This window comes from Polistes fuscatus, unplaced genomic scaffold (genome assembly GCF_010416935.1).
Source record: "Polistes fuscatus isolate 324 unplaced genomic scaffold, CU_Pfus_HIC Scaffold12, whole genome shotgun sequence".
Classification (NCBI taxonomy): Eukaryota; Metazoa; Arthropoda; class Insecta; order Hymenoptera; family Vespidae; genus Polistes; species Polistes fuscatus.
This window is the reverse complement of record NW_025113020.1, coordinates 619,809-691,897: the sequence shown is the minus strand read 5'-3', so window position 1 is coordinate 691,897 and position 72,089 is coordinate 619,809. Positions and strand designations below refer to the sequence as shown.

At 28.5% G+C, this 72,089-nt stretch overlaps 5 protein-coding genes across 8 annotated transcripts; 1 reads left to right on the top strand and 4 right to left on the bottom strand.

Annotated features, from left to right (window-relative positions):
- Positions 1–281: 281 nt before the first annotated feature.
- LOC122513543 lies at positions 282–803 on the bottom strand. The gene has a single exon (XM_043629949.1). It carries the CDS (start codon positions 801–803, stop codon positions 282–284), a length of 522 nt encoding a protein of 173 aa, XP_043485884.1.
- A 23,232-nt stretch (positions 804–24,035) lies between these two features.
- LOC122526682 (facilitated trehalose transporter Tret1-like) lies at positions 24,036–37,996 on the bottom strand. Of its 3 annotated transcripts, XM_043650221.1 has the most exons (5): positions 37,907–37,996; positions 37,596–37,781; positions 28,901–29,015; positions 28,558–28,820; positions 24,036–25,566 (listed from the first exon to the last, which is right to left on the bottom strand). In XM_043650221.1, exons 3-5 carry the CDS (start codon positions 28,977–28,979, stop codon positions 24,505–24,507), a joined length of 1,404 nt encoding a protein of 467 aa, XP_043506156.1. In that variant the 5' UTR covers positions 28,980–29,015; positions 37,596–37,781; positions 37,907–37,996; the 3' UTR covers positions 24,036–24,504. The 3 variants fall into 3 exon arrangements, with proteins under 3 accessions (XP_043506156.1, XP_043506157.1, XP_043506158.1); XM_043650222.1 differs by lacking the exon at positions 37,907–37,996 and having other exon boundaries at positions 37,596–37,900; XM_043650223.1 differs by lacking the exons at positions 37,596–37,781; positions 37,907–37,996 and adding an exon at positions 37,782–37,900 and having other exon boundaries at positions 28,558–28,784; positions 28,901–28,971.
- Positions 37,997–38,026: 30 nt separating this feature from the next.
- On the top strand, positions 38,027–39,330 carry LOC122526698 (60S ribosomal protein L35a-like). 2 transcript variants are annotated; one of them, XM_043650249.1, is made up of 4 exons: positions 38,027–38,054; positions 38,543–38,802; positions 38,875–39,036; positions 39,136–39,330. In XM_043650249.1, exons 2-4 carry the CDS (start codon positions 38,545–38,547, stop codon positions 39,157–39,159), a joined length of 444 nt encoding a protein of 147 aa, XP_043506184.1. In that variant the 5' UTR covers positions 38,027–38,054; positions 38,543–38,544; the 3' UTR covers positions 39,160–39,330. The 2 variants fall into 2 exon arrangements, with proteins under 2 accessions (XP_043506184.1, XP_043506183.1); XM_043650248.1 differs by having other exon boundaries at positions 38,030–38,116.
- Positions 39,331–40,107: 777 nt separating this feature from the next.
- LOC122513542 (piggyBac transposable element-derived protein 4-like) lies at positions 40,108–40,683 on the bottom strand. Its single transcript, XM_043629948.1, has one exon. It carries the CDS (start codon positions 40,681–40,683, stop codon positions 40,108–40,110), a length of 576 nt encoding a protein of 191 aa, XP_043485883.1.
- Positions 40,684–60,649: 19,966 nt separating this feature from the next.
- Positions 60,650–61,344, bottom strand: LOC122526714 (solute carrier family 2, facilitated glucose transporter member 8-like). The gene is made up of 2 exons (XM_043650269.1): positions 61,043–61,344; positions 60,650–60,962 (listed from the first exon to the last, which is right to left on the bottom strand). The coding sequence occupies exons 1-2, from the start codon at positions 61,119–61,121 to the stop codon at positions 60,667–60,669; spliced, it is 375 nt and encodes a 124-aa protein (XP_043506204.1). The 5' UTR covers positions 61,122–61,344; the 3' UTR covers positions 60,650–60,666.
- Positions 61,345–72,089: the final 10,745 nt, after the last annotated feature.

Sequence of the window (72,089 nt, the reverse complement as noted above, 5' to 3'; positions counted from 1 at the left end):
ATGTCGCCTGAATGAAATCTAGTCAAATATAATTCTAATGAGCTTTATTAAAGCAATCTAAGCAAAAGTATGGCTTTACACAGGTAACAAAATGTAACAACTTTTTTTGTTATATTTTTGGCTTTCTTGGACCCAAATAATCTTGAATTTTTAGCATAACAACCAGAACAATATTTTCGAACTTTATGGACGCTTCCTTTCTTTTTCTGCAATTTATGAAGAATTTTTCCTTCGCGATGCGGAATTTGTTCATCTTCTCGCTGTGTCAGTCCATTCACCAATTATCTCCGGAATTCCGTAACTGATATTTTTTGTCCTGTTACTTCTTGAAAGACGAAGAGCGAATTAATCACAGCGGTGTTCAAACATAACTCAAAGACTAACTTTTTATACCATTTGAGTGTTTTCCTCAAGGGACTGCTATACGCACTCATTTCATCTGATAAATCAATGGATGTTTTTGCTTTATTATATTCAACTATAATTTGTGGTTTACAGCAAAATCTGCGTTTTGTTTTTATGTTTATCATTTCACTGGAATGTTTTGTGGACAGGACCAAAAAATCTCTCTTGTCCTTCCATTTCAACACTGTAATACCCTGATTATTTTCTTTAGCTATAAGTTCTCCACGTTTCAAATTAGTTCTTATCACATCACTTGGGTTTTCCCTACGATTTGTTCGAAGTGTTCCAATCAAATGTGCGTTTTTTTCTATTAGGCGATTCGCTAAATCGATACTGGTGTACCAGTTGTCAGTATACAATGTGTGGCCTCTATGAAATAAGTTTTTCAATAGAGACATTACAACATTTAACGGAGTTGTGTTTTCCTTATCGAGACCTTTTTGGTGTACACATTACAGTTATAAGTGTATCCATGACCACAACATAATTTAAATAATTTTATACCGTATTTGTGTTTTCTCTGTTTAAAATCGTTAGGAATGATTCATAAACAAGGTAATTGGGTTCCATACGAATTAAAGCCGAGAGATGTTGAACGCTGATTATACATGAGTGAAATGCTGTTAGCTAGGCACAAAAAAAAGGGTTTTTACATCGAATCGTCACTGGTGATGAAAAGTGGATACATTATGATGATCCAGAAAGAAGAAAATCATGGGGACTACCTGGCCACGCGTCAATATCCACAGCAAAACCGAATATTCATGGAAAAAAACTCATGTTGTGTATTTGGTGGGATCAGCTGGGTGTGGTGTATTACGAGTTGCTTAATCCAAGCGAAACAATCACTGGAACTCTCTACCGAATACAATTGATGAGATTGAGCCGAGCTCTGAAGAAAAAACGCTCTCAATACTATTCTAGACACGAAAAAATTATTCTCCTGCATGACAATGCTCGTCCACATGTAGCGGCTCCCGTGAAAAAGTATTTGGAAACACTTGATTGGGAAGTGTTACCCCACCCGCCGTATTCACCAGACATTGCACCGTCCGATTATCACCTACTTCGGTCCATGGCACATGCTCTGTCGGAGCAGCGGTTCACATCATACGATGATACCAAAAATTGGGTTGATTCGTGGATAGCCTCAAAAAATAAGGAGTTCTTCAGACATGGAATCTGAACGCTGCCTGAAAGATGGGAAAAAGTAGTTGCTAATGATGGACAATACTTCGATTAAATTTAAACTACCGTTCTGTCACAATAAATATTATTTTTTTGACAAAAAACTGCGGAAAATTATTTGTACTCCTAATATATATTTATAAAATTAAATAAATAAATAAATGAATAAAAGTATAATAATCAAAGAAAAATAATCGGCTTACTTTAGCGAATGTTATCGATCATCAAGCACGGAGGGGGAAACTGGTTTCTTTATCAACTATATTCTATGTAAAAAGAAAATTAATAATAATAATAATAATGATATAATAATAATAACATTAATTAAAAAATAAACATGGAAAATTAAAAAGTAACGAGAAAAAATAATAATGATTATAATAATAATAATAATTATTATTATTATTATTTTTTTTTAAGTTATTTTTTGAAGTTATTTTTGAGGTTATTGAGGTTATATTCGTTTTGATACGCCAAAAAAGTATAACTTCTTACGTACACACACCAGTTTTTTTTTACTTTTGGCTTTAAATCTATAAGAATCTATGAAATACAACATCGGCATAATAATAATGTAATTATAAACTTTATTAACGTTCGAGTTTTCAATATTCAAGAAATGTTTATTATGATTATTGTCCGTTATTATTATTATCTCTACCAAAGACAAATGTAGGACGCTGAATAAATTCCCCGTTTAGCTTCTATCTCTAAAAGCAATAAGATTTAAATAGTTAGTCGTTAAGCATACATTAAACCGTTAAGATATAAATTGAATATTAGTACGTTTATTCTCATCACAAATTTTTAATTCTTTTTTTATAAATTATATTGATAAACATTACACTACTTAGATCCTATACTTATATATAAATGTAAATAATATAATAGAAAATATAAAACATATACGTGTTTCTAAGAAATAATTATTTTCATTTACTTTATGAAAAGTGTATAAAGTGTATTGAAGTTAGTGGAGAAAGCGAAAAAAAGACTGAACGAAGAATTTTCAAAAGTTTATCCATTTCCGAGCAATTAGTGATAAAAAGCTTTCTCTTAATTGAAAACAATGAACAATGAGGATTTATTACCCAAAATTAATCAAATATTTATTATCGAAATAAAGCTCTTTCAATAATGAATATTTTCAACCTACAGGGAGAAGAAATTTTTTCTACATGGGTAAATAAATTTGAGTATGTAGCACATACGTTAGAAGTACCAAATAATAAAATGGTTGAATTGTTCAACACAATGGTGGATGGTGATGTCCATACGGGTGTCAAGCATGCGTTCCCTTCTTTCAACTACTCTGAACTTGCATACGAAGATATAATATATCATTACCTGTGTTTTTTTGCTTCATCCAATGAAACCGATTTACAAAAAATCGATTTACGTGTCGAAATCAATATGAAAAAGAAACGATAGAAAATTATGCTGATAGCTTACGAAAAATATATAAGAAGTGCAATTATCCGGATCGCTTAGAAAACATATTATGCGAACGATTTCTTAATGGAATCCGCGACGATGATATAAGAAATCATTTAAGTAAAACACCTGGTTTATCGTTCGATGAGACGGTAGTAGAAGCCATTGCATTTGAAAAATCTAATGGAGTAATTGATTATGTAAATTTAGCTCTTCCTATGATTAATATGTACAATCAAGAAAAGAAAGATATATTTTATGTGTGGTTAAATAAACTTGAATATGTTATGAATATTGTCAGGGTACCAGATGAGAAAAAGGTTAAATTTTTCAACGAAATGGTAGATAATGATGTCCAAAATAAAGTTAAGCAGACTTTTTTTTCAGTAAAATTCTCCGAACTTTCATACGAAGATATTACAAGCTATTATCTCCGTTTTTTTTATTCTTCCTATGAAAATAATGTACACGAGAAACGTTTTATGTGTCGAAATCAGTATGAACAAGAAACGATAGAAAATTATGCTGATAGTTTACGAAAAATGTATACGAAGTGCAATTATGAGGATCAATTAGAAAAAATATTATGCGAACAATTCCTTAATGGAATCCGCGACGATGATATAAGAAATCATTTAAGTAAAACACCTGGATTATCATTCGATGAGATGGTAGCAAAAGCTATTGAATTTAACAAAATAAATAATATATCTGATTATCTAAATTCAGCTCTTTCTATGATTCATGTTTATAATTTAGAGCACAAAGAAGTATTTTATGAATGGTTAAATAGATTTGAGTATGTAGCGGATGTTGTTGGGGTACCAGAAAGGAAAATGATTAAATTCTTCAATGAAATGGTAGATAATGATGTCCATAATAGTGTTAAGCAGACTTTTTTTTTTGAAAAATTCTCCGAACTTTCATACGAAGATATTATAAGCTATTATCTTAATTTTTTTAATTCGTCCTATGAAAATGATGTGCACAAGAAACGTTTTATGTGTCGAAATCAGTATGAACAAGAAACGATAGGGAAATATGCTGATAACTTACGGAAAATATATAATAAGTGCAACTTTACAAGTCACTTAGAAGAAAGATTATCGGAAAAGTTTCGTAATGGAATACGTAACGTTGATATAAGAACTCATTTAATTAGATCTCCTAGATTATCATTCGAGGAAGCGGTAGTAGTGGGTGTTGCACTGGAAAAAAAATGTTTGTTTTGCAAAGTAAACAAGAAAGCCTAAGTTTACTACAGGACTTTAAACAATAAACAAATAAAAAAGAATAAGCAAAAAAAATATCGCAATTAGTGTAGTAGTCTTCAATAATTCACGAAGAAGAAGAAAAGCAAAGAATATCACATTTTTATAACATTTTCTACGAGAACAAGAAAAGTTCTTAACCAGTAAGGTTTTATCATCAGCTATTTAAGAACAAGGAAATTCCATTGAAAATATTACACTAGCAAAGGTTAAAAGAAGTTTAAGTAAGCAAAAAAGCTGTGTTTCTATCGTTAAAGAATATTCCTGCACGTTATCGATAAATTTCAAACATCTTTTTTTGGACAACAATTACACACAATTAAGATATTATTTTTATATTAAAGACATGAACATTTTTTTTGTTTTCAACAAATGTTTCTAACAATTAGACGAAAAAAAAATGATATATTTTTCGAGAATAATATTGTTATTTATTTAAATTTTGTACAAAGTGAATGCACAATATAATTATGATATTTAGATAAAAACTGTTTATAAGTTAGTACATGTAGTTACCTTATATTGTCCTATCAGGTTTTTATCATCATTTTACAAATTGTTTGACAAAATGCTAATTAATTGTTTCTTTAAAGTATTAAGTACCCCGACATTCTGTAAGCATCATTTCGGGTTTCGAAAATGGCTTTGAATAATCGAGCAAAGTCATCGTCTAATTCGTAATATATCACGAAATCTTAAACAGAAAAAATACTGTTTAACAATATTACTGGACTTTGGACAAGCTTTCGATATAATGTGATACACTGGACTATTGTATAAACTCAAGTAAACGCTGCTGTATCCTTTCTACATAATCCTCAAATCTTACTTCACTGACAAAAAATTCGTCCTAAGGTACCTAAATTACTTCACCACACTTTTTCCAATCCTATCCGGTATCCCATAAATCAGTGTACTAAAACTATTATTATACGTAATTTACAAGGCAGATTTAACTAACTCAGATGAGATAACAACGGCTTCATTTGTGGACGACACAGCTTTGTTAGCATCAGATGACTATCCTCAAAACGGGATTGAAATCCTTCAACGTCATCTGCACGTGCTAGAAAAATTATGCCAAAAGTGGCGAATCAACATTAATGAAAATAAATTAGTACGTGTAACCTTAACGCTGCGTAAGCGCACATGTCCTCCTGTGACCAGAAATTAAGCAGTTTTACAAACTAAAGATTTAGTCAAATATTTAGTTAAGGTACTGGAAAACAGACTGACACGGAATTCAACTGTAGGGAACCTCTGGTAACTCAAATATTGAAATTCTTCACAGATTTTAGTCAAAAACCCTGCGAATATTTGCAATGTCTTATGGTTAAAACAAATGAAAGAATTTACAAGGACTTAAGAATTTTTACAGTAAAAGAAGACATTGCAAATATCAGTGAACACTACAACTTCCGTTTAGACAAATATCGAAATCCTCTAGCAACATATTTGTTAGAAAATACTGGTTTAGTACTTAGGTTAAGAAGGTTCTACCCTTCTGATCTAGAAACAAGATTTGGCTTATCAATTATCTTGTTATGCTGATAGAATTTTGTATGTTTACATTTACCATTTTATCATCTCTTGCCATTATTGTTAATGCATTACGTCAGCATAAATTACTCATAATGCTTGCTGAGAATTGATTGTATTTTCTTCTATTAATAAAAAAGAATGTTTAAAGATAATATTATTTAGACGATTTATATTATCTATTGTATTTTTATTTGATTTTTGCTTTAAGTGAATATAGAAAATTGAAAGTTGGTTATGAGTAACTCTGTGTCTAATTTTGTTTATGTTTACGATCTCATGCCTAAGCTTTTGAAATTCATCTTTAAGGTCTTTCAGATCAATAGAGTGATGTACGTTTTGTAAAACAACATAAAACGATTGTTGATTGTTTTGAAATAGTTTTTTAACTTACTGATACTCTAATTTACTCTTTACTCTGATATTGTTACTCTACTCTTTAAACTCTTACTTTACTTTTTCAACTCTTACACTCGTCGATACTCTTTACACTCGTTAATACATTCGTCAAACTCATCAAACTCATACTCATTAAACTCATCAATATACTCAGATTACACTCGTCCAACTCGTACTCCTCTGCCCATTCTCTCACCTTATATCCTTTCTTCCTTTTGTCTTCCCCGCATCCACGCTAAATACATACATACATACATACTCTCTCATTCCCTTCATACTACAATAATAAAGGAAAACAATTCTTATACCTATACCTAACCGAAAAACAACTTTTTCCTGATTCTCGATTATTCTTGAATATTCATATTTCAACGCCTCTTGTTTCTATATTTATTCCAATCCCACATGTATGAAAACTAGCGTTAGATGATTTCAATATTCCCGTTATTTTTCTACAGGTCTCACAAGGGGACCTTACAGGGATACCAACGGATTTTAACGAGCTTTGGTATATTAGTAGTATACTTTTAAGGTGTTATTGTGGTAAAATATTTTCGTCAAATGCCCAGCCAATTTTGAGAATAAAGCTTTAAAACATTATTTGTTATACAATTGCATGCATTAAAATTATTTATTTCTTTTTATACATTAAAATTATTTTTCAAATTTGGCGCTCCAGCGAGTGTTTATTAGTGGTCTTAGTTTTTATTTTTCTTCACCTTTTTCCTTCAGCCCGATATTCACGCGTACACCGGTCCGGATTTTGTAACGTGTACAGTTTTAAAACTATACCTGAAACTATTATGATTACTCTTTTAAGCCCTGTTGTCCTTCACGTCACGTGATTACTGCCAAAATAAAATATGCAATATTTAAAATCAAGATTCTTCTATACGTGAATACCTGGATGGGTTTCATAAGTTTTTCTTCATTAATTAACTCGTTTATAAAAAATATTAATATTTTTTGAAAAATAGTTCACCACGCGATAGTCTATTTATCCGATTCATGAAATTTCGAGTAGTTTGATACCACTGTTGTTTAATCAAAATTTTTTTTCATTAGTTATCTTATTGTTTATAAGAAATAGAAATTTTGTTGAAAAAAAAGTTCACCACACGATAGTGTATTTATCCGATTCATGAAATTCCGAGTCGTTTAATACCTATATTGTGGTACCGATTTTTTAAAACTAAGAAACGAAACTAAGAAAAAAAGAAATGCAGTCTCACTGCCTCTAATCTCGTTTATTACCACTAGTGGGGATTCGCGCATGCGCCGTGCAGCATATGAAAGATCCGAAGAGTGTGACTTTTGTCTTACTCATTGGCTTCGGAGTAAGCGACAGAAAAATTGAATATATTAAAACTGCTTTTTTCCATTCAAAAAAAATTTTTTTATATTTAATTTTTAGCTAGCCGTACGCATTTTGGTCTATAGAATCTGTCAATATTAAAAAAAAATTTATTTTTCAATATTGACTATTTTTTAATGCCAAAAAACTAAAATTCGTTTTTTGATAAAAATGGCCAAAAATTTATTGAGCTTTTTTGAGCTTTTTCATTATAAAGCTAGATTAAAGTTACAATTTAAAAAAGAAAATTTTTAATTAATGGATTTTTCGCTGAGTTAGAGCTATTTGTTTACAAGCGCTCGCACTCGGCGCCTATATTTTTCATTAAAAAATTCATAACTCGTAAACTATTAGTCGTTGAGGAATCGGGTTTTACTCGTCGATTTGTTATTCTTTTCTCTAAATTTCATACGCAGCATGTCTCGACTACTTTTTATTAGTTTGAGATATTTTAATCTAAAGCTACTTGCAAAATGGCTATTTCGTAAACGATTGAATTTCTGCGATTTTTTTCTGTGAAAATGATCTACATATTTTTCTGAATATTAAAAAAAAAATTTTTAATTTTTGAGCAATTTTTTTTGGAAGTCGTAAACAAACCCTGTATTTTTTCTTGGCCGACTGGATTATATGCCGTGCCTTCCTATCGTTCACTTCGGTAAAGTCTCGTAGCCGTCTGCAAAGGTGCGACGTTGCACTGCTATTTAGAGACCATGTTGCCGCGAACATATTCTCCTCTGTGCGTAATCCCTTCTGTGATTTGGCAACCGCGCACAATACACGCTCTCCGTGCCGTTCGCTTCCAGCGGTTCGTTTGCTTTTCGGGATCTGCATTTTTCTCTGCACAAGGTATAAGAGTGGGAACAGACGAAATGTAACCACGTAACAGAACATAGAAGGCGTCAGAAGGGAGTGCTAATACAAATTAATACGGAGTTGGCCAATCGCAGAGCGAAGCACACGTCGTGTGTACTATTACTCCTATTACCAACAGCTCTCAATAATTTGCGTAATTTTAATGTGCATCATCTTGTCAACAAAAACGGTTCAAGGTTATGCAATAGGATCGTGCTCTGCACAACTGAAATGCCAGATATTTATTATGCCACATCGAAAGGGTCGTAAAGGATATAAACCTGATCATTTCTTTAGATGTCGAAAAGTTATTGGATAAATTAGAGAATCAAAAATAAATGTTAATATAAAAATATTATTCCAATATATATTATATGTCAAATTCATTTATGTAAAATATAATGAAAAATATAAATATTGTAACATTAGGGGAGAATAAGTGTTAAATTAAAAATTAAAAGAGAAAAAAAATATTAAAAGTATCTTAGCTATTATATTAGTAATTTGTAAATTATACATTTGGATATAATGTTAAAAAAGAAAAATTTTATTGTAGCAAGGGAATAAAATGTAAAAAAGACTTTTTGAAATTTTTGCTTGAAGGTAAGCGCGACCGGAAACACGTGGGTCTGTCAACAATGTTGCCATATATGTGTCAAACCGGGGATTTATTGAGTAACGTGTTAAGATTGATGGGTAATATAAGAGAATAAATTTGAAGATAAACGAATTTAGGTAGTTTCGATTATTTCTTATAGTAACTACCGGATTTAAGCATCGCTTGTCTATTCTTACACCACTGAATTGTGTTTTTATTATAATTTATTTTAATACTAGATTAACTTTCGCTTGTTCTTTTATTTCATTCTAATGATCTTGAGGAAAACAGCGAGAAGAAGAAGTAATAAAAGATAAGGCGGTAGGGGCGAAAGTATTTCAAAGGAAGAAAAACGTGATGTAAAAAGTGGTGGAACGTCACAAAAGCCTAGGAGGCATAACTGTATCTACGCATAAACGATCTGTATATGTAGCTGTCCTAAATGAAAGTAATTATGCGTCCTACCCATGCACAAGGCTCAAGACACAATACTCCAACCTTGCTCTGCACGCCTTTGCATGCCCTAGCAATTACCCTAACACCGCATTCATTAAAGCAATTCGACGCTAAGTACAAATTCTTCTCTACGGGTTAAACAATCAAAACAAAAATATTAGAAATGTTATTCAATGATTTTAATAGTGTCAATAATTTGTTCTAAGTTTGCAGATAGAATTAAAATAAAATATGTGAAGAGAGAGAAAAGAGAAAATATAAAATATTTTTTATATACTAGACAGAAAAGTATTATCAATATGCGTTATTTTGTAACAATACCTTGCAAAATATTGATTTACATCTCTTGTGCAACGATCACGATCAGAGATAGAGATGTTAAAAGAAAAATTTTACGTGCGATTAGAGTACCATCAAGAAATTATCCACCTGAACAAAAACCAAATGGTAGATGTCGACTCGTAATAAAAGTATATATATTACATATTTTTCTTCGAAATTTATAATATATATGTTTATATCATTTTTATATTTTAATAAAAATTGATGGTACAACATATTCTTGATATTCTAGCAATTACTTTTCGATATTACGTTAATTGAATATTTTTCTTTTATATTTATATATTTGCTTACACTATTAACTCTTACAACAATGGATCTCAAGTTTTGTAATAGTAAATTTCCGATTAAAATCCGATTAAAACTAATTCCGAATTATTTTAAAGTCTGAATTAAAAAAAGAAAACAAATAAAAAATTGAACACACGTGGAATAAATGAAACAAGGTCGTTCTAAAAAGTGTCGAATCATCGCTAATAAAAAACGAGTAAAATTTTAAACTTGGCATAATTTTTAATGTTAAAAATAACACTTATACGATTGAGATTATTTCGTAACGCAAAAAAATTATTGGCGATTTATATTATAGATATATTAAAGTTCGTTAGTATTTGAATTTTACGTGTTTTTCAAAAAATAAAAATAAAAATCAATATATATATATGTAGATTAAATAGAAAAGAGATAAAAATGTAATTAAAAGAAGAAGAAAAAAATAATCTAGACACTAACTATCATATTTGTCCGGATATAGAAAAATTGCACTAAATGTACACTTGGTGAAAGTTTAAATGTTTAATATTATTTATATCTCCTCTCTTGAAAGTTTCATTTTTAGTCGCCTTTTACGACAAGACGGGATTACTGAGGGGGTATTATTACCTGCCCACCCTACGTGTTTTATTATTATTATTATTTTTATTATTACATAATGATCTATTACATATCAAATTTTTTTTGTCTGATTGAAACAAATGTAATTTCATTATTTCGAATGATATTTTTTTTCGTAAAACAATTTAAGAGAATAAAAATTAGAGAAATGAAAATGAAATATTATTTGTTTCAGATTATTTTTAATCTTATCAGTTGCGGAACATATTTTTTTTAACAAAGTATAATGTTTATAGAAATAACGAAGCGAAAAACGATGAATCATTGAAAATTTTAATATTTGGTAATCAAAATTACACGTGTCGGTAATCAAACTAATATTTTCAAGGAAATTCGTATAATAAAAAATAAATAAATAAAAAAAAAAACGTGCTACGAAAAATTGGAACCACGTAAAATTCTAAAATTAAATTTAACGTTTTCTTCAACGCGTGATAATGCTCTAAACAATAAACTAATATTGTACTTTCTAAGATATAAATACGATGTTTGAATAGTGCAAAAGCAGATATTCGAGCAACACAATTGCATCGATTTAGAATAAAACATTTCGCTATAAAAAAAATAGAAAGAATAAGTTCGAGTTTTCTGTTCTTTTGGACCATCTTAGTTCACGTAAGTATCGCAATAATTTAATGCTAATAACGAAAATTAAATGATTTCATTAAACGTTTCTCACATCACTAGAGAGACTTAGAGAGAATTAACTGATTAATTTAATAATATTTTAAAGATGAAACAACAAGTGAATAATTTTTTCTGAAGTAAAAAATATTGTTTTTTTGTAATTTTTTAGGGAAATAATCAACATGCGTTTTCTTTCAATAATTTGCGTATTTTTAATATTCACCATTTTTTCGACAAACACGGTTCACGGTTTTACTATTGGTTCGAGATCTGCAGAACCTAAAGGCTCGATCTTTAATCCTCCAACACGAAAGTGTCCTGAAGGATACAAGCTAGACCATGACTTTGAATGTAGAGAAGTTGTTAAGGTTTAATAACTTATAATATTAATAAAATTATAAATAATGTAACATAAGTGGAGAATAAATGTTAAATTAAAAATTGAAAGAAAAAATAAATATTAAAAGTACCTTTTCCTATTATATTTTTAATTTGTAAATTATACACTTTGATATAATATTAAATATAAAAATTATATTGTTGCAAGAGAAAAAAATGTAAAAAACCAATTTTTAAAATACAATAATCATTGCATTGGAATAATCCAAATTTTGTTTTATAATTATTTAACTACCTAATACCGAATAACAATTGATCTACGTTCTTGCCACGTTCTGTATATCTATATATATCGGTGTATAAGCGCGGTGTTTTTAAATCGTATCTTGATGCTTATGGCACGCCATTTTTTTACTTATTGTCAAGAAAAGTAAACCTTCAATAACTGAAAAACAATAATTAATTTTAACAGAAACTATTATTATTTAGTCGAGAATAAAAATAATGAAATTATTTCGTATCTCGATACATAAAATTAATTAGTATAATTATTTGATATAAATTTTTTGTCTCACAAAAATTTATTTGTGTATCAAATTGAATACATATTTAAAGAAGAAGAATTTTATATCTACGCATAAAATTAATTCAAGATATACAGGAAAGGATATTCTAAAAACGTTGAATTTATTTTTTGTCTAGACATAATTTTAATTTGTTTTTATTATGTTATAAGAAAACAGTAATGCATTTTTATTGAGCTTCAAAGTCATAAAAATTGTAGGAAAAAAAATTAAATATTTGTCAAGTGGCACGTTAGCGTAAGTAGTATCCTCTTTGATTCTCGCGCCGGTTATTAACGTTCGATTCTTAGTGGGTCGAATTATTTTTTTTATAAGTTTTTCTATCCTCAAGCTATATAAATTTTTTTTACATTTCTTAATTTTTATTTAAAATTTTTTAATTTTAAAATTTTATGTAGATACGTATTTTTTTGGCTGTAGTAGTGTAGTAGCTACAAATTTTAGTAGCCTTATTTGTAGTAGCTTATTTGTAGTACTAATTATGGTAGCTTAAATTTTTATGTTAAATAGTAAAAACACTACCTTCTAACATCGTCATGGTGTCAGCTATGTAAACGTCTCATGCAGGTTCGTGCACGTTGGCGCCTGCACTAGTGTGAGTGCGTGCGGATGTTTTTTTAGCATATCGATATTCTTAAGATTAAGTGTGAGGAACAGAGGCTGTATGCGTCACCCGTGGAGGGAGGCCGATGCTTCGTTGTTCGATGGAAAAGTATAAAAGGGCAGTCGGACAATAGAGAGGAAGGAGTTTAGTTCAGTTTTGTCGGTTCTTATGTTAGTTATGATGACCCTTCTTATGAGTCTTATGTATCTTACGGTAACGGGTTATTACAATTATTAAGAATTGTCCACTATTAAAAGTAACGGTCTTATGAAATCTTATGTGCTGGGGAGTTTACAGCTATTTCACGCAACTTCATTTTATGGTCTTTCAAAATTATTTTGTGGACATTTTATATATTTTCTGGACCAGCTGCCGATTTTTGGCAACCAGAGCGTTTAGCATCATCAGTGCTCGTCCATAATACTTATCTAGGCATTGTTTGGCTCCAACAATATTATTCCCTATCAAAAAACAGTGTTTAATTAACACACGAAATTTCTTTTTATGCATTGACTTGAAAATTACATAACTAGGGTCACTAAAACGACTGTGACCTATAAAGTAACGATCAAAATGGCATAAAATTTTGACACGTACTGTTTGAAGGTTAGTGCTTCCTGGAAATCACGTGGGTCTGTCATCAATGTTGCCAATTATGTGTCAAACCGGGGATATCTTAAGTGTCATTTTAGGATTAATCGGTAATATAGGAAAATAGATTTGAAGATAAACGAATTTGAGTAGTTTCGATTATTTCTTATAGTAACTACCGGATTTAAGCATCGCTTGTCTAATCTTCAACCACTGAATTGTGTTTCCATTATAATTTATTTTACTACTAGATTAACTTTCGCTTGTTCTTTTATTTCATTCTAATGATCTTGAGGAAAACAGCGAGAAGAAGAAGTAATAAAAGATAAGGCGGTAGGGGCGAAAGTATTTCAAAGGAAGAAAAACGTGATGTAAAAAGTGGTGAAACGTCACAAAAGCCTAGGAGGCATAACTGTATCTACGCATAAACGATCTGTATATGTAGCTGTCCTAAATGAAAGTAACTATGCGTCCTACCCATGCACAAGGCTCAAGACACAATACTCCAACCTTGCTCTGCACGCCTTTGCATGCCCTAGCAATTACCCTAACACTGCATTCATTAAAGCAATTCGACGCTAAGTACAAATTCTTCTCTACGGGTTAAACAATCAAAACAAAATATTACATCGATGTTTAATAATTAATCTATTAAATTTGGATTATTATTTAATGATTTTAATAGTGTCAATAGTTTGTTCTGTCTTTGCAGATAGAATTAAAATAAAATATGTGAAGAGAGAGAAAAGAGAAAATATAAAATATTTTGTATTTACAAAACAGAGAAAATTATAATCAATATGTGTTATTTTGTAACAATAGCTTGCAAAATATCGATTTGCATCATTTGTGCAACGATCACGATCAGAGATAGAAATGTTAAAAGAAAAATTTTACGTGCTATTAGAGTATCATCAAGAAATTATCCACCTGGACATAAATCTGATAAATGGTAGATGTCGACTTGTAATAAAAGTATATATATTACATATTTTTCTTCGAAATTTATAATATATATGTTTATATCATTTTTATATTTTAATAAAAATTGATGGTACAACATATTCTTGATATTCTAGCAATTACTTTTCGATATTACTTTAATTGAATATTTTTCTTTTATATTTATACATTTGCTTACACTATTAACTCTTACAACAATGGATCTCAAGTTTTGTAATAGTAAATTTCCGATTAAAATCCGATTAAAACTAATTCCGAATTATTTTAAAGTTTGAATTAAAAAAGAAAACAAATAAAAATTGAACACACGTGGAATAAATGAAACAAGGTCGTTCTAAAAAGTGTCGAATCATCGCTAATAAAAACCGAGTAAAATTTTAAACTTCGCATAATTTTTAATGTTAAAATTAACACTTATACGATTGAGATTATTTCGTAACGAAAAAGAATTATTGGCGATTTATATTATAGATATATTAAAGTTCGTTAGTATTTGAATTTTACGTGTTTTTCAAAAAATAAAAATAAAAATCAATAAATATATGTAGATTAAATAAATAAGAGATAAAAATGTAATTAAAAGAAGAAGAAAAAAATAATCTAGATACTAACTATCATATTTGTCCGGATATAGAAAAATTGCACTAAATGTACACTTGGTGAAAGTTTAAATGTTTAATATTATTTATATCTCTTCCCTTGAAAGTTTTCTTTTTAGTCGCCTTTTACGACAAGACGGGATTACTGAGGGGGTATTATTACCTGCCCACCCTACGTGTTTTATTATTATTATTTTATTATTACATAATGATCTATTACATATGAAATTTTTTTTGTCTGATTGAAACAAATGTAACTTCATTATTTCGAATGATATTTTTTTTTCGTAAAACAATTTAAGAGAATAAAAATTATAGAAATGAAAATGAAATATTATTTGTTTCAGATCATTTTTAATCTTATCAGTTGCGGAACATATTTTTGTTAACAAAGTATAATGTTTATAGAAATAACGAAGCGAAAAACGATGAATCATTGAAAATTTTAATATTTTGTAATCAAAATTACCACGTGTCTGTAATCAAACTAATATTTTCAAGGAAATTCGTATAATAAAAAATAAAATATAATAAATAAAAAACGTGCTACGAAAAAATGGAACCATGTAAAATTCTAAAATTAAATTTAACGTTTTCTTCAACGCGTGATAATGCTCTAAACAATAAACTAATATTGTACTTTCTAAGATATAAATACGATGTTTGAATAGTGCAAAAGCAGATATTCGAGCAACACAATTGCATCGATTTAGAATAAAACATTTCGCTATAAAAAAAATAGAAAGAATAAGTTCGAGTTTTCTGTTCTTTTGGACCATCTTAGTTCACGTAAGTATCGCAATAATTTAATGCTAATAACGAAAATTAAATGATTTCATTAAACGTTTCTCACATCACTTAGAGAGACTTAGAGAGAATTAACTGATTAATTTAATAATATATTAAAGATGAAACAACAAGTGAATAATTTTTTCTGAAGTAAAAAATATTGTTTTTTTGTAATTTTTTAGGGAAATAATCAACATGCGTTTTCTTTCAATAATTTGCGTATTTTTAATATTCACCATTTTTTCGACAAACACGGTTCACGGTTTTACTATTGGTTCGAGATCTGCAGAACCTAAAGGCTCGATCTTTAATCCTCCAACACGAAAGTGTCCTGAAGGATACAAGCTAGACCATGACTTTGAATGTAGAGAAGTTGTTAAGGTTTAATAACTTATAATATTAATAAAATTATAAATAATGTAACATAAGTGGAGAATAAATGTTAAATTAAAAATTGAAAGAAAAAATAAATATTAAAAGTACCTTTTCCTATTATATTTTTAATTTGTAAATTATACACTTTGATATAATATTAAATATAAAAATTATATTGTTGCAAGAGAAAAAAATGTAAAAAACCAATTTTTAAAATACAATAATCATTGCATTGGAATAATCCAAATTTTGTTTTATAATTATTTAACTACCTAATACCGAATAACAATTGATCTACGTTCTTGCCACGTTCTGTATATCTATATATCGGTGTATAAGCGCGGTGTTTTTAAATCGTATCTTGATGCTTATGGCACGCCATTTTTTTACTTATTGTCAAGAAAAGTAAACCTTCAATAACTGAAAAACAATAATTAATTTTAACAGAAACTATTATTATTTAGTCAAGAATAAAAATAATGAAATTATTTCGTATCTCGATACATAAAATTAATTAGTATAATTATTTGATATAAATTTTTTGTCTCACAAAAATTTATTTGTGTATCAAATTGAATACATATTTAAAGAAGAAGAATTTTATATCTACGCATAAAATTAATTCAAGATATACAGGAAGGGATATTCTAAAAACGTTGAATTTATTTTTTGTCTAGACATAATTTGAATTCATTTTTATTATGTTATAAAGAAACAGTAATGCATTTTTATTGAGCTTCAAAGTCATAAAAATTGTAGGAAAAAAATTAAATATTTGTCAAGTGGCACGTTAGCGTAAGTATATCCTCTTTGATTCTCGCGCCGGTTATTAACGTTCGATTCTTAGTGGGTCGAATTATTTTTTTTATAAGTTTTTATATCCTCAAGCTATATAAATTTTTTTTACATTTCTTAATTTTTATTTAAAATTTTTTAATTTTAAAATTTTATGTAGATACGTATTTTTTTGGCTGTAGTAGTGTAGTAGCTACAAATTTTAGTAGCCTTATTTGTAGTAGCTTATTTGTAGTACTAATTGTTGTAGCCTAAAGTTTCATGTAAAATTGTAAAGACACTACCTTCTGACATCGTCATGGTGTCAGATATTTCACGCAACTTCATTTTACGGTCTTTTAAAATTATTTTGTGGACATTTTATATATTTTCTGGACCAGCTGCCGATTTTTGGCAATCAGAGCGTTTAGTATCATCAGTGCTCGCCCATGATACTTATCTAGGCAATGTTTGGCTCCAACAATATTATCCCCTATCAAAAAACAGTGTTTAATCAACACGAAAATCCTTTTTATGAATTAACTTGAAAATTACAAAACTAGGATCCTAAAACGACTGTAACCTATAAAGTAACGGTATGAATGCCATGAAATTTTGAAACGTACTGTTTGAAGGTTAGTGCTACCTGGAAATCACGTGGGTCTGTCAACAATGTTGCCAATTATGTGTAAAACCTGGAGTTTTTTGAGTGACAGGTTTTGATTAATCGGTAATATAGGAAAATAGATTTGAAGATAAACGAATTTGAGTAGTTTCGATTATTTCTTATAGTAACTACCGGATTTAAGCATCGCTTGTCTATTCTTCAACCACTGAATTGTGTTTTCATTATAATTTATTTTACTACTAGATTAATTTTCGCTTGTTCTTTTATTTCATTCCAATGATCATGAGGAAAACAGCGAGTAGAAGAAGTAATAAAAGATAAGGCGGTAGGGGCGAAAGTATTTCAAAGGAAGGAAAACGTGATGTAAAACTGGTGGAATGTCAAAAAAGCCTAGAAGGCGTAATTGTCTCTACGCATGAACGATCTGTATATCTAGCTGTCCTAAATGAAAGTAACTATATGTCCTACCCATGCACAAGGCTCAAGACACAATACTCCAACTTTGCTCTGCACGCCTTTGCATGCCCTAGCAATTCCCCTAACATCGCATTCATTAAAACAATTCGACGCAAAATACAAATTCTTTCCCTCGGGTTAAACAATCAAAACAAAAATATTACATTGATGTTTAATAATTAATCGATTAAATTTTGATTATTATTCAATGATTTTAATAGTGTCAATAACTTGTTCTATCTTCGCAGATAGAATTAAAATAAAATATGTGAAGAGAGAGAAAAGAGAAAATATAAAATATTTTTTACTTACAAAACAGAGAAAATTATAATCAATATGTGTTATTTTGTAACAATACCTTGCACAATATCGATTTGCATCATTTGTGCAACGATTACGATCGGAGATAGACATGTTAAAAGAAAAATTTTACGTGCGATTAGAGTATTAACAAGAACATATCAACCTGGACAAAAACCTGATGTAAATGATAGATGTCGACTAGTAATAAAAGTATATATATTTTACATATTTTTCTTCGAAATTTGTAATTTATATGTATATATCATTTTTATATTTTAATAAAAATTGATGGTAAAGCAGATTCTTGAAATTCTAGTAATTAATTTGTCGATTATTTTTAATTGAATATTTACTTTTTATAATATTTGACTAAACTATTAACTCTTACAACAATGGATCTCAAGTTTTGTAATAATAGTAAATTTCCGATTTAAATTCGATTAAAACTAATTCCGAATTATTTTAAAGTTTGAATTAAAAAAGAAAACAAATAAAAAATTGAACACACGTGGAATAAATGAAACAAGGTCGTTCTAAAAAGTATCGAATCATCGCTAATAAAAATCGAGTAAAATTTTAAACTTGGCATAATTTTTAATGTTAAAAATAACACTTTTACGATTGAGATTATTTCGTAACACAAAAAAATTATTGGCGATTAATTTTGTAGATATATTATAGTTTGTTAGTATTTGAATTTAACGTTTTTCATACAGTGTTACGGACAAAAATTTAATTTAAAGAAGAAGAAAAAGAAATAATCTAGATACTAATAATCACATTCGTCCGGATATAGAAAAATTGCACTAGGTGTACACTTGGTGAAAGTTTAAATGTTTAATATTATTTATATCTCTTTCCTTGAAAGTTTTATTTTTAGTCGCCTTTACGACAAGACGGATTACTGAGGGGGTATTATTACCCGCCCACCCTACGTGTTTTATTATTATTATTTTTATTATTACATAATGATCTATTACATATGAAATTTTTTTTGTCTGATTGAAACAAATGTAATTTCATTATTTCGAATGATATTTTGTTTTTCGTAAAACAATTTAAGAGAATAAAAATTAGAGAAATGAAAATGAAATATTATTTGATTCAGATCATTTTTAATCTTATCAGTTGCGGAACATATTTTTTTTTAACAAAGTATAATGTTTGTAGAAATAACGAAGCGAAAAACGATGAATCATAGAAAATTTTAATATTTGGTAATCAAAATTACCACGTGTCGGTAATCAAACTAGTATTTTCAAGGAAATTCGTATAATAAAAAATAAAAAACGCGCTATGAAAAATGGGAGCTGCATAAAATTCTAAAAATAAATTTAACGTTTTCTTTAACGCATGATAACGCTTTAAACAATAAAATAATATTGTACTTTCTAAGATATAAATACGATGTTTGAATAGTGCAAAAGCAGATATTCGAGCAACACACCTGCATCGATTTAGAATAAAACATTTCGCTATAAAAAAAATAGAAAGAATAAGTTCGAGTTTTCTGTTCTTTTGGACCATCTTAGTTTACGTAAGTATCGCAATAATTTAATGCTAGTAACGAAAATTAAATGATTTCATTAAACGTTTCTCACGTCACTTAGAGAGACTTAGAGAGAATTAACTGATTAATTTAATAATATTTTAAAGATGAAAAAGCAAGTGAATGATTTTTTCTGAAATACAAAATATTGTTTTTTTGTAATTTTTTAGGGAAATAATCAACATGCGTTTTCTTTCAATAATTTGCGTATTTTTAATGTTCACCATTTTTTCAACAAACATGGTTGACGGTTATACATATGATAAGAGATCCGCAGAACCTACAGCCAGCATAATCAATATTCCAATACTTTGTCCTCCTGGCAAAATACTTGTTGGAAAGAGATGTCGAGTTGTTGCTTGATAAATTAAGGAATTGAGAAATTTATATTAATATAAAAATATTATTACAATACTATATATGAAATTCATTTATGTATAAAATAAATAAAATTATAAATAATGTAACACAAGTGGCGCATAAATGTTAAATTAAAAATTAAAAGAAAAAAAAATATTAAAAGTATCGTTGCTACTATATTTTTTATATTTCAGTTATATATTGTAAACTCCCCAACACATAAGAACATAAGACTAACTAACTGCTACTTCCTCCTACTACGCACATAAGAACATAAGATTAACTAACTGCTACTTCCTACTACTCAGCACATAAGAACATAAGATTAACTAACTTCCTACCACCACCCGTATTGTCCGACTGCCCTTTTTATACTTTTCCGTCGAACAACGGAGCATCGGCCCCCCTCCACGGGTGACGCATACAGCCTCTGTTCCTCACACTTAATCTTAAGAACACTGATATCCTAAATAAACATCCGCACGCACACCGGTGCAGGCGCCAACGTGCACGAACCTGCATGAGACGTTTACAATAGTGTTACTATACTACGAGAAAAAGCTTAGGAAAAAAACTTGTATACAATAATTGATATGGAGAGAATAGATAAATCTTCAATATACAAACAAATAACAATCGTATATTTTCATATACCTGTTAAAAAATAAAATGTTTACTGCAATTCAAGTAATCAATTTTCCTTTATTATTTACGCAAGATGTTAAAAAATTTATTATTCGTAATTTTTCACTAATAAATAATTTTCTCTTTCCTGTATATATTTAAAAATTAAGAAATATAAAAAAAAAATTTAGAAACAGATAGAAAAAAATTATTAAAAAAAACTTCCCCCATAAAGGATCGAAAATTAACTTGCGGTTCAAGAAGGGAGAATACTACTACTTACTTATGTTACTAGACATCATCCCTAGACGAAATGAGACTGTAATACTCGAGGACTTAATAAATGGGAGAGTTCTAAGAGAGTGCTAAAGAGCTAATGCAAGAACATACGTTAATTATTTTTCGGTATATTATAATAGTTAGTTAACGCATTAAAGAAAATAATTGTTTATTTTATCCATACAATGATTATTGTAATTAAAATTGTTCTTTTTTTACATTTTTTTCTCTTGCTATTTAAAACTTTTCTAATTAGAATTATATACAAATATATAACATAAAAATTACAAATATAATAGCAACGGTACTTTTAATATTTCTTTTTTCTTTTAAATTTTAATTTAACATTTATTCTCCACTTATGTTACATTTTTTATAATTTTATTTATTTTAAATATATATGAATTTGATATATAGTATTGTAATAATATTTTTATATTAATATAAATTTCTCAATTCCTTAATTTATCAAGCAACAACTCGACATCTCTTTCCAACAAGTATTTTGCCAGGAGGACAAAGTATTGGAATACTGATTATGCTGGCTGTAGGTTCTGCAAATCTCGAATCATATGCATAACCGTCAACCATGTTTGTTGAAAAAATGGTTAACATTAAAAATACGCAAACTATTAAAAGAACACGCATGTTGATTATTTTCCTAAAAAAATACAAAAAAAAACATTATCTTTTATTTCAGAAAAAATTATTCACTTTTTATTTCATCTTTAAAATGTTATTAAATTAATCAGATAATTCTCGAAAGAAGTGAGAAACGTTTAATAAAATCATTTTATTTTCGTTATTAGCATTAAATTATTGCGATACTTACGTAAACTAAGATGGTCCAAAAAAACAGAACACTCGAAGTTATTCTTTCTATTTTTTTTATAGCGAAATGTTTTATTCTAAATCGATGCAGTTGAGTTGCTCGAATATCTGCTTTTGCACTATTCAAACATCGTATTTATATCTTAGAAAGTACAATATTATTTTATTGTTTAGAGCGTTATCATGCGTTGAAGAAAACGTTAAATTTATTTTTAGAATTTTACGCAGTTCCAATTTTTCATAGCGTGTTTTTTATTTTTATTATATTTTATTTTTTATTATACGAATTTCCTTGAAAATATTAGTTTGATTACCGACACGTGGTAATTTTGATTACAAAATATTAAAATTTTCAATGATTCATCGTTTTTCGCTTCGTTATTTCTATAAACATTATACTTTGTGAAAAAAATATGTTCCGGAACTGATAAGATTAAAAATAATCTGAAACAAATAATATTTATTTTCATTTCTCTATTTTTATTCTTTAAATTGTTTTACGAAAAAAAATCATTCGAAATAATGAAATTACATTTATTTAAATCAGACAAACAAAATTTGATATGTAATAATAAAAATAATAATAATAACACACGTAGGGTGGGTTGGTAATAATACCACTCAGTAATCCCTATTTGTCGTAAAAAGCGACTAAAAAGGAAACTTACAAAGAAGGGGATATAAATAATATTATACATTTAAACTTTTATCAAGTGTACACCTAGTACAATTTTTCTATATCCGGACGAATATGATCATTAGTATTTAGATTGTTTTTTTTTCTTCTTCATTTAATTACATTTCTATCTCTCTTTTATTTAATCTACATATATATATTGTTTATTTTTATTATTATTTTTTGAAAAACACGCAATATTCAATAACTAACAAACTATAATATATTACAATATTAATTGCCAGTAATTTTCGCGTGACGAAATAAACTCAATCGTGTAAGTGCTATTTTTAAGATTAAAAATTATGCAAAGCTTAAAATTTTACTCGGTTTTTATTTGCGATGACCGGACGCTTTTTAGAACGACCTTGTTTCTCTTATTCCACGTGTTTTTATTTGTTTTTTATTTTAATTAAACTTTAAATTTAAATCGGAATTAGTTTTAATCAGATTTCAATTGGAAATTTACTATTACAAAACTTGAGATCCATTGTTGTAAGAGTTAGAGTGTAATCAAATATAAATATAAAAGAAAAAATTCAATTAAAAATAATATCGAAAAATTAATCGCTAGAATGTCAAGAATATGTTGTACCATCAAAATTTTTATTAAAATATAAAAATTATATATATATATATATATATATTGTAACGTCCCGCCACGCTTATAATTTCTGGATATTATTTTTTTCCTTTTGCATTAGTAATCTTTTTCGATACTTTTCAACTATTTGACATATCAGGAAACCCCCTCCCTGATTCCTGCACGTGTGCGACCCGTTTGTCCTCTACGGTGTATGTTCTTCTATTTTCTTTGCACATTCCTATTTGCTTGTGCTGTCATCATCATTATTTCCGTCCAATCCGAGGCTTTATTGCTAATTCCAGGAGCATTTTTATTGTTCTTTACCGAGGGTAGGTTTCTAGCCTCACCTCTGAACTCTCCTCCTTTGTCTGGGCTTGGGACCAGGTATGTATTAACTAAGAGGTGTTAACTAGATATTAACGGAGAGTCTTGGCGTCAACGGCACATCAACGGTTTTTTCTCAAGCGGGTCACCCATCCAAGCACTAATTGTGCTCAGCGCTGCTTAACTTACATGATCGAGCGGAAGCTAGTGCTGTCACCGCGCCATGGCCGTCGAATATTTTTTTTTTTTTATTTATGGCAACAACACACGGTGTTCTAAGCGGTCATCCATCGAACTACTAACCGTGCCAAGCGATGCTTGACTTTAGTGATCGGACTAGAACTAGTACTCTCAGCGCGATATGGCTGTTGACTATCTGAAAGTAATCTCTCAAACACAAGCAGTTCCGTCAGATTATTTAAAAAACAACGGCCGTTAGTTTTTCGTGCTTTAATTTCGTCGCTCCCGAATAACTCGTCGGATTGTAATGTATTACTCACAGATTGCGGATGAATTAATATAATCTTATCGATCGTGTTTTCACCAATTTTCTCCCAAAATTGATTCACCTTTTACTACAAACTATTTACATGCGAACTTATTGTGCAATATAAGTCACCGAATCTCATTTCAAATTAACTTAAAATTAATTATTTTTTTCGTTAAAACTATTTATATATTTTTATTTAACAGTTTTAAGAAAACAACTGTCTGATATGGACATAGATCACCTTAAGAAAACTTGGATTTAATAATGACGCCAGAACAAAGAAAGTTTAGGAACCGCTGCCGTCATTTCGAACAACACGATCCTGTATAAGTGCTTCAGAAATTTATTCTCATATTAATAATACAATCAAGAGTTAAACAATCAATAGAAAAGAATAATCAAGAAAATGAGTTAACTTTCAATCTTGAAGTTCTCTCTGAATCTCTATGAAAGTCTTGCCTTTGGTTTCCAGTGAAAAATGATACAACAAAGCCGTACTTAGCCAAACGAGAAGACAGAATCCAAAAAAAGGAAGACCATGACCATAATTCAAGGATATTGCTAAAAGAATATAAAGCTGGTCATTAATCATTGCAAGTATACCACCAATGATACCGAGAATACATGTACTAAGTACTTTGACTTCCGCAGCGAAGACCTCAGACATCATGATCGACAAAATACTACAGAAACCTAAATTACAGAAGAAGATTGATGAAATAGATGCTATTATTGGTATAAGAAAATACGATGATACGTCAATGTTAAAAAAATCCTTGGCATAAAAATAAGAGCTAATCGTTAAATCACAAATGCCAACGATGATACCTGATACGAGAATTATTAGTTTACGACCTAGTCTATCGACAAAACAACCAGTTACGATAGAAGATAGTAGCAACGTAATACCCGCAACTATATTTATTGTGTAATCTGAAACTGTACTTAATATTTCTTTAAAGATCAATTGTCCATAAAAAATTAACGGTAAGTAACTACTAAAAAAATTATTGAAGGTTAAGAGAAAAATAATAAAGAAAGCTCGTCGATGTCTCCTGATCGTAAATATGTCTTTCAACGTGCTCCAAAATCTAATTTTGTTATTTTCTTCTTTCTTTATGAATTGGTCTATCTTTGTTAATTCATCGGATACATCTATTCTTCCTCGGAGTTTTTGTAATGTCTCCTCAGCCTCCTCCATTCTTCCTCTCATCGCCAAATAATATGGCGATTCTGGTATAAACGAAAAAAGAAACACAAAACAGATCGACAGAAAAATGAAACTAGACGTTGTGTTTCTTATCGAATGATAGGGCACTATTATAAAAGATACCAAGATACCAATATTGCACATGATGCTAATCATGGTTCCGTTAGCACCTCTCGTTTTTACCGATGATATTTCGCCTAAGTATATTGGAGCTACGACGAATCCTACTCCTACAGAGATGCCAGACAAAAATCTTGCTACGTACCACATCTGTAAGCATTAAAAGAAAGAAAAGAATATTAGACACTTTGTCGCACAAAATTTTTATTATTTAGATTCAAATCAGGTAAAGTTTATGTACAGTTACTCTTTTTATCTGATTCTGTGTGATAAATGAACTAATTGTGTACAACAGAAATATACAGCAGACGAATCAAAAATGAATCTTTACGAACTATTTTACTAGAGCATATATTTTACTTTGAAAGACCAAAATAGAAAAGTGTCAAGATTAACATGCAGTATGTCCGAAATAATATTGTATAATAATAAACTCAAATATTTGGTCTTTTACCGACTGAATCTGTTGACATTTTACTTTGTGAATCTTGATATTCCCTAATTTCGATGTTTTACGATAACATATATATACAAAGTTTTTCAGCAATATTAGATAGCATAAATATATTTTTTGCTTATAGTTGTATGAAAAAACTATATTCGTAAAAGTGGCACTATTGAGTAAAGGAAATATAATATTTAGAAGAATTTTTCCTTAAAGTTTTTTTTTTACGAAATTTTAAGAATATTGATGTTTTTTCAAATGGAACCCTTTATTTTTGGCGATATTCATAACAATACGAGTTTAATAATTTTAAAAATATATATTGTAATCTCGATCCTTTCTTACTGGGCCATTAGCAAAGATACTCGTCCTATTCTTCAACTGGACGCCTGCGATCTTACAAGGAGACATTATATTGAAGCACTAACGGATTCAACGAGCTTTGGCATATCAGTAAAATACTTTTAAGGTGTTATCGTGGTAAAATATTTTTATCCATTCGCAAGCAAATTTTTAGAAAAAAGCTTTTGAAGTTCTGCATTTTTATATATCCGTTTTATATTCTTTGAAATCTATCAATTAATTAAGCGGCACTCTAGCGTAAATAGTAGCTTTTTCGCTTCTTGCGTCGATTGTTAGTCTTCAAACCTTTTCGGGGGAAGTTTTTTTTTGTATTAGTTTCTCCATCTATAAATTTAAAAATTTTTTGTCTCATTTCTTAATTTTTAACTATATACAGGAAAGAGAATTAAAATAATTACAAAACAAAATTAAAGCAATCAACTTCTTAACAAGTATATAAAATATATAAAATTTTAACAGTAAAAAATAACAATCATATATACTCTATTTATTAACAAGTTCATGTATATATAATATTAAAATCATGCCTTCTAACAGATAAGTTTCCTTCCTTCGTTAGCAAGAGTTTTATTATAACTACATTGATAATACTAACACTCTAAAAAAGCAAAGGAAATGAGTTATTAGAGGGATATTGAAATTTTATATATTTTATATATCTGTTAAAATATAAAATGGTAACTATAATTCAACTAATCGTCTTCCTTTATTATTTGCGCAAGATTTTAACAATTTTATTGTTTCTAAATTTTTGTTATAATAACTTTATTTCTTACTTTTATATATTTAGAATTTAAAGACTGAGAAAAAAAATTTTTTAACTTACAGATAGAAAAAACTTATACAAAAAAAAACTATTATGTGTACTTATGTACGCACGTAAGAAGTTATACTTCTTTGGCATACCAAAACGAATATAACCTCAATAACCTCAATAATAACTTCAAAAAAATAACTTAAAAAAAATAATAATAATACTATATATATATATAATATATCGATATATCTATATATATATATAATAAAGAATAAAAAAATATCAAAATATAGATATCAGTTCACACTAAATGTAAGGGAGATATATCGAATTACTTTATGCATCAACGGCTATAGCACGATGGTAGCATTAGTTCTCGCTCAATCATTTAAGTAAAGCAGCACTGAGTCCGATTAGTATTTGGATGGGTGACCCGCTTGAGAAAAAATTGGAAGAAGAAGAGAAGACGACTTCATGCTGTAAATTTCGCTTTGTCGCGCATCGTAAATACCGACAAACTTCGTGGTGTTGTTTTTACTGACGCTCGGAAAAAAATCACTCTCGTCACATTTTCCCAAACGCGCCAAAAGAAGTATAATTACAAAAATTTCTCCTAGAAAGGATTGAACACTAACTACCACAGCGCGAGAAACGAGAATGCTACTATTTACGTTAGCGCGTCTCTTCTTAATTAGGTAAATTTCAAAGGATATAACACGGGTATAAGAAAAAGTAAAACTTTAAAAGTTTTTTTCTCAAAATTGGCTAGCCAATGAATAAAAATATTTTACCTCGATAACAACTTAAAGGTATACTACTATTATACCAAAGCCCGTTAAAATCCGTTGGTGCTCCAGTTTAATGTCTCCTTATTAGACAACCGGCGAAGAATCCAGGCAGAAAGCGATATAGCAAGAGAATTACTTCCGGAACAAGTATATCAAATACTTATATCAGCGATAAGAGTGAGACAGGAGCCATAGGTGAGAACCTTTAGTACTTTGTACACTCGAAGCGAGTGAGAGGCTAGCCACAAGTCCAACCTTTGTTTGGATACCATTACTTTATATTCGAGTTATCAACCAGGGTTTTTATGTCATAAGGCTTTTCCCTGACGAGCCAATAAAAGATCACATTTTCTATTGGCTCAATCACGTGTTTTAATTTTATTTTAATTCCACCTTTACCTTCCTCATCATTAGCTAAAACGAATCACCAGAGGACTCCGCGTTGAAGAAATCTGCGTAAATACAACAACTTTTGTTGATATCTGATTTAAAGAAATGGTATAGGAATATAATATAGGAATACTGGTAAAACTTAAACCCTAATCTTCTTGATAACGGCTGCACCTATGGAGTTTTTGATAATATTCGAGTACGTAGGGTCTGTAGCCTGAAGGAACCTATATAAATTTATAAAGTTTCATAAACATCAAATAATAACAACTCCTTGTAAGTGTTGACATGCAATTGGAACGGTAAAGAGGCTTTGGTGAATAGCATGAGTATACACGTATGACCGAAAAGATTGTAAATTATCTTTACTTCGTTACAAATGAAAATGAAATACTTACGTATGCGCTTTTTGTCATTAAGATTATACTCCAGCTTGCAACGAGTGGGAGACTGCACAATAAAATTGTATATTTTCTTCCAATTTTGTCAGTTACTAATACATTTATCACTGGTGCTAGCATTTGACCGGTTGATAGCAAAGCCGTTAAAGTTGAAATATCCAATTTATTATCATGAATAGGCGAATCCGGTGATGATAACAACACGACCATTGGTGAATTCCATCCTAGCACAATGCCAAGAGATAATATTAACAGTGTGCCTAAAATTGTTTTTACAAATAAACATATGTTCACATTTTTGCTTTTATCATTTCTATTAACATAATTTAAAAAAACTTACAAGCGAATATTGAGAGGTATTCCCACGTTTTCGAGCCATGTGGTGATATGTACCTTCCTCTTCTTCTTTCCCTATTCATTTTTAATTTTTAAGAATCACAGCTTTTGTTTCCTCACTGAAGACGAATGATCAAAAGACGAAATTCGTTAATATCCTTTTGTAAGCAATTTTTTTATTCTGAATCGTCAAACTAATTAAGAAACTATTTTATTTCAGCTCTTTCAACAAGTTACCTGAAATAATGCGATTGCCGTAAAAAATATTTTTCTGTAGCAACTAACAATTTGAATCTAACAAGGGAACTATCAATGAGAGACACTCTCAAGATTTTTTTCAAACTTTGCACACTTGTAGTAGTCTATGCAAATATTTATTGTGTAAACATGACGTATATATTCAGCCATTGGCGATAAATCGCGGAATGAAATTTTACGTAAATTCTTATTCTTTTAGTTGTAGTAGTGTATTAGTCTATGGTTAGCAGTGCTGTGTGTGTCCTTGATGCCGTCGATATACATATCTTATCTCGACAATGTCAAGTATGTTTTCTTTCTTTGGAATCTACTCCTTAAGAATCGATTTTTATAGAAGGCGCCCGATATGAAAAAAATATGAAGAGTAAAATTTAGTGATCGAATAACATCGTTACGTTTTTTGTGCGAAACCTTTCATGCGCACCTTTCATTTTTTTGTAATGTGTGTCTATAACTTGTATACTTGTGTGCTGCCGACGTACACAGGGTATGTTGCGAAGCAGTAGACGCATTTAAGTATAAATGTGTATATACCTATATGTTATGTATATATATATATATATATATATATACTGTACAGCGTCTATACAAATAATAAATATGTATATATATATAATATATCAGTTTTATTGCAGTTATACGGATAGTGAGCATCATTTTTTTATATTTTAAAGTTTTGTTGTGTTATTGATATTGATATCGATAATTAATATTATTATTATTGTGGATTATTAATATTTGTAATTATATTCACATAAAGTGAAGTGAAAATTATATAAACTATGGAAGAAACTGGTGTATATAATAGTGTCGAAACATCCGATAAACACGTGGGTGCTAGATATGTTATAATTCATGTATTATGCTCCTGAAATTAGTAGTAGATCCTCGGATAGGACGAAAATTACGATGAAAACACGGCAAGCAAAAGGAAATATGTAATGAAAACGGAAGAACTTGAAAACGCTTAGAATAGGATGCTGGAGCGTAACTTCCATAAAAAACAGAGACCCGTAATTAATAGAGGAAATGAGAAAATGCAAAATAGATATCTGCAATTTTTCCGAAACAAAAAATAAAAGCAAAGGAAACCTTCGATATGGAAAATACATCCTATTCTATAGCGGGAAGACAAAGACGAAAGAGCCACCTTAGGAGTAGGCCTTACTGGTACACAAGAGATACGTAGATAATGTACTAGAGTCCAAATACATCAGCAACAGGATACTACAGGTAATGCTACAGCTCCAAAGAAGACAAGATACCGCCACACACTATTAGTGTATATGCTCCAAATATCACAAAATCACAAAACGAGAAAGATGAATTTTACGATCTGCTGCAAGCGCACCTAGACAACATCTCTAAACGAGATGAGATTGTTGAAATACCCGGGAACTTAATAAATAGGACTATTGGGAGAAATTCTCGGCCGACATGGAACACGACCTACTCGAAGCACAGAAAAAAGTATGGAATATGCTACGAAACCGAAGAAAACATGTAAACGTGTCCATGCAGACCACCAAAATCACAACAGTTGAATAGGAAAAACAATGCACAGAGCTGTACAAAAACGAGACGAAGGAGACTTATAACAGATGCCAAGAAGAAGAAGAGGAGGCACTAAACGATTGAACTATCTCATCTGGAGAAATACAAAAAACATAGACAAATTAAAAAACCGAAAAACACCAGGAACAGATTAGCTAACAAATGAACTAATAAAATACACAGGAAGACAACTAACAGAACAACTAAGTACCCTATTCAATAAAATAGTAGAAAACATAAAAGTGCGAACCCAATGGAAGGAGAGTATAACAGTTCCCATATTTAAGAAAAGAACTAAGACAGAACCGAAGAACTACCGCGGAATTAGCCTCCGAGATGCAGTACAGAAGGTGATAACTACTAGAGTGTGTACTTATGTACGCACGTAAGAAGTTCAGCCAATCAATTTAAAATTTGCCACTATATTAGTGTAAAGCTACAGAGTTATGCTGTCGTGTATTCCTTTCTCTATTACTTGTTTCAGAATCCACTATCGTGTGCCAATAAAGACGATCATGCGAGAATGTGTTACTCTTTGAAATTTATTAGAATAATAAATAAAAAATAAGGTAAACAATAAGTAGATTATAAATTGAAGTATTATTATTTAAGGTTATAAGTAGTAATAGATAAAAAATATATTTTGAAGTTATTTGAAGAAAAGATAAGAGAAGAGAAAAAAAAAAGAGAACAAAATATAGAGTTTTCTTTTCTTGTCATATTATTATCACGCCCATATCCAGCTATATGCGTTGCAATGCCTACATTTAATTATAACAAGAGTGAAAAATTTCTTTGATACTCAAAAGCTTAAACGCTTTGAGACCGAATACTTTTTTATCTATTTTCTAACTAAGTATTCTTGTTTGAGTGATCTGGGTCAATTTCTGGTTTATTAACTATAAACTATTTTAATGAATTTATTGTTGGGTGCTACTTAGATTATAAAACTAACATACCTATTATGATTTACTCCGTGTATTCTCAACTAGCTCGACTATTACTTGAGACGATCAAAAGACGGGTAGGACTAAATGATCTGAAAATTTATTTGTTGCGACAACAAAGGAAGCAATTTATTATTTTCTTAAACAAGAAATGAGATTAATTAAATGATACTTACCTGCGTTTATTCGAATTTTGAGTGCTAATCTGTTTCATTGACGAATGAATCTGTTATTGCAAGTAGCAAAATGATGAAAAACGTATTTAGAAATTAAGATTATTCGAGATTGACTCAAGAGAAATCAATATCTATTTACAAACTATCTACGAGACTCTTCTGGAGCTGACTCTCATCGCTCTAAGACGGACGGTGAAAAAAACGTTTACTTTCCGCACTTTATGACAGTCTATTGAAAAATATTCGTTCTTTGTCAATATTTCACAATCCATATAAATTTCGGCGTACATGCAGTACGTTCTAAGGCTGCCTTATCGAACCCGTGAATTAAGTGGCCACATTACTCAACTTGTTCTGGCTCGTTAATGCTATGCCTATCTTTGTCGGTAATGAAGATTTCTGTCTTCGAAATCTATAACAATTACAGAAATAAAGATAGTATAGAAGATAAAATAATTTCAATAATTATAATCTAGTGACATGATTTACTTCGCTCGTGCTCAAGGAAATATGACGAGGCCGATGACCTCGAGAAACGTTTCATTTTCCAATTTTCTGTGAAAATATATAGTGTAAAGTTTATCAAGTCGTAGCCTATATGAAAAAAAGCGTATAAATTGTGTGGTTTGATGTATGAATAAGAAATATTTTTTTTTTCCATAGTTTCTGTCAACATTGATTTCATTTATTTTAATAATATTCGTAATATCGATACGTTTCTCAATGAAAGTAACAAAACTTATTAATTAAATATAATATCAGCACGACTAAAGAATGTAATAATATAATAATGTAATAATAACTTATATAAATTTTGAGGAAGAGGAATCGGATGCAGCGAAAAAATTACTCACCGATGAAATGAAAGTTTTTAAGGATGGTATTGCGCATGGAGATTTAAGTTTAGATGCATATACAACGATGTGGGAAGAATGTTTATCGCAGATATTATATTAGGAAACACACAAAAACGGTATACAAGAGCAACCTTAGCCTTCAAAAAAGATAGAGTAGAAGCTTTCGAAAGAAAATTAGAAGAAAATCGGATGCATATGACTGGTGAAGCTAAAAAAGCCGCTAGAATGGAATAAAAATTGATAGTTTTAACAGGAGGTTATCAGATAATTATTTAACATATATATAGTTAAATATATATAGTTAAATATTGACATTAATTGCAATCTTAACATAATTTTTTTTTTAGACCAGGTCACAAGCTTAATCAAACAATTACACGATTTGTGTGAACAAATAGAACAAGCCCATTTGGAACTTTCGACATTTAAATTTTTACAAAATCAAGAGGAAGCAGCAATTCCGAGGAGAGTCAATGCTCTTATTGAAGATGTTAAAAAGACAAACTGAACGTGAACGTATATTACAAATGCGATATGCACAATTGCAAGATAAACTTCAGCAATGTTAATATTATAAAGCAATGTTAATACAATTGTATTAATCTTTAAACATAATATTTTAAAGGTTACATGTGATATAAGTATGCTTAAAACTTTACTAATCTAAGTATGAAAGATTATTGTGTGGATGTTGCGTATGTGGATAGTTGCATGTTGAAATTATTATATTAAAATATGTATATATTTTACTATGTATAAATTATTTTAAAAAATAATAAGTAAAGAGAGAGAAAAAGAGAAAGAGAGAAAGACAATTCAAAACAATGAACCTATAATTATTGATATCAACTTCTAAATATCAGGGCATTTTTAAAAAATAATTTTTTCAAAAATAGTTAAGATAAAATATTTAAAAATTCTGATTTTATTAGCTTTATTTTATTAATTACGTGGTAAAACTTGTATACTTTATAATTTTAACTGTCTCTATAACTCTCCCTTTTACGAGTTTGAGGGGTTCATTCCCTTTATAATCGTTTAACAAAAATCATTACAATCTATCTGCATTACTTACCAATGCTATCTTTGTGAACATAAGATTAGGCTAATAAATAAATATGTACAATATATATATTGAACAACACAATTAAACTTTAATAAGAAATAAACAAATATATACAATGAACAAAACCATAAAACTAAAAAAATCATAATTAACACCCAAATAAAGACACATCATATCTTACAGAGGCTGTCCTACTTCACTCTGCTATCTATTTTTCTCAATCGACTTTCTCGCTTCTCCCTCTCCTTCTAAATTCCCTATCCTTTCTTCTCTCTTCCAGCTCCTACATTCACTTTTCCCCACCAGAATTCAACTGATTCTCACCCCACGACTCCACTTATCTTACACATCCTGCATAGTCTTTCCTTCTCATTCATCCAATACTTACGTTCATTTATGCCCTCACCCATCTTGAAACATATCACTCTGTTGTATTTGTTCTTATCGTCTCCTTGTTAAAGATAAAAAAACTTATAAAAAAAAAATTCCCCCACAAAGAATCCAACATTAATAACCAGCGCCTTAAATCAAATTTGCAAGCTAACAACTAAAAAAATTGAATTTTGGCATTTTTTGACTGGCCTATTTGCGAAAAAACGCGGATTGAAATTTTACATAGATACGTATTTCTTGAACTGTAGTAGTGTAGTTACTTACAATATCTATATCTTATCTTAAAAGGGTTAAGTATGTTTTCCTTTTTCGTTGTTATGAAATAAGCCTAATAAATTTTTCTTTTTTTATTTTTTCTAGAGTATTCCATATTAATTTTATAGGGACTATAATTAAAAAAAAAAAAGTGCATTTGTATAATATTATAGGAAGTGTTAATTTTGTTTTGCTAACGTTATAAATTTGGTTAAGAAATCAACATTATTACGCAAGTAATAGAATTAATAATTATAAATTAAATAATATATAAATAACAAAAATTAATTTTTTAACGTGCCCAAACGATATATTTTTCAGGATGATATTCGTCGTGTAGATACACGAAACATACATTTTTTCAGTATACACTGCATTTTATGAATGCAAGCTTCTCACACGTACACGAAGATTTCAAATCTTCCAGAGGGAAGCAGACTTGGTTAAGATTTAAAAAACTGGTCTTTCTTTACCTAATTTCGAGATAAAAAATGCATATTTATTGTAAATAAGAAAGATACAAGTACAATTACTAATATTTAAAGATGTATTCTGTTATTCTGTTATTGTTTTACAATGAGATCAGCATGGTGTTAGATCATATTACACTGACTGGTTCCTCGACCGTCTTTGAAAACATACTTTGCCCCAGCCCCTGCCCCTTTGCCCTGTCGAGACAAAATATAGATTTTGACAAAATCAGAGACACACACAGCGCCGCTATTGTAGTCTACTACACTACTACAGTTAAAGGAATACGTATTTATGTGAAATTTCAATCCGCGTTTTTTCGCAAACGGCTGAATATAAGTATACGACATGTTTAAAGGCACAATGAATATTCTTATGGAGTACTAGAAGTGTGAAAAATTTGAAAAAATCTGAGATGTGGCCCATTGACCATCTCCTTGTTATTAATAAAAGAAAAAAGGAGAGGATATATATTTTACATATTTATTTAAAGATACAATTTGGTAGGATAAAAACGTAATTGTCTATAATTTGCCAAATTACTAATTTAGTCCAGTCAACGCGGGCCGTTTCCTTCATATCTCAGGAAAGAAGGTGGAAACTTGATATAAGGGTAAATAGACGACGCTGAATCGAATGGTGCTAATTTTTTTGAGGTGGAAAGTGCCGTTTTTGAGAAAAAGGGTAAAAAAGGGTCAAAAATAACTTTATCTTAGAATCTAGGCATTTAATCGAAAAAAGTTTCAAACAAAAGTTGTAGAGAATTGAAAAATACTAAAAAAATGTTCTATGAGTTATCTTCGTATTTTCAAAAATAAGCGAATAAAATTGGATTGAAGATGGGAAAAAAATTGTAAGAGTGGGAGAAAGCAAGCTTATCCCTCCGTCGCGTTTTACACGCGAGCGAGCTAGTATGCGTGCGAGCGTCCGTGTGCACTAATCACAAACGAAGGATCTTCGGCAATCTTCGGGACTCCGGTCTTGAATGCAAGTGAGAGTGAGGAAGAAACCGATATTTCCCTTTTCTATTTGTTTAGGCGATAACGAGTATTATTGTCCTTGGCCATCGATTGTTCAGCGTTCTGATATTTCTCTTTTTATATTTTTTCTTTCGGTAGCAAGAATTTTACGTCTTGGCCATCGAGCGTCGAGCGTTTTGTATACGAGTGCGAGTGAGAAAGAAAACCGATATTTCTCTCTTTCTATTTTTTCACTCGGTAGCCAGAATTTTACGTCTTGGCCATCGAGTGTCGAGCGTTCTGTATACGAGTGCGAGTGAGAAAGAAAACCAATATTTCTCTCTTTCTATTTTTTCACTCGGTAGCCAGAATTTTACGTCTTGGCCATCGTGCGTCGAGCGTTTTGTATATCTATATATCGGCGTATAAGCGCGGCATTTTTAAATCGAATCCTGATGCTTATGGCACGCCGTTTCTTTATTTATTGTCAAAAATATTGAACCTTGAATAAAAAAAAAAAATAATTCATTTTAGCAGAAACTATTATTATTTAGTGGAGAGTAAAAATAATGAATTAATTTTGTGCCTCGCCATAAAATTAATTAGAATAATTAATTGATATAAATTCTTTGCCTCACAAAAATTTATTTGTATATCAAATTGAATACGTATTCTCTTTAAGACGAAATTTAAAATTTAAATATTTTTCCTATTAAATTATGTATTTTATAAAATTTTAAATTACTGACTTTTTGTCTCGTAAAAATTTATTAGTTTATCAAATTAAATACATATTTGAAAAAGAAGAATTTTATATCCACACATAAAATTAATTCAAGATATATATGAAAAGATATTCTAAAAACGTGGAATTTATTTTTTGTCTATACATAATTTTAATTCATTTTTATTATGTTATAAGAAAACAGTAATGCATTCTGATTCATCTTCGAGGTCTTAAGAATTGTACGAAAAAAATTGAGCAATTATCGAGTGGTGCGTTAGCCTAAGTAGTAACGTCTTTGCTTCTCGCGCCGGTTATTAACGTTCGATTCTTCGTGGGGGAATTATTTTTTTTATATAGAGAAAAAGAAGGATCCTTTTTATTTTTTGAAATATTACATTGCACCAAACGAACATGTAACGTGAATAAGAAACGTCGTTATTTTTTGGAACTACGAAATCTATGACTAACGTGGTAGTAGATCCTAAAACTACTTTTTAAATGGAATCTACTTATCGACTGATCAAAAATATATTGAAGAAATGATCTGTTTAAATAAAACCATATGTCAATAAATTTTCAAGGAAAGCAAATAAATACGTTTATCGAATTTTTCACGAGCAAGAAAAAAACGGAATGAAGAAAAGAGAGAGAAAGAAAGAAAGATCCTTTCCATCGTGACGATTCACGAAACGGAAAGGATCGTAACCGAAGGTAAAGCTCGAAATGCGGTAGATTCTGCACGCAGGCGTGGTATACATTCTGCATCGGATAATTTGCACGCTTCGCGAAGCAGAATACTCGATTTTGAATTTACTCGTAACAACCTTGAGAGCAATAGAAAATAACGATGAAAAAATGGTAAAAGTACTATAAAACCGATATGCGAGCTCTATCCTTTTGTGTCGATAACTTGAACGATCGATAAATTGAATTTACTACCCGTCCAAATTTCCTTCATCTATTCGTTGTAATATTCTCTAGTTTCATTACAATGAACGATTCTCGTAATATTATACAAAGTTAAATTATATTATACCTGGTTAAAGGTAGAAACTTTGATGCGTACATTGTTTGTCATAATAGACATGGATTATTAGAAATTCCTTGTTCTCTATAATGCGTTATTTTTGAAAATGGTCACATTGTTCAATCGTTTATGATATAACCTTATACTCGTAATATTCGTTGAATATTTCATTAACTAGTAGAAACCACATATTACCTTAAATTCAAATTGAACTATTAGTCGAACATTCCTAGTGATAAATTGCAAAGAATTTCTGGGTATATAAAAAAAAAAAAAGAAAACTGATAATACGAATTAAAAATATCGCATTATTAACTTACTTATTATTCTAAACCTGTGGGGCGGCATCTACAATTTAAACGATACTTGCTCTGTCGATAAAATCACATTTTTTAGTTAAAACTTTTCTTCAGCAGAGGGCCGGCATTTCTAGTGTTTCCTCTCTTTTTAGAACGTGATAAATATCCGGTACGTCTGTTCCTTATGTGCTTCTATAATTATTTAAACATATCTCTATAATTAATAAAAAAGTAAGACAGATAATAGTGAGAATTTGTTTAATGTGATGTTAAGGTGTAATACGAAATTTAATTTAACAACATTTTGCAAATAATCTTACGATTTCAACAGATTCTAAAAACTGCTTTGTATCACGATGTTTGTCTTCAACATAATAACGTTAAAAACAGTGAAATAAATATTTCATTTTTTCAATCATCAAACAATCGTTATTACAGATCACACTTTGTGTGTTTATAAAAATAATACATTGATTGATTTAAACATGGTATAAGTTCTTAAAAAGAACTTAAAAAAATAAGTTTTATTGAAAAATTAAATGAATACTTATGAACCTCAATATATTTATAAATAATATAAATATTGATTATAGTGATATATAATTGAAATGCACAAAACTCTATATATTACTTATTGTAATAACCTTTTTTTTACAGAAATGGCAGACGTTGCTGCGACTCCTAAATCCAAAACAAAAGCTCAGAAGAAGCCAATAGAAAAGGCTTCAGAACCTGTACCGTTAAAAAAACGGCCTTTCAAAAGACATGGACGTCTTTACGCTAAAGCTATTTTTACTGGTTACAAGCGTGGTCTTCGTAATCAACATGAACATACAGCTTTATTAAAGGTTGAAGGAGCGAGAACAAAAGGTGACTCTGATTTTTATATCGGCAAGAAATGTGTTTACGTATACAAAGTAAGTGTTTTAATATTGAATTATAATAATTTGACAATGAGAGCATATAGTTACAAATATTTATCTTTTCAGGCTAAGAACAGAACACCTGTTCCTGGTAATAAAACTACAAAAAAAACTAAAGTAAGAGCCATTTGGGGTAATGTAACGCGTCCACATGGTACCAGTGGTTCAGTTCGTGCTAAATTCAAGAGAAATTTGCCAGCCAAAGCTATGGGTCATCGCATTAGAATTGTAAGTAGAGATTTTTTTTAATTATTAACTATAGATCACAAATTTCTCTAAATTTAAATCAGAAAGGTATAAATTTTTATTTTCTTCATTCTATTGCAGATGCTGTATCCTAGTCGAGTTTAATTTTATACGTAATATAAATAAATAAATAAAAATGTAAATATCAATTTGATTTATAATTTTGTAATATATATATGTTTGCAATATATGATGTTTTGCTGTTTGAGAAATTGTTTTGAGAAAATAACGATGAAAAAATGGTAAAAGTACTATAAAACCGATATGCGAGCTCTATCCTTTTGTGTCGATAATTTTCACCGGTAGAGATACCTCCCTTCTTCTCCCTGCAAGCGATTTTAAAAAACTATGGAAGGACAGGATGTGGTCTGAATTCCACGAATGGTTCATTTTTTCGAACATTGATAAAGGTAACTACTATAGAAATAACTTCTACGTCAACACGTCCAAACCATGGTTTAGTAAATTTAGCTTAAATAGACGCTCAGTTACTTCCATCAACAGGCTTCGGAGTGGTCATCATTCGTTGAATGCTTGCTTATTTAAATATGGTATTGTACAATCTCCATCTTGTAACTGCGGTGGTGTAGAAGAATCCCCGAACCACATTTTATTTTAGTGTTCCTTGTATGATGATCAGATAGTCGAATTTATCAAAGTATTAACCGTGCTGTTAGGCCATGCCCCTTACAGCGCAGAATTTCTTTTAGGAAACTTGAGCCAGGGAATTTTGAACTGTTTAAGCAAATTTCTATTGTCTATTAAAAGATTTATATAATGAATTGTTAATAAGCCGTCAATGTTTATATGTTTAAGTACATTGGTATAGAAAGAGTGTTTTTATATAATTTTCATTACTTTGTTATGTTTTGTTACAAACTGAATTGAATACTATGCTTAATTTTGAATTTCATAGCTAAGTCATAAATTAACCCTTTGCACTCCGCCCGATTTTGGACGTTGGCTATCAGCTACTCAGCGCCACTTTACAGGAGAAACAAACATTTACAAACCCTCGTATAACTTATTATAATATTAGAACTAAGTAACGTATTATAATGATATTGGACTGATATCAATTTGAGCTGCAATTGGGAGCTGCATCAATCCCATATTCAGGATAACGGCAATGAAGACTAAAAATTCTTCTTTGGTGATATCGTACCACTTGTGCCAAGTTGATTTTCGTGAAAGCTGTTTCTTTGCAATTTCTTCTTTGGCATGATTGTTCGTTTCTTTTATAATGCTGTCTACTAATTCTTCAGTAAAATATAGTCTAAAGTAGTCTATGGGCTCTTTTGTGTTAGTTGGTATCTGTGGTCCGGCTGTTTCTTCATGTAGATCAAAATTTATTGTGGCTGGGGGAACGCCCGATTCAGTAATATCCTCCCACTCTTCACCTGACGATACGTTGTCCTGTTGCTGTGTGTTTTCTTCTGCCTCACTTTCATCGCTGTCGCTATCTATACGAACTCTTCGTCGCCTTCTTCGTGGAAGGATATCACTACCACTGCTGTCATTTTCTTCTACCGTTAGTCTTTCTAATATTTCGGTATATAAGTCTATCTGGAGGTCATCTTCACTACTATTGGTCTCTAGAGACTCACTCGTGGTTGGACGCTTTGCCATTGTTCTAATAAAAAATATGAATAAATACATGGGTTGAAAATTTCTTATTGTTCTTACTAATTCACAAGATGATATTTACCAAAATAGCTTTCACCAAACAATTTTTCACTAAGAAAGAATCACTTTTTCGATTTTCACACTCGTTACTCTGTGTCTACTGCTCGAAGCTTCAAACCAGACTGAGCTCGGCTTTGAAAATCTTTTCCTCCAGATCTAGACTTGTTTATTTATAAATATAAATCACACTATACAGTGCATGCTATCTTCGCATACCGACCTTTCTTCTACCTGCTACCCTTATCGCTCTTCTCAAGTGGTTTCGAGAAGTGCTCGGACCGTCGTGAGCGCGCGTCTCATGTTCTTGACTAACACAAAACCCGCCGACATTTCTTGTATATATCGGTTAGTAATTTTACGATATTCTGATTCGATTGCTTGTGCCATTTCAAGAGAAAACTTCAGGGAAAGATGTATGTCTCAAAAAGTTGCGCGGAAATAACTCAATACGCCGTAATCACTAACAAACTTGAATGTCCCCTGAGAGGGGACATCCGAGTGATATGCTAGAATTACGATGTCCCCTGAGAGGGGACAGCGGAGTGCAAAGGGTTAAGACTAAACTGAATATGTGATAAACCATACTTATATAATATTGTGATAATGCTACTTAGGTAGTTTAATAATTTATATTAGCATAAAAATGTTAAATTTAATATTATTTGTAAATTTAAAATTTTTTTTAAAAAAAGTGATTGTACACCTCTAATATGTAAACGTTGGCTACATTGGTTTACACCAACGCCTTGTACCTTATATTATTTTTAATAAAAAAAAAAAAAAAAAGTAAGTTAATAATGCGATATTTTTAATTCGTATTATCAGTTTTCTTTTTTTTTTTATATACCCAGAAATTCTTTGCAATTTATCACTAGGAATGTTCGACTAATAGTTCAATTCGAATTTAAGGTAATATGTGGTTTCTACTAGTTAATGAAATATTCAACGAATATTACGAGCATAAGGTTATATCATAAACGATTGAACAATGTGACCATTTTCAAAAATAACGCATTATAGAGAACAAGGAATTTCTAATAATCCATGTCTATTATGACAAACAATGTACGCATCAAAGTTTCTACCTTTAACCAGGTATAATATAATTTAACTTTGTATAATATTACGAGAATCGTTCATTGTAATGAAACTAGAGAATATTACAACGAATAGATGAAGGAAATTTGGACGGGTAGTAAATTCAATTTATCGATCGTTCAAGTTATCGACACAAAAGGATAGAGATCGCATATCGGTTTTATAGTACTTTTACCATTTTTTCATCGTTTGTTTCTATTGCTCTCAAGGTTGTTACGAGTAAATTCAAAATCGAGTATTCTGCTTCGCGAAGCGTGCAAATTATCCGATGCAGAATGTATACCACGCCTGCGTGCAGAATCTACCGCATTTCGAGCTTTACCTTCGGTTACGATCCTTTCCGTTTCGTGAATCGTCACTAGCCCGCTCGCGTGTAAAAGCCGACTGAGAGGCGGGACTTGCTTCCCCACTCTTACAATTACTTTTACCACTATTTCTCGCTTATTTTTTCAAATACAAAGATAAACCATAGAACATCCTTTATATATTTTTTAATTCTCTACAACTTTTGTTTGAAATTTTTTCAGTTAAATGCCTAAATTCTAAGATAAGGCCATTTATTACTCTTTTTTACCCTTTTTTACCCTTCTTCTAAAAAAACAGGACATTTTATTGCAAAAAAATTAGCATTATTTGATTCAGCGTCGTTAAGTTACCTTGAGATCAAGTTTACACACCTTAATCAACAATAGGAAGTTTGGCTATTTGTTACTTATCATATTATATACGTGTTATCCCCGTCAATAATTTTTCGTCGTTTCTTTGCAACGTCTTACGTCATTTCTTTGTAATGTCTTACGTCATTTCTTTGTAACGTCTTTTTTCTTAATTTTTCCTTTCTTTCAATTCCCCACTTCGCACCCTCACGGATGGCAATTGATCGTATAATCTCTTTGCTTTTGGTCACGTACGTTATAAGCACCCAACCGCACGCGCATACATACATTCTTATACACTCATACTCACACCATACACACGACAAAAGAAAGAACATATTCCTTAACTTTCCTTATAAGGAAATAGTCTGCAGCTATTATCGGAACATCGATTGGCAAACTTCTAAAAGTAATCGCTCTTCGTTATCTACGTCTTAAATTTCTTTCCGTTTCCTCGGGACAGGAAATACTGCTTTATTGTTCACTCTCGAATTTCTCTTATCCTCACAATACAAAGATAAAGTATTTGTAAGTTTTCTTAAAAAATAAGAAAAAATATTCCCTCCAGAAAAAACGCAAGGATCAGTCTGAAAGTTGGACTAAAATTAAAAGTGTTCCTTTGACTCGTTGAAGAAACACTTGTAGCGCTGCGTTATCTAAATCTCTAAATTTCGAATTTTTCACTTTTTGATATCCCTGAGCAGAGAAAGGATTTTAAGTGCGTAAATTTTACCGTTATATCTGTTTCAACATATAATACGAATTATAAGATCAAAATCTAGGATTCTTCAATTATATATAGCCTATGCAATATTCAACTTCGCTTAATACAATTAATGAACTGATTGAATATGTTCGGAACGCTTATTATAAATTAAACGGAAAGATGTTTGATGATATTTATGTAATAATACAAACGTGTATGAAATTAAAATAAATCAGTTGAATTAAGCAAATTATATAAGGACTGATTATAGTTTTAAAATTTATTTAAATATATTCGTGGTGAACAATCTGACAAACTAACACGTCCAATCAATTAGGGATTATTTATTCTCTTTTCTCATCATTTTCTGAGCTACGAATTTTCCTGCACACTTTGTCCTTTCTCTTGTTCTAATTTATATAAATTATTAATTTTAATATAGTAATTATAACTCACAATTGGTTTTATCTCACGTAGTTACAGTGCAGCTACTAGTACAAACGACGTAGCCCCTAACAATGTAATCTAAAATATGTATATCAAATAGCGAGTAGTGTAACAAGTGCTCACAATCACAGTTTGTAATTTACTATCCATAACTTTTGAGATGGTGCTTACAGCATTAACGCTACAACTATACGAACTAAGTTAGTCGAATTTACTGGTTCAAGTAAAGCTAGTTTCTATTATTTGTATATTTTTTTTTTTATATAAATAAGTTTAATAGGTAGGTATATTTTTAGCAATATTTTGTTAAATCTGAATTGACATTGAATAGATACTTAAAAAAATATTAAAAAGTTTGTATTTAATATTATTTATTTATTTTAATTAAATTTATATACCAGTCAAAAATATTAGTTTAAATGAAGTGAGTCTCTATTATTAATTTTTTTTACAGTATAAATATTTATAATATTATTTACGCATTTTTATAACAATAATTTTAACTTGACATTAAATAAAAGTTAAAAAATATTTAAATAAACATTTATATTTATATTTTCTTTTTAATTTTCTTTAAAATATATTATGTGATTAATTTAGTTCCTGCGTTGTAGATGTCGTTACCATTTTTCTTCGTTATGAATTTTACTAATTACATGCAAGCATTTTGAAACAGTCATTGAAGTAGCATTTAACGCTTTCAAAAACTCTAAGATCGTCGGAACTGAATTTTCATTAAGTATTTAAGCAATTCAAAATTTTTTTAATTTTTTAGCTATCCGAGACGTTCATTGTCTTTCACTTTAAAATCACTTTTTTAAAAGCGTTTAAACAGAATATTAGGAAATCCAATCCGTTAAGACTGAATCCCTTTCAACAATGTATATGATACCGTTAAAGCTTGAAAGTCGTTAATGTACACATTACCTAGTTAATGTACAGATTAATTGATTTGTTCCGTTAACGAGCGGAACAAAAGTTTTTAACATTTTACCTAGGTAATGTACACATTAAAGTAAGTTGCTAGTCGTAGAAACCAATTGCTATGTTATTAAAGAAAAAACAATATTAAGATTGCATTAATAATTAGGCATAATTTTTGGTAATGTTAATGAGGATATTATCATATTTATTTCTTCTATATAAATCACAAACACACGCACACTCTTATCGTAGAAACAATACATAATTTTCGTCGCTTATATATACTCATTTTCCCCTCCATCATCTTTTGTTATTTTCTCTCATTCTTAATCGAAGTTTCCCGACCATTTCCGATCATATAAACTCGAGATTCTTCCTTGCTTCCCGATCGAGAATATTCGGAAGGTTTCAGTACGACCAAACATCAGACGATTATCTCACGCGACGTCGCCTGACAAATGAAAACACTCGTACGAAACAAAAGAGTCGTATTTAGTCTCCTAGCAACCTTTTCTCACTCTCTCATTTGATAAAATAAATTCAATACATATTTCACAAATTTATTATATGGTTTGTAAATTCATTTCGTTAATTGTAATTAATATTTTAAACCGTTTGATTCTTTCTATTATAGTTTTTTAATTGATTGATGATTAATACAATCAACTAATTTAATAATTAGTTGATCGTATTAATTTGATTAATTGAATAATTAGCAGATTACCTAGATAATTTGAGAAATGAAATAATTTTCGATACTTTAACGGATCACCCTAGTTAATATCACATACCTGAGTAATTTGCAAAATAACTGATTTCTGCACTTTAGCAGTAACATATACATTTCAAAAGACACTCGATTTTACAGTTGAAACTTACTAGCATTGAGACTGGATCCTTGTATCATAGTAGCAAGTAGCAGGAGTTAAATTTATCACGGTAATATACGTCTATCCCAACATTTACGCGGCCCTTTTTAGACAAGAATTTTTTTTTACTCGAAGAATTATATCTCTTGTAATGTTCTAGATTGTTTTTTATTTTTATCTGCTACGCTCGAGGTTTCGTCGCGAAGGCAATTGTCAGCTCTTTCTTAATTTCCTAAGCCAATGAGCCTCGTGGGCGTTAATATAACTATCCAATGAGGAGGTTCGTATATCCTGAAAACTGATTCGTTGTGGAAAGAAAGTGATTAGTCAAAGAGGTGGTGATAGGAATATGCTTATAAAGTGGATCAGGGAGTTAAGCGAGTCATTTTCGTTTGTCTCGTTGGATATTGCGCTTGTGTCTTTCGTTATTAAGTATATATTTGTTTTATCGTACAAACAGTGAATTTTTTATTTTTTTTTATTTTTTAAGTGATTGTTAACGTGAAAGAATAGATTTGAAGACAATCGAATTTGAGAGTATATATTTTAGTAAAATTAGTTATTTTTACCCGCGACTAGTACTGTTCTATTAGTGTTGAACGAAGGTGTGCCAGAGGCCCAATTCCACGAGCTACTACAGAAAAAGATAAGTATCTTGTTTTAGTTCTTAACTATTATGTGCGCAGCTCTATTCCTTCAGGAACTGCATATTTTTGGGTGCTATTTTATGTTTAATAACAATTCAAATTCAATTAAAAAATATCGCAATTATCACTAATAGTAAGTTCATTTTCGTCTATAGTATTATTTAGTGCATCCAATAAATTTTCAATCAAAAATGTACTTTAAATTTAATTTTCGATTGTTCTATGCACGTCATTTTGCAATTATTTTATGTACTTATAATTCATATTATAAATTATCATAAAAAGACTGTAAATATAATTAATTTTTAAAAGATATTTTCCTTATGAATTAAAACACGACTATTGAAATAACAAAATACTTTGCAACTTTATAAGGTGTGATAAAGAGCTACCGATGTAATGACTATGATAACCGATTGATTTTTACGCTAATCATTAATCACCGATGAATTTCTTCTCGCTAATCATTTTTGTTAGGGGAATATACGAGAATTCGTTATCATGGAATGTAACAAGAAAATTTATTTTTAATTCGTTATATCATCGATTGAGTTGAAGAAACCTGAAAACTAGTTGTGTGGAATATGTTAACATTCTGATAAAATACTAACCGATTTTCTGCTTAAACCACTTTCTTACTTCCCTATCGTTTATCATTTATCGTGTATTGTAATTTCTTTTCGGCGTCTTTTTCTTTAATCTTCCTTTTCTTTGATATCTCTACTCCGCTCCATCGCTGGTAACTATCGATGTGTATGGCGCTCTTTCTTCGGTTACGTACGCGATGAGTACGCACACATACTTTTTCATACTTATAATTATATACTATTCAACACGACAAAAGAAAAAACATTTCCTGTAGCTTTACTTTCAAGAAAATCGTCTTTTGTTATTTTAGAAATATCTATTTGCGTACTTTCAATAGCGATTGTTCTCTGTTATACGTCTTAAATTTTTTTTTCTTTTCTTTTTTTTATTTTGTTGTTTTCTATATTATATTCATTCACACGAGACACGAAATACTGCTTCCCGTTCATTTCTGAATTTTTTTTATCCTTACAATCTTTTTAATTATTTCTTGATCACACTTTTGTCATATTTTTATACACAGTCAAATATATTTACAATAGTTCAGATCTTGTCACCGATTTCCTTTGTTAAATTCAATTATCTTAATTTCTTTTGGGATTTCAATTTCATGATCTCATCATAGATTATTAAATAATACAAATTTTATTTCAATTTTCACACAAATCATTATTCTTGGAATATTTTGAAACTTCTTTTACAATTGCTGATTCAATTTTTAGCTTAATTTTTTTTTTAATCACAGGATTTCATGGAATTCATGTTATTATAATTGAATATATTTTTAATTATTTGCCTAATCCAATGAATAAATGAACATTTTTCTTGTAATCATCACTTTGGGTATGAATCAGCAATCTGATATTAACATTTTGTTGATATTTGTTTGATTATTTGTGTATACTTAATTTATTGATGATCTTTTTAAAATTTATTAATTTATTAAATCACATGTATAGTATAAATATACATTTAACTTCTAATTAAGGAAATTATTAATTTAATAATATAAGTATTAAATTTTATTTATGCATAAATCATTTTAATTTTAAATTAAGATAATTATTTTTATTATATAAATTATTATTACTATTATTTCATTATATATTATTTCATTAATCTTAACTTTAATTTTAATATTATTTAATATTTTTTTTCTATAAAAATTAAAAAAGATCGAGAAAAACCATCAACATATGAATATGGTTTTAACCCTTTAACTTTTTCTCGATTACCTTTTTTTGTTTAATTTTTTTTAGTTGCATTAAATTTTTTAATTTTTGATATTGAAATTATTCTTTTACTTCAATTTATTCAAACTATTTTAAAAAGAAATACTTTTTATTTTTGAACTTTATCAATATTAATTATTTATTTGTGCCTGATAATTTGATTACGTTATGAATAAAATGAACAATCAATTATTTGAATTAAATAAATTTTATATAATCTTTTAATGATATTAGTTAATTTATAACATTTATATTGCAATTAAAAATTATTTTTAATTTTTAAAATTATCTTTATTATGAAAGAATTATTTCTAATTAATTATTTCTGATTAAATTTTAAATCATATTAATATTTATTTTATATATATATGTAAGATTTACGTAAATATGAGATATATATTTATAATGGTAAGTAATAGTAAAGTATTTATTTATTAATAAATACTAACAAGGTATAATGTTTGTAAGAAATAAAATAGTAAATATCTATAATCTAAAACCAATGACCTAACGCTACGATATATTAACAATAAGTGTAACTCTCTACGTCCGAAAACAACAGCACGGAACACCCGAACCGGACTCGTCGTCGCCTATCGTAATCCTTCGCCGTTCCCCGTTGTCTTCCGTACTCTCCGTTACACTTATCACTCGTCAATTATTACCGAACTCACAGAAAAACGCCCACCCAGTCCTTTCCGTCGCCTACTTATACCCTACATCCCCTCCATCGTCTCCCGTTGTTTCCCGTCACTCCTTCTGGAAACTTCCCGATAATTCTCAACACGCGCAAAGGCTTTTCCGGTATTTCATATTATCGAGAACGTTCGGGAGACTTCGATGTAGCTTCACAAAGGCGACAAGTCCGGACGGTGTAATCCTAAACCTAAACTAATATTCTTATCTAACGCTCTTACTTCATCCTCGACCGGATGCATTCTTTCATTCTTTCAATCACTCTCACATTCATATCTATACTTCTTAAACAATTCAAAACCCCACATATATATTTAATTGAAACCAAAATAGAAGTAAATTATTGTTTATAATTTAATTGAATTAAACTTTTTATTAAAATAATTAAAAAAGCTTCTAACTTTTAAATTAATAAATAAAATTCATTTTATTTCTTACTAGTTTATATAGTTTAAAAAAAACAATTTAATTTTTAAATTTATAAATTTATTTAAAATTAAATAATAATTACTTTGATATCTTCAATAATAAACTCCTCTCCTCTCTCTTAAGTTCTTAAATAAAAAATTAAAATTAATAATGATATTAATATAATAAACGTCATATTAAAATTTAAATAGTAACAAAAATTTTAATCTGAAAATTTAAAAAATCTTAATAATATGAATTTCTTTAATCCGTATGTGTAATTCTATGTTCTATTAAACCCTTTATTAACCCTTAGCGCTCCGTAGGCTCCGCTGCGGCGCCCAATGTTTTAGCATGACTAGGAAAAAAAAAATAAAAAAAAAAAGGAAAAAGAAATTTTTAATTTATTTTTCATTTACAAAAGTAAGGTGCATATGTGTATAAAAGAAATAAATCAAAAATATTCAAAGCACGTGTTTCTTCTCACTTAAAATAAAACTCCTTCTTCATACTCGTTCCGCTGCGAAAATGTGCCCGAGTTGCTGGTAGACAATGGTACAAAAACGTGCGGAGCGCTAAGGGTTAAATATCTCTTATATATATAATTAATGAGTACTTGAAAGGATAAAAAATAATTAATTCATTAAGAAAATCTTAAATCTTATATTCTCATTAAATAAATTTTTATATTTTTAAATCAATTCCAAAAACTTAAATTTCTCGTAAATATTTAAATAAAAATTCCTATTAAACAAATATAAATAACTAATATTTTTTGAATCAATTTTAAAATAGTAATTTCCAAAGAAACTAAAATGAATAAAAAATATCCAATTATTAAAGATCTTATATATAATAAAATTATTGAACTTTTTATTAAATTATTTTCATTTAATAATATAAAATTATTAAATATATTACTTTTATTTAAGTAAACAACTAATAACAATCGACCTCTATAAGATACGGTAAATAAAGTAGCTAAAAATAATATAATTATAATAAAATAATTTATTTTACTTGTTAAATATATTTCTATAATTAAATCCTTTGAATAATATCTTGGAAAAAAAGAAATCCACACAAAGATAATGTTCATATAAAAAAAAATTAAACTGACAAAATGATAATTATTAATTACATTACCCATAAAACGAATATCTTGATTATTTATTATTTGATGAATTAAAATTCCTCTACATAAAAATAATAAAGATTTAAATAAGGCATGAATAATTAAATAAAAATAACTTAAATCAACTTTACTTAATCTTAAAATTCTTATTATTAAACCTAATTGACTTAAAGTTGATAAAGCAACAATTTTTTTTAAATCACGTTCAAATTTTTCTATAATTCCTGATATCAATATCGTTATTCTAGAAATAAATAATAATAATTCATTAATTTTGTATAAATTAAATAAAAATTATAACTAATAATTAATAAATAAAGGTATTGGCTATTGCCAAAGGTAACCAAATTGAAAAAGGTAATTGAGCACTTTTTGTAATTGATCTTAATAATAATAATAATAATGATAAATTAAAAAATTGAAATCATAAAATAAACCATTTCAAGATCCTAATATAACATATAACCTAATAATTATTATGATACCAACATCTCCAACGTGATTGATTAAAACTGTAACTATTCCAGAATTAAAAGATTTTCAATTTTGATAATAAATAATTAAACAATAAGATGTTAAACCTAAACATCCTAATAATAAACCTATAAATTTGGACAGATAATTAAAAAATTATTCTTAAAACAAATATTAAAACTAATATAAAAATCGTTTTATTTTATATCACCTTCTATATATATTAATCTATATATTAAAATAAATCTGGCAATTAATATAACTAAACTTAAAATATTAAACTAATTTAATCTAAATAAATTAATAATGCTAAATGTATTGAATTAAAATTTATAAAATAAATTTTACATATAAATTTAATTTATTAAATAAAAGAATTTTTGATAATATAAATATAAAAATTTTAATAATATATAATTAAATAATATTTATAATTATAATAAATTTTTAATTATTAAGTATAAATTAATTAATCACATTAATCATTTAATTCAATAAGTCTAATTGAAGTAAAATATTTTATATCTCTAATTCCACAAATTAGAATTTTTAATTTTAAACTATTTAAATTTAATTAAGTAAATAATTCCAATCCTAAAAACACCATTAAAATTTAAAGGCATTCAATATAAAACTAATAATTAATCTATCGAATTAATAACCTTCTAATTTATTAATAAATTTTTTTTATACCATGTTGACTAAATCTAAATAAATACAAAGAATAAACCGCTCTAAGAAAAACATAACATTATTATAACTACATAACAATTTAAAATTTCAACATACTAATCTGACTAATAATAATATTTCTCTAATTAAATTTAAACTAACAGGAGCTAATAAATTAGATGAAGATAAAATCAAAATAATGCTAATTTATGATTAATTGATCATGACCCTTTATTTATAAATATTAATCGTCTACCTACACATTCAAAATTTAAATTACCTACATAAATTAATCCTGATGAACATAACCCATGAACTAATATTATTGTTAATCTACCTAAAAATACTGATTTTGTTAAAGTTAATAAATCTCCTATTAAAATTCCTATATGAACAATTGATAAATAAGCTACCAATATTTTTAAATCAATTTGAATTAAACAAATTATTCTAATTAATAAACCACTAATAATTCTTAAAGAAATTAAAATATAATTAATTTTTACAGCATCAATATATATATAAAATAAAATTTAAGAAAAACGTAATACACCATATTTTCTTTATTTTAATAAAATTCCAGCTAAAATTATTGAATCATAAACTGGAGCTTCAACATGAGCCTTTGGCAATGAAATATAAAATAAAAAAATTAGCATTTTAATCATAAATGTCAACATAAAAATTAAATATATCAATAACCTTAATTCAATTATTTTAAATATTATAAAAATTATTATTAATCTCTCTCTTTTATAATTTATATAAAATTTTATTATTAACCATAAAAAAGGTATAAAGGTATACATCAATATATATATTATCGCTTCAAATCGTTCCAATTTGACCACCAGCAAATATAATTATAAAAAAATTAGTAATAGTCTTATTTCAAATATTGAATATGTAAACGAAAGATGATGATCGATTGTTCTTCTCTGGATGCAAGGATTAAAGGGCGTTACTATTTAGATAACAGTTTGTCAGGATTAATAGTTAAGAGTACACATATATTTAATCTTACATAAAATCACCTAAACATAAGGCTTCGCAATAACATAATCATAAACGTAAAAAAACATAAGGCATAAAAGACGTAACACATAAGACATAAGAACTAATAATCACTCAATAAGAACACATAACACTTTCACATAATACGACCACTTAATATCTCGACATAATACCATAAGACTTCCTAATACTTAATCATAATACATAACTCCAGTGCAATCATAAGACTTACTCTTTTCTTATGCATCGGTCCAACCGCCGTCGGAGGGGGAAAGGTTGACGCAAGGCGGTCCTCTAATCCCTTTTCCGACCCATTATTGGTCATCAACCGTCTTTCTTCCAAATCTACGTAACACCCTAGAGTGGTGGGAGTGCGTACAAAGCGTTCTCGCAATCTCCACAGTCTAGACCACCAGACGTTACTTGATCGGAAATAAATATTATATCCCTCTCTTAAAAGGACCCTTTCTTACGAATTCTACAGTTCCATAAATTCTCTATTCTATCTTTAACAAACTAAGATTAGATTATTCTATATCCTATCCTAAACTAATATTACTCCGTTACAAATAAAATATTATTACATTAAATGTTAAATAACATAAAAATACCATTCTCATTATTAAAAAAATCAAAAATTTTTTAAAATAACTTAAATTTATTATTATTAAACATTATATACATTATATTATAAAACAGTTCAAAAACTTATTAAAATTAAATAAAAAGAATATATATAAATCCATATAAAATGAATTTATCCCACGAATTAATAAATTTGATGAATAAATGTTTAAAATATTATTATAAAAAATATAAAGAAAAAATTATTAATTTATTAAATTTATTTTTAAATAAAAAAAACCTATTCTAAAAATTATTATTATTTAAAATTTTATCATAAAATTAATATTAAATTTTCAATTAAATCATTCCCATAAAAATAAATTAATATAATCATTATTAAAGTAATTCCAAGAACTCCCTCAATGACAAATACAACTATAAAAATTAATAAATAATAATCTATAAAATATATATTATAAAAAATATTTATTAAATTTGTAACCACTAAATATTTAATTGATAACAAAATTATCAATAAATGATTATAAAATTTCAATAATAATATTAATCTTAAAAAAAATAAAATAAATTATATATAATTCTATATATATTTTCTAAAAATAAACTTTCATAAAATTAATATAAAAATAAATTTAAAATTTATTTTAAAAGCTTTATAGTTTAAAAAAAAACATATATTTTGTAAATTTAAATTAAATAATATTTTAAAGCTTTAAAAAAATATTTAAATTTTAATATATCTTTAATCTCCAAAATTAATATTTTTAAATAAACTACATTTTGTTATATAAATTAATAATTAAAAAATATTTTAATTTTTTTAAACATTTTTAATGAATAAAACTCATTTTAACTCTATTAATTTGAATAATTATAAAAAAACTGTTATTATAAATTTAATATCATCAATTCCTTAAATTGGAGCAAATTTAGTTGAATGAATCTGAGGGGGGTTTTCAGTTAATTCACCTACATTAAATTGATTTTATTCATTACATTTTATTATACCCTTCGTAATTTTGTTTTAATTATTATTCACCTAATATATCTTTATAAATCAGGATCAACTAATCGCCTAGGATTAAATAGTAATTTAAGTAATATTTTATTTTTATAAATTTTTTTTTAATTAAAGATTCAATCACATTTATATATTATTTTAATAATTTCAATTATTATTTTAACACTTTAAAAATCTTATATACTAGGAAACCCAGATAATTTTATTAAAGCTAATCCTATAATTACTCCTATTCATATTAAACCTGAATGATATTTTTTATTCGTTTATGCAATTTTATTAGCTATTCCTAATAAATTAGGAGAAGTAATTGCTTTATTAATCTCAATTTTAATTCTAATATTAATACTTTTCATATCATCAAATCCTAAATCTCTTAAAATAAATTTTAACATATTCAATAAATTATATTTTTGAATATTAGTGTCTACTCCAATCAAACTTTCAATTAATGTAAATAAATAACTTAATTATAATATAATATAATATTATTTAAAATTATTATTTAAAAAAAAATATTTAAATAACATAATTAATTAAATTCAATATTTTTAAAAACTATTTCTTAATTTAAGTCCTCTCTCGTACAATAAAATAAAATTTAATTATAGATAGAATCCGATCTGGCTTACACCGATCTGAACTCAAATCATGTAAAATTTTAATAGTCGAACGGAGTAAAATTTTAAGCTTCTTCACTTAATTTTTATTTTAATTCAACATCGAGGTTGCAATCAATTTTATTAATATAAACTGTCCAAAATTATTACTCTGTTTTTTTTATCACTAAGGTAATTAATTCTTTTAATTATAAAAATTATCATTTACTTTCATTTATAAATAATAAATGAAATTATTAATGTTTATAATCAATAATGAAATATTAATATTAATAAATGAAAGTTAATAATAAATTAAAGTTTCAAAAAACTTAATTACCCTTCCAATAGAAAATCTTAAATTATAAATTTAAAAAATATACAATTTAATGTATAATTTAATATTTTCAAATTCGTAGGTTCTTGTCGTCTAATAAATTAATAAAAGCATTTTAACTTTTAATTTAAATTCAAATTCAATTAATTTCAGGCAGTCAGTCTATATTTTATTAATTCTTTCATTCAAGTTTCCAATTATAAAACTTTTGATTTAACTACCTTTGTAGAGTCATATATACTGCAGCCTTTTAAATTTTATTCAATGGGCGGAATAAACTTATTCACATTCAACAAGACATGTTTTTGATAAACATGTAAATATATTATATAAATTATAAAATTTCCCTAATTCATTAAATTAATTTTATCAAATTATAAAAAAATCAAACTATAGAATACTTACTAATATAATCATTATTACTATTAAAAATAATTATTTAATTTTATAAATAATTAAAATAAAAATTACATTTTTTAATTAAGAAATTTTGTTTTCATCTTATTATAAATTAAGACATTTTTTTAAAAGAAATAGAATTTTTTAATTACAAATAAATACCAAAATAATAAATTAAATTTAAAATAATTTATTTTAAAAAATTAATATTAATAAAGATTTAAATTTTAAAGCTGAATTTCATTTAATTATAAAAAAAAACTAGACATATTTAAAATCGTTTCGTATTTCACTTTCAATTAAAAATTAATAATAATAATTTAACAATTACTTGAAATTTTTAATTAAATCATTTAAATTCGAGATAAATTTAAATTTAAATACATTTATTAATCAACCCCCCCTGATACAAAAGGTACACAAAATTAAAATTACTTTCGAATTTTATAATAAAATGTTAATTTTATTACTATATTTATAATTTAAAAAAATTATTTATTTAATTAATTATCGAACTAAAAAATTTTTAAACAATATTAATTATGAATAAATTATTAGTAAAAAAAAATAATTTAAATAAAAAAATTTAATTGAATTTAAAATTGAATTTAAATAAATTTAAATTCTAATATTAACTTTTTATATATTATTCTAATTATTGTAAATAATTTATTTTATTTAAACTATGTTACGACTTATTTCATTTTATTGAAAGTGACGGGCAATTTGTACACATTTTATATGTTATATTCAAATCAATTAATTAATTAAATTTGCTATTAAATCCAATATCTAATTGAATTTAAATTAAATTGTCCAATGTTAATAAAAAATGTAATCCATGAATTTCCTATATAAACTATATTTTGACTTAAATTTAACTAAATTTTTAAATATATATATATTCATATAATAATAGGTAATTATATAAATATTTATTGAACATATAAGTAACTATTTAATTTATAAATATATTATAATGTTGGTAACAGATTTATATAATTTAAAATAGTAATTTAATTCTATATTAAATATGTGTGTGTTCTTAATAAAATATAATTTTTTGGGGGAAATTTATATAACTTACTATATTAAATATATAATTAATATATATTAATCGGATTGGTTAATGTATAGTTTTGGATTATTAGATTATTATTAAGTATTGTATAATTATTATTAATTATATTTTTATTATATTTAATTTATTATATTTAATTTATTATATTTAATTTATATATATATATATATATATAAGTTCAATAAATTAACCCCTTGCACTATTCGGAACCTCGGGAAACGCCAGGCCAAACGCGGCTGCCTGGATCATCGCGGTGAAAGGCGAGCGGCGGAGCGCGCGTGCCAAAATTTGAAACCTATTTTCACGACCGAACGCAAGATGTCGAGTACGAGTCGGACTCGTGATATTCATGTTCGGCCTGAAATGTCGAGTACGAGTCAGACTCGTCAAAATAGTGCAAGGGGTTAATCTACTTTGACGTAAAATTATCAAAAATTAAAATAAATTTTTAAAATTTAATATCTCAACTTTTAAAAACCACTAAAATTTCAAAATTCAATTTTTATGGTTAAATTAAATTATTCTAAAGCTAAATAAATTTAAAAATTCAATTTTTAAAATCAAAATAAAATTAATAAAAATCAAATTATTAATTAACATAAACAAAAAATTAATATTTAATTTTAATCAAAAATTAATTTAAATTAAAAATTAAATTAATTTATTCTTTTAATAATAATAATAATAACAATAATAATATAATAATGATAATAATAAAAGTTTTAAATTAATAAATTATGATAAATTTTAAGCTTAAAAATAATTAATTCCAATAATTAAAAAAATTCTTAAATCTAAACAACCAAAAATTAACAATTGTTTTGAAATTCAACAGTAAATTTAAATTTGATTGAAACTGAACTTTCCATGAATTTTTTAAATATGAAAATAAAATCCCATCGTTTTGAAATTCTCGTTTTTATTGGTATCTTGAAGTGTACAAAAAAACTTTTTTAAATTAATTTTATATTAATTTGTTAATAATTATGTCTAAGTTGAGTCCTCGAAAAAAAGGTGAGTTGTTTCGGAGAAACACAGCCTTCCGTAGTCTCATGTGAATTAAAATAATTAAACAAATTATTGTTTTTAAGCTTCATTCTAATGAATTAATTTACAATATGCTTATTAAAAAAAAAAAATTAGCAGAATTGTAAAATAAGGTTTTCAAGATCGAATTTTTCTTTCGATAAATTGTTTAAAAAAATTAATTTATAAAAAATTTAATGTTTCAAAGGTTACGTATTTAGCTATGTGTGTCGAAAATAATGGGTTCAATTAGCCAAATTAGTTGAATAGTTTTAAAAAATTCCCCCCCGAAATTCCTGATCCCTCAAGCCGGTTAAAGAGGGCGAGTAATAAAGACTTACTTAATCGAAATACATCATATTCAATTTACTGACAGACGTTTATACTTATTCGAGTTATTGATCATCGAATGAATTTCTAATGGTAAAAATCATTTTTTGATATGAAAGTTGTTGAATTTTTGAAATAATTTTTGTATGTTTTTTTTTGTAATAGTTTACTTTATTAATTATTATGTTAAAAATATAATATTTACTTAAAACTCGAAGATAAAGATTTTGATTTCATGTTTTAGATTATTATTATAAATTTAATTTACTGTGAAATTTCATTTGTTACTTGAATTATGTTATTTCAATTAAAAAGAATTTAGAATTTACTATTTAAAATAGTATTTGAAATATTATTTCCATAAATCTACCTCGCTCTGGAATATTCACTATACGTGAACATTTAATTTATATTTTTTTTTATTTGCTAAAGCATTTGCTTCTTTTTCATTTTGAATTGTTTGGAAAATTACAAAATTTGAACTTTTTATATTTTATGTATATAATTTTATAATTATTATTTAATAAATAAAATAAAGAAAAATAAACAATTTTTTTTAATAGTTTAAGTTGAAAATTTATCTTTAAAGAGGTTAAAAGAGAATATATACAGAAGTTTGCAAATATTTTGGAATTTTCAACAAGTATATTTCCTCGTTATTTTGTAGAAATGGTAAAAATCTTAAAATTTCAAAGAATTATTCGGTCAAGATTACATAACATTTCGTAATTTTAAAAGTAAGTTTCAACATCACTTCTAACGATGAATAGTTGGAGTGTTGGAATAAGTGAAGTCATGCGGACAGAATTCTTGAAAGAGATTCTTGAGACAAGATTTAGTCCGGATACTTCTCACAACGAGATTTCTTATTTTATGTTTTATTATGTCATTCCGAAGAAAATCTCCGAATATAACTGTGTAAAACCTGTATTGAAAACTTAGAATCTGACGGTTCATTATACTTAAAATAAACTAATACAACAATATCGTTATGTTAATGAAAGTTCTTCTGATTGAATTTAATGTTTATCTATTAAGTAAGCTTCTTTGTGGATATTAATGTCGAGAAAAAACGTTTTATAAAAAGAAAGACATTGTAACTACAATTTCTTTATATTCTTTTTTTTATACTAAATATCTTTTTAAATTTAATTAAATTTTTCATCATTTTAAAATTCGATATACACGTTTTATTCTGTAATCTTTAATAGGTAACCAATAAGTATTTTATGTTGCAATAATCGATTTTAACTTAAGATATAGACGTGAATTTAATATTTTTGGAAATATTTAATTAATTTGCAATTTCTATTTAAAGGTTCATATTTCTTGAATTCAGGTTGCATAATTTTCTTTATAATTACGAAAAAAAATATACGGGCTTTAGAAGTTTGTAGATTTATACCGGACAGATTTGTATTCCTGGAAAGGTGAGATTCCATCGATTATTAGGGGGACCGGAAAGTAATGTCGTTTTCTTACGCTAAATACAAACACATACATTTTTAACGAGTCTTTATTTTTAATCAATGATGTATTCCCCATCATTGTCAATAACCTTTTGCCATCTAGTGAGTAAATTTTCAATCCCTGATCGATAAAAATTAATTGGTTTTTCGGCAAAATATCTAGAGATGGCATTTTGGATATCATCCAAATTTGCAAATATTTTGCCACTTAAAAAGTGTTGCAGCGCTCGGAATAAGTGGAAATCCGATGGTGCAACATCGGGCGAATATGGTGGATGAGGCAGCACCTCCCACTCCAATTCATTAATTTTTTCTAGAGTTCGCCTTGCGCAGTGCGGTCTTGCATTGTCATGTTGGAGAATGACGCCTTTTCGGTTGACAATCGCTGGCCACTTTTCAATTAAAGATTGATTGACTCGCTGCAATTGTTCGCTGTAGAGGTCTGCAGTAACAGTTTGTCCAGGTTTCAGTAATTCAAAATGAACAATGCCGCGAATACTCCACCAAACACACAAAAGCGCTTTTTTGGGGTGTAAACCTGCTTAGCAGTACTCCGAGGGATTTCATTTGGAGAGAGCCACTGCCTTTTGCGTTTTGGGTTATCATACAGGACCCATTTCTCATCTCCTGTGATCAAGCGATCAAAAAACGCTTCTGTGTTGTGTCGTTGAAGCAATAAGTTGCATGTGATTGATCGGTTAGCATTATTCTGATCGGACAGATTATGCGGGACCCAAACACCTGCTCTGCTTACTTTCCCAATCTGCTTCAAATGTTCTTGGATGGTCGACCAAGGTTGGTTGAGACTGTTTGACAATTCCTCGATCGTCTGACACGGATTTGCTTCCACTTCCGCCCTTAACACGTCGTTGTCTAACGCTGATGGTCTTCCTGATCGATACGAGTCGGAAAGATCAAAATTACCCGATTTGAACTTGGAAAACCACCTTTGGCATTTACGAATGTCCAGTGCATTTGGATAAACATCGCAAATGTTTTTGGTAGCAACTGTTGCGTTATTTCATTTGCGAAACTCAAAGAGCATGCAATGCCGGATGTGTACCTCTTCTGGTATTTGGCTGGCAATTTTACCCAAAATTACAAAAAAAAATTGTAATTCAATTGTCTATAAGTAAAGAAATCACTATAACCTCACAATGTCTTTGGTACGCCTCTGAACCAAACAATGAGCTGACAAATGACAATCAAGTATTGGCATGCGCAGAAACGACATTACTTTCCGGTCCTCCTAATAATATAGAAATACTGGTAAAACTTAAACCCTAATCTTCTTGATAACGGCTGCACCTATGGAGTTTTTGATAATATTCGAGTACGTAGGGTCTGTAGCCTGAAGGAACCTATATAAATTTATAAAGTTTCATAAACATCAAATAAATAACAACTACGGGGCCCTCCTTGTAAGTGTTGACATGCAATTGGAACGGTAAAGAGGCTTTGGTGAATAGCATGAGTATACACGTATGACCGAAAAGATTGTAAATTATCTTTACTTCGTTACAAATGAAAATGAAATACTTACGTATGCGCTTTTTGTCATTAAGATTATACTCCAGCTTGCAACGAGTGGGAGACTGCACAATAAAATTGTATATTTTCTTCCAATTTTGTCAGTTACTAATACATTTATCACTGGTGCTAGCATTTGACCGGTTGATAGCAAAGCCGTTAAAGTTGAAATATCCAATTTATTATCATGAATAGGCGAATCCGGTGATGATAACAACACGACCATTGGTGAATTCCATCCTAGCACAATGCCAAGAGATAATATTAACAGTGTGCCTAAAATTGTTTTTACAAATAAACATATGTTCACATTTTTGCTTTTATCATTTCTATTAACATAATTTAAAAAAACTTACAAGCGAATATTGAGAGGTATTCCCACGTTTTCGAGCCATGTGGTGATATGTACCTTCCTCTTCTTCTTTCCCTATTCATTTTTAATTTTTAAGAATCACAGCTTTTGTTTCCTCACTGAAGACGAATGATCAAAAGACGAAATTCGTTAATATCCTTTTGTAAGCAATTTTTTTATTCTGAATCGTCAAACTAATTAAGAAACTATTTTATTTCAGCTCTTTCAACAAGTTACCTGAAATAATGCGATTGCCGTAAAAAATATTTTTCTGTAGCAACTAACAATTTGAATCTAACAAGGGAACTATCAATGAGAGACACTCTCAAGATTTTTTTCAAACTTTGCACACTTGTAGTAGTCTATGCAAATATTTATTGTGTAAACATGACGTATATATTCAGCCATTGGCGATAAATCGCGGAATGAAATTTTACGTAAATTCTTATTCTTTTAGTTGTAGTAGTGTATTAGTCTATGGTTAGCAGTGCTGTGTGTGTCCTTGATGCCGTCGATATACATATCTTATCTCGACAATGTCAAGTATGTTTTCTTTCTTTGGAATCTACTCCTTAAGAATCGATTTTTATAGAAGGCGCCCGATATGAAAAAAATGAAGAGTAAAATTTAGTGATCGAATAACATCGTTACGTTTTTTGTGCGAAACCTTTCATGCGCACCTTTCATTTTTTTGTAATGTGTGTCTATAACTTGTATACTTGTGTGCTGCCGACGTACACAGGGTATGTTGCGAAGCAGTAGACGCATTTAAGTATAAATGTGTATATACCTATATGTTATGTATATATATATATATATATATATATATACTGTACAGCGTCTATACAAATAATAAATATGTATATATATATATATCAGTTTTATTGCAGTTATACGGATAGTGAGCATCATTTTTTATATTTTAAAGTTTTGTTGTGTTATTGATATTGATATCGATAATTAATATTATTATTATTGTGGATTATTAATATTTGTAATTATATTCACATAAAGTGAAGTGAAAATTATATAAACTATGGAAGAAACTGGTGTATATAATAGTGTCGAAACATCCGATAAACACGTGGGTGCTAGATATGTTATAATTCATGTATTATGCTCCTGAAATTAGTAGTAGATCCTCGGATAGGACGAAAATTACGATGAAAACACGGCAAGCAAAAGGAAATATATAATGAAAACGGAAGAACATGAAAACGCTTAGAATAGGATGCTGGAGCGTAACTTCCATAAAAAACAGAGACCCGTAATTAATAGAGGAAATGAGAAAATGCAAAATAGATATCTGCAATTTTTCCGAAACAAAAAATAATTGCAAAGGAAACATTCGATATGGAAAATACATCCTATTCTATAGCGGGAAGACAAAGACGAAAGAGCCACCTCAGGAGTAGGCCTTACTGGTACACAAGAGATACGTAGATAATGTACTAGAGTCCAAATACATCAGCGACAGACAACATCTCTAAACGAGATGAGATTGTTGAAATACCCGGGAACTTAATAAATAGGACTATTGGGAGAAATTCTCGGCCGACATGGAACACGACCTACTCGAAGCACAGAAAAAAGTATGGAATATGCTACGAAACCGAAGAAAACATGTAAACGTGTCCATTCAGACCACCAAAATCACAACAGTTGAATAGGAAAAACAATGCACAGAGCTGTACAAAAACGAGACGAAGGAGACTTATAACAGATGCGAAGAAGAAGAAGAGGAGGCACTAAACGATTGAACTATCTCATCTGGAGAAATACAAAAAACATAGACAAATTAAAAAACCGAAAAACACCAGGAACAGATTAGCTAACAAACGAACTAATGAAATATAGAGGAAGACAACTAACAGAACAACTAGTACGCTATTCAATAAAATAGTAAAAAACATAAAAGTGCGAACCCAATGGAAGGAGAGTATAACAGTTCCCATATTTAAGAAAAAAACTAAGACAGAACCGAAGAACTACCGCGGAATTAGCCTCCGAGATGCAGTACAGAAGATGATAACTACTAGTGTGTGTACTTATGTACGCACGTAAGAAGTTCAGCCAATCAATTTAAAATTTGCCACTATAATAGTGTAAAGCTACAGAGTTATGCTATCGTGTATTCCCTTCTCTATTACTTGTTTCAGAATCCACTATCGTGTGCCAATAAAGACGATCATGCGAGAATGTGTTACTCTTTGAAATTTATTAGAATAATAAATAAAAAATAAGGTAAACAATAAGTAGATTATAAATTGAAGTATTATTATTTAAGGTTATAAGTAGTAATAGATAAAAAATATATTTTGAAGTTATTTGAAGAAAAGATAAGAGAAGAGAAAAAAAATAAGAGAACAAAATATAGAGTTTTCTTTTCTTGTCATATTATTATCACGCCCATATCCAGCTATATGCGTTGCAATGCCTACATTTAATTATAACAAGAGTGAAAAATTTCTTTGATACTCAAAAGCTTAAACGCTTTGAGACCGAATACTTTTTTATCTATTTTCTAACTAAGTATTCTTGTTTGAGTGATCTGGGTCAATTTCTGGTTTATTAACTATAAACTATTTTAATGAATTTATTGTTGGGTGCTACTTAGATTATAAAACTAACATACCTATTATGATTTACTCCGTGTATTCTCAGCTAGCTCGACTATTACTTGAGACGATCAAAAGACAGGTAGGACTAAATGATCTGAAAATTTATTTGTTGCGACAACAAAGGAAGCAATTTATTATTTTCTTAAACAAGAAATGAGATTAATTAAATGATACTTACCTGCATTTATTCGAATTTTGAGTGCTAATCTGTTTCATTGACGAATGAATCTGTTATTGCAAGTGCAAAATGATGAAAAACGTATTTAGAAATTAAGATTATTCGAGATTGACTCAAGAGAAATCAATATCTATTTACAAACTATCTACGAGACTCTTCTGGAGCTGACTCTCATCGCTCTAAGACGGACGGTGAAAAAAACGTTTACTTTCCGCACTTTATGACAGTCTATTGAAAAATATTCGTTCTTTGTCAATATTTCACAATCCATATAAATTTCGGCGTACATGCAGTACGTTCTAAGGCTGCCTTATCGAACCCGTGAATTAAGTGGCCACATTACTCAACTTGTTCTGGCTCGTTAATGCTATGCCTATCTTTGTCGGTAATGAAGATTTCTGTCTTCGAAATCTATAACAATTACAGAAATAAAGATAGTATAGAAGATAAAATAATTTCAATAATTATAATCTAGTGACATGATTTACTTCGCTCGTGCTCAAGGAAATATGACGAGGCCGATGACCTCGAGAAACGTTTCATTTTCCAATTTTCTGTGAAAATATATAGTGTAAAGTTTATCAAGTCGTAGCCTATATGAAAAAAAGCGTATAAATTGTGTGGTTTGATGTATGAATAAGAAATATTTTTTTTTTCCATAGTTTCTGTCAACATTGATTTCATTTATTTTAATAATATTCGTAATATCGATACGTTTCTCCATTAAAGTAACAAAACTTATTAATTAAATATAATATCAGCACGACTAAAGAATGTAATAATATAATAATGTAATAATAACTTATATAAATTTTGAGGAAGAGGAATCGGATGCAGCGAAAAAATTACTCACCGATGAAATGAAAGTTTTTAAGGATGGTATTGCGCATGGAGATTTAAGTTTAGATGCATATACAACGATGTGGGAAGAATGTTTATCGCAGATATTTTATTAGGAAACACACAAAAACGGTATACAAGAGCAACCTTAGCCTTCAAAAAAGATAGAGTAGAAGCTTTCGAAAGAAAATTAGAAGAAAATCGGATGCATATGACTGGTGAAGCTAAAAAAGCCGCTAGAATGGAATAAAAATTGATAGTTTTAACAGGAGGTTATCAGATAATTATTTAACATATATATAGTTAAATATATATAGTTAAATATTGACATTAATTGCAATCTTAACATAATTTTTTTTTTAGACCAGGTCACAAGCTTAATCAAACAATTACACGATTTGTGCGAACAAATAGAACAAGCCCATTTGGAACTTTCGACATTTAAATTTTTACAAAATCAAGAGGAAGCAGCAATTCCGAGGAGAGTCAATGCTCTTATTGAAGATGTTAAAAAGACAAACTGAACGTGAACGTATATTACAAATGCGATATGCACAATTGCAAGATAAACTTCAGCAATGTTAATATTATAAAGCAATGTTAATACAATTGTATTAATCTTTAAACATAATATTTTAAAGGTTACATGTGATATAAGTATGCTTAAAACTTTACTAATCTAAGTATGAAAGATTATTGTGTGGATGTTGCGTATGTGGATAGTTGCATGTTGAAATTATTACATTAAAATATGTATATATTTTACTATGTATAAATTATTTTAAAAAATAATAAGTAAAGAGAGAGAAAAAGAGAAAGAGAGAAAGACAATTCAAAACAATGAACCTATAATTATTGAAAATTTTTGAAATTATTAATATCAACTTCTAAATATCAGGGCATTTTTAAAAAATAATTTTTTCAAAAATAGTTAAGATAAAATATTTACAAAATCTGATTTTATTAGCTTTATTTTATTAATTACGTGTTAAAACTTGTATACTTTATAATTTTAACTGTCTCTATAACTCTCCCTTTTACGAGTTTGAGGGGTTCATTCCCTTTATAATCGTTTAACAAAAATCATTACAATCTATCTGCATTACTTACCAATGCTATCTTTGTGAACATAAGATTAGGCTAATAAATAAATATGTACAATATATATATATTGAACAACACAATTAAACTTTAATAAGAAATAAACAAATATATACAATGAACAAAACCATAAAACTAAAACAATCATAATTAACACCCAAATAAAGACACATCATATCTTACAGAGGCTGTCCTACTTCACTCAGCTATCTATTTTTCTCAATCGACTTTCTCGTTCTCCCTCTCCTTCTAAATTCCCTATCCTTTCTTCTCTCTTCCAGCTCCTACATTCACTTTTCCCCTCCAGAATTCAACAGATTCTCACCCCTAAGCTTTACTTCGCCTCACCGACTCTTGCACACCAATCTAGCACCTGCTGCCACGACTCCACTTATCTTACACACCTGCACAGTCTTTCCTTCTCATCCATCCAATACTTACGTTCATTTATGCCGTCACCCATCTTGAAACATATCACTCTGTTGTATTTGTTCTGATCGTCTCCTTGTTAAAGATAAAAAAACTTATGAAAAAAAATTCCCCACGAAGAATCCAACGTTAATAACCAGCGCAAGAAGCAAAGACAATACTACTTACTTTAGCGCGCCACGTTACAAGTATTCTATTTTTTTCTTACAATTTTTATGATTTTGAAGCTGAATAAAAATGTATTACTGTTTTCTTATAACATAATAAAAATGAATTAAAATTATATATAGACAAAATATAAATTCCACGTTTTTAGAATATCCTTTCCTGTATATCTTGAATTAATTTTATGTGTAGATATAAAATTCTTTTTTTTTAACACTAGAACTACCGGAAAAAAAACAATGCTACTTCTACCAAGACCAGTCAAAATGACTGGTCATTTATAATCGTAAAAACAAAGAATTTTTTTATTGTTTTGTTTTATATTATCATATAGAATGAATATAAGGGTATGGAAATACATCTATATGATGACAATTTTTAAAAATATAATAATTTAATTATAATAACAACATTTTTAATGATACTAACAAGTATAAATAGAACTTTTAGAAACAAAAAGAAGAAAATAAACATACAATAAAGTAATATAAGAAGTATTTTATTATAAAAATGTAATAGAATCTGAAATAGAAAAAAAAAATTATTATTAATTATTTTTAATATAAAATATTAAAATGATTGTTATTTACCTGATTATGATTCGTCACATTTCTTACAAAAGTAATTTATCTTTGTAGTGCATTGTTTGCAAACATATTTTTTACATAAATTACAAATGACAGTAGTCTTATTATTATTGCAGAACCCTATTTGACACCATTTACGTGAAGAAGGTGAACTCGTTGATGTACTTGGAGCAGTAGTTTCTTGTTGCTTGATTTTTGATTGTACATATTCAATGGCAAGTTCATTTGCTAGTTGAAACAAGAAGTCTTGTCTAGATATTTTCTCACCTGTGGTTTCCTTATATAAGATCCAGGAATTTATGCCAGCTAAATCTAAAATGTTATAAAATACTTGGAGCGGCCATCTTCTAGATCCGGATTTTACGCTATATTTTTTGCCATTTGGTCTGTAATGTCCACTCCAAATTTAGTTTTATTATAAAATTCAACCGTCTCGGGTAACTTTTTATTACTTTTACCAATTTTGATACATTTATGTTTAGAACTCAATATAAAAACTTTCTTTTTCGGTTTACTTTTGTAAATTGTAAGGGTAATATTATTTGATTTATAGAGTAGTGATGAAAAACGAGTCATAGTATCCTTCTTTATTTTACAAATTTTTGGCAATTCTCTTTTGTTGCCACGTATAGTGCCAACAAGCGTGGTTTTTTTTGAAAGCAATTTGGATGCTAGCGGTAAGCTTGTAAAAAAATTATCGGTTGTTATACATCTTCCTTTCATAGTATATGGTTCGATAAGTTTTAGTACGACATATTCACTAAGAGATTGCGATTTTGCTCGTGTTTCATCTTTCCCTAAATAAGGAAACCCATTTAGAATATATTTTGTTTTTACATCAGATGCCAGCCAAAATTTTATTCCAAATTTGTCAGGTTTAGACGGCAAATATTGCGTAAATCGGCATCTGGATTTTGTTGCAAAGAGTTGTTCGTCAACTGTGATATTTTCTCCTGGCTTGTAGCAATTTTGACTATTTTGAATGAACCTATCCCATACTGTTGATATCAAAGCAAATTTGTCATTTTTCAAACGTTCTTCGCTTCTTTCACTTTTTTTATCAAAGCGAATAAATTTCAAAATTTAACTGAAATTATTTCGACTCATAGTTTTGGAAAAGAAATTCGGTCCCCATTCTTTGTCCCATAAATATGACAGATTCAAATTATTTGCTTTGTATGCTTCCCGAGCATATAAAATTGCAATAAAAGCTTTAATTTTTGTTTCACTTAGAGTCCATTTTTTACCCAAAACTCGAAAAGCTTCTAATTCCGTGCAAGATATTATATAATCAAGAATATTCCTGTCAATCAGTAATAAAAATGCGCTATCTACTTCACCTTTGATAATATTTCTTTTAGCATATCCTGTGGGGCCGGATATATCTTTGAAAATATTATGAAGTGGTAATCTTCCAGTTGTAGATCCTTCTTGTATTTTTTCCCAATTGGTTCCGTCTGCAGCAATTTCATTTTTTTTATTTATATTTTCTTTTTCCTCTTCAGAACTTGAAACTATACGAGCACGTCTTTTTTCCGTAAATTCAAAATATTTTCTAATTCACTGTCCGAGGACTCTCGAACTTCTTCATGATCTTCAAACTCATCAAACTCATCATTATTACTACTATAAACTGTTTCAATATCCTCTTGGTCACTTTCTTCATCCTCGATATCAGAAGCTTCCATTGAAATATTGTTTATTTTTCGCAGCAAATCAAAGGTTTTTATACGTTTTGCCATTTTTTATGGATTACAAAAAATCGCTATATAACTAGAAAATAGATGCTATTCCCACGACTATGAAATAAAGAATGATCGCGTAAAACTACATCGAATTTATTATTTCGATACACTACGGCAACGATTATATCACTATGTATTATCGCCAGATAAGCAGTAACATGAGAGAAAATATTAAAACAAAGAATAATACATTCGTCTAAATATCTAATCGACGGTGTTGATTTCAAAAAACAGATATTTTCAGATTTATGTCGAATTTAAGAAGTACCAGTCAAAATGACTGGTATTGGTAGAAGTAGCAAATGCCAAAATTTATTCGAATTCTGTTTAAGTTATAAAAAAATAAAAATTATTTTTACAAACCATTCCTTATATCTAGAAAAGTCATCATATAATTTTGAGAAAAAAATGTAACGTGAGGTGGGAATTAAATAATGAAGTTGCGCGACCAGTCATTTTGACTGGTCTGGTAGTTCTAGTGTTAATTATACATTTAATTATACAAATAATTACATTACACTATACTTTATGATAACTAAGTCCTCGTGTGGTCCTCCTCCTATGTAACCTGCAACAAAAAAAACAAAGGGGTAGGGAAGAAGAGGAAAAGTGGGCCTTTTAAAGTGAAACTTTTTACATCCGAATAAAATTTACCCTTGAAAATTACACCTTGATCTTAAAAAAATATTCTTTATTTTTGTAAAACATTTTCTCTGGTATCTTTCTCTTTGTGAATACGATCAGAAGTTTCTGTTACGATAAATACTTTAGGTGTTCCGACAAATGACGGAACACAAATGCATAGCGTTCTTTGAACGACAGTACGGTCTTGCAATCCGAACCGAAGGCATCAAAATTTCACAGAGTATAATAAAAATTATTACGTCGAATAAGTGATAGTTTCGACAAAGTCAACAGAGCCCAAAATATTTTGTTGTATGATTTATAATTGTTTTTTTTTTATTTCTGGTCTCAATGTTTTTGCCTTGTTTGATTTATGTCTTTATATTTTAGTTTTTACTTTATCATTTGTATATTCATCCCCAAAAATGTCAAGACATTCGAGAAATATCAATTTATTAGATAAAATAAATAATATGGATGAGGATCGTTCGGAAGATGGCTAAGAAGTTACCGATATTGATGATATAGCAGAAAAAAAGTTGTGACTTATTTGACAGCGATACGAACGAAGAGAATATTTTAAATATACGAAAAGGACAAAAAAGAAAGAGATTCATAGTTAGTTTCGAAAATGAAAATGAAGAAGAGATTGAAACTGCTATGGACGGAACCGTTTGGCACAAAATATAAGAAGGATCTAATCGCGGAAGAGCACCGATTTATAACATTTTCAAAGAAAAATCAGGACCGAAAGGATACGCTAAACGAAATATTATAAAGGGCAAAGTTGAATCAGCATTTTCCTTGATTATTGATCATAACATGATTGAACATGTAAGAAAATATACGGAATTAGAGGCATCTCGAGTATTGAAAACGAAATGGAATTTTTTTATTGTAAAATTATATGCATTTATTGGACTTTTATATGCACGCGGCGCATATGAGACTAAAAATATAGATATATCATATCTATGGAACACGAAATGAAGTCCGTCATTTCTCTTGACAACTATGAGCCGAAATGACTTCGCAGAAATCATGAAATTTATTCGGTTTGACAACAAAAATAAACGAAGCCAACGCTTACAAAACGATAAGTTTGCTTTGATCTCTTAAATTTGGAACAAATTTATCGAAAACAGTCAAAACTGTTATAAACCAGAAGCATATCTTACTATAGACGAACAATTGTTTCCTACAAAAGCACGTTGTAGATTTACTCAATACATGCCCAACAAACCAGACAAATTTGGCATAAAATTCTGATTACCTTCCGATGTAAAAAGTAAGTATATTGTAAACGGCTTTCCATAATTGGGAAAAGATGAAGGGAGAGAATAATCGGTCCAATTTGGGGAGTTGTTAGTTTTGAAATTAGCAGAACCAAATACAAACCATGGGAGAAATATAAAAGCTGACAATTTTTTTACAAGCGCGACATTAGCAAGTAAACTTTTAGCAAACAAAACTACGCTTGTTGGAACTATTCGCAAAAATAAAAGAGAGTTACAAAAATTAGCGAGACAGGCAAAGAATAGTGTGACACGCTTCTCAACAATATTATACAAATCGAATGATTTTAATCTTTCCATTTATAAAGCTAAACCGAATAAAAAAGTATTGAAACTTAGTTCAATGCATTTATCCGTGGAAATTGAAAAAAGTGACACCCGTATACTAGAGACAATTAAAATTTACAATAGCACAAAATTCGGTGTAGATATAACCGATCAAATGGCTAAAAAATATAGGGTAAAATCTAAATGTCAAAGATTACCTTTACAGGTATTTCTTAATATCTCAGATTTAGCCGGGATATATATATATATATATAGTGCTTGGATATTATATAAAGAAACAACAGGTGAAGAAATATCGAGGCAAGAATTTTTATTTCAATTGGCTGAAGAGCTTGAAACTAAATATCAGAAGGAGAGATTAAGCAAAGAATGTTCATCAAAAACTATAATAAACAAAGCTAGAGATTCTTCTAGGCGAAAATTTTGTCAAATAAGATATTGTAAAGTCAATAAGACTAACAAAACTTGTATAAAATGTAAAAAATACGTATGTAGAAAGTGTTTAATACAAAGTGTTGTAATTTGTAAAAAATGAGCTGAAAATGCATAAATAAAACTTTCTAAATAGAAATGCGGGAAGCGGGTTTTTATTGTAGCATCAGAAAAATATTTTGTTTATTATCCAGTTGGATAAAATTTCTTTCTATATTAAGATACGTATGTTTTTTTTGAAGCGGTCATTTGACCGCTCATGGTAGGAATAGGTATACATGAAATGTCGGTAGGTTTAGTGTTAAGATGGACGCGCAAAAGTCATTATGAAATCAACACTTTGGAAGGATCGTTACGGATTGTTAAACGACTTCTTCTTTCACATTATCCTAAAGTATCATTAGAGAGAGAAGCAGAGAAGAAAGATTTCCTTAAATAATATGCTACGACCTTTAGTTGCTTCTTCTTGGGCTCGGAAGATGTATCATATTTGTTTTTTAATGCAACAAAAATAATTTCTATACTACATATGTTTGAAAATGAATGGTATTATAAGAAATAAAAAATGGTAATATAAGAATTGTTACGAACTTTTCCTAGGAATTGTACAAAATTCTTAGGTATTCTATAGAATATCAAATGCTATTTAGGCAATATTGAGAAGAATACATTATCATGCAACGGGCAACAGGTACACATAAAAACACAAAACATACACTTCGCCCACCAACGCCCTACACAGACAA

Coding starts and splice junctions, on each gene's coding strand:
- LOC122513543 (XM_043629949.1), bottom strand. CDS start 803: ATGTCTCTATTGAAAAACTTATTTCATAGAGGCCACACATTGTATACT.
- LOC122526682 (XM_043650221.1), bottom strand. CDS start 28,979: ATGAATAGGGAAAGAAGAAGAGGAAGGTACATATCACCACATGGCTCG. Junction 28,821..28,900: donor ATACCTCTCAATATTCGCTT/GTAAGTTTTTTT, acceptor AAACAATTTTAG/GCACACTGTTAATATTATCT. Junction 25,567..28,557: donor TAATGACAAAAAGCGCATAC/GTAAGTATTTCA, acceptor TAATGCTTACAG/ATGTGGTACGTAGCAAGATT.
- LOC122526698 (XM_043650249.1), top strand. CDS start 38,545: ATGGCAGACGTTGCTGCGACTCCTAAATCCAAAACAAAAGCTCAGAAG. Junction 38,803..38,874: donor AATGTGTTTACGTATACAAA/GTAAGTGTTTTA, acceptor TTATCTTTTCAG/GCTAAGAACAGAACACCTGT. Junction 39,037..39,135: donor TGGGTCATCGCATTAGAATT/GTAAGTAGAGAT, acceptor ATTCTATTGCAG/ATGCTGTATCCTAGTCGAGT.
- LOC122513542 (XM_043629948.1), bottom strand. CDS start 40,683: ATGGCAAAGCGTCCAACCACGAGTGAGTCTCTAGAGACCAATAGTAGT.
- LOC122526714 (XM_043650269.1), bottom strand. CDS start 61,121: ATGAATAGGGAAAGAAGAAGAGGAAGGTACATATCACCACATGGCTCG. Junction 60,963..61,042: donor ATACCTCTCAATATTCGCTT/GTAAGTTTTTTT, acceptor AAACAATTTTAG/GCACACTGTTAATATTATCT.